General features: G+C 49.5%; 3 protein-coding genes and 1 long non-coding RNA gene across 4 annotated transcripts in view; 1 reads left to right on the top strand and 3 right to left on the bottom strand.

Moving 5' to 3' along the window:
* Positions 1–16739: 16739 nt before the first annotated feature.
* Positions 16740–20024, bottom strand: LOC147964054 (uncharacterized). The gene is made up of 2 exons (XR_015607366.1): positions 19783–20024; positions 16740–17062 (listed from the first exon to the last, which is right to left on the bottom strand). It is a non-coding gene; the product is annotated as an uncharacterized LOC147964054 (long non-coding RNA).
* Positions 20025–46359: 26335 nt separating this feature from the next.
* On the bottom strand, positions 46360–46944 carry LOC147964055 (uncharacterized). The gene has a single exon (XM_087529811.1). The coding sequence runs from the start codon at positions 46942–46944 to the stop codon at positions 46360–46362; it is 585 nt and encodes a 194-aa protein (XP_087385937.1).
* A 6322-nt stretch (positions 46945–53266) lies between these two features.
* Positions 53267–55536, top strand: LOC125512723 (alpha-1,3-arabinosyltransferase XAT2). The gene is made up of 3 exons (XM_048677814.2): positions 53267–53704; positions 53826–53918; positions 54022–55536. The coding sequence occupies exons 1-3, from the start codon at positions 53578–53580 to the stop codon at positions 55320–55322; spliced, it is 1521 nt and encodes a 506-aa protein (XP_048533771.1). The 5' UTR covers positions 53267–53577; the 3' UTR covers positions 55323–55536.
* Positions 55537–68150: 12614 nt separating this feature from the next.
* LOC147964056 (uncharacterized) overlaps positions 68151–71930 on the bottom strand; it is a 4308-nt gene continuing 528 nt past the window's right edge. The window contains exons 1-2 of the mRNA XM_087526687.1: positions 71063–71930; positions 68151–68671 (exon numbers count right to left, since the gene is read on the bottom strand). The exon at positions 71063–71930 is cut by the window's right edge and continues 528 nt beyond it. Of these exons, the coding sequence (XP_087382813.1) occupies positions 68643–68671; positions 71063–71930 (897 nt within the window). The 3' untranslated portion in view covers positions 68151–68642. The remainder of the gene's footprint in view (positions 68672–71062) is intronic.

A 71930-nucleotide genomic window follows, 5' to 3' on the forward strand; every position in this document is an offset into this window, starting at 1 on the left:
TCGCTCCGACTCAAAGTAACAGTCGGGGGCCGTCGGGAACTCAGGCCCACCACTACCTGGATGGAGCCACCTGCCCCTTCAGCCTCCATCTCCAAACAGTTTCCCCGGTAATGTAACAGTGTAAAGAATATAGTATATACCCGTGACCACATCCTGAAGTGGTCACGGCCCAGTAGTATAGCATGCCAGACGGACAAGAGTGTAGGGCCACTGATGATAATCTAGCATCCTATACTAAGCATTTAGGATTGCAAGTAAGGTATCAACAGTTGTAGCAACAATGACAGGCTATGCATCAGAATAGGATTAACGGAAAGCAGTAACATGCTACACTACTCTAATGCAAGCAGTATAGAGGAGAGTAGGCGATATCTGATGATCAAGGGGAGGGGGGCTTGCCTGATTGCTCTGGCAAGAGAGAGGGGTCATCAACACTGAAGTCGTACTGGGTAGCTGCGGCGTCGGTCTCGGTGTCTAGCGAGAGAAGAGGGGGAGGAAACAATAAATATTAAGCAAACAGATGCATAGCGATGCCTGACAATGATAAGTAGAGGTGCTAGGGGTGCTCTAACGCGATAAGAGGTGGTACCGGTGAAGGGGGGAAACATCCGGGAAAATATCCCCGGTGTTTCGCGTTTTCGGACAGATGAACTGGAGGGGGAAAGTTGCTTGTTCGATATGCTAGGGATGCGTAGAGGACGAATGGGCTGCGTATCCGGGTTCGTCTCGTCGTTCTAAGCAACTTTCATGTAGAAAGTATTTTCCTCTCACCTACGGTTTAATTTATATTAATTTTCAAAGTTTTAAATCATTTTCTAATTTATTAATTATTAATTAAATTAACATTATATAGAATAGTACTTGCTGACATCAGCATGACATCAGCAGTCAACGTTGACCGTTGACCTGGTCAACCCGACAGGTGGGTCCCACCTGTTAGGGACTGTTTAGCTAATTAACAATAGTTAGTTAGGTTAATTAATCATTAGGTTAATTAATCATTAGGTTAATTAACCTTAATTAGTTAATTTAAATAGTATTAATTAAGTAAATTATTTAGTTAATTAATTAATTAATATATTTTTTAATTCTTCTTCTTATTATTTTTTTGTTCTGGGCGTGGGCCCCGTTCGTAAGTGGCCCAGGGGGAGTTTGCGGGCGCCGGGCGAAACAGGCACCGGGTGCCGCGGGTGTGGCCCGAGCGGGCGCACGCCCAGGGGTGGGCGTACCCAGCCAGGCGCCGGAGAAGGGCAGGTCGGTGGCCGCGGCACCGGCCAGGTGGCCGGAGCAGCGTCTGGAGGCAGGCGAGGCCAGGTGAAGGCGGACGCGGGCGGCGAGGCGCGTGTGAGGGGCGAGCAGCGGCGGCGCGTAGCAGTAGGGAGAAGATGCGAGCGTGGTGAGGCTCGAGCGGAGCAGTGGAGGCGAGCGGCGGCGTGGGTCGAGCGGGACGGGGCGAGGTGCGCTGCAGGGCACGGGCGGCGGGCCACGGAGGGAGCGGCGCGACGCGTGTGGCAGCGGGGCTGGATGCAGCAGCGGCGGCACAACATCGACGACCATCCAGCGGCGGAGCACGGCACCTATGGCGGGCGCACGCGTAGGGGGCACCCCGGGCGCGGGTAGGGGCGGCCAGGGGAACTTGCAGCGGCTGCCTCGGGCGCGCGCATGCGTTGGGCTATGCCGAGGGAGGCGAGCGCGCAGTGGGGGAGCGAAGCTCCAAGCGCAGGCTCGGATGGATTCGGGCGACGGCGGGCAAGTGCGCGCAGCATGGCAGGGAAGGGACAGCCATGGCGCGTGAGCGGGAGAGGAGGGGAGGCGAACAGGGCGCTCACGGTGGCCGTAGGGAAAAAGGCAGTGGGGGTTGAGGAGGTCGACGGGGACGACCGGGCGACGGGGAGGGAGCAGGCCGTTGAGGTGGTCCGGTGAGGGAGCTCCGGGCGCCGGCGTGGTCGTCGTGCGGCGAGGGCGGCGTCGGGCTCGAGCGCGGTCGTGGGTTCGTTCCCCCTCCCGATCCAGATCTGGATCGAGACGAGGAGGAGAGGGAGAGACCGAACGTGGGGGGAGAGTGGGGTGGTGGCTGCGTTAGGGATTCGGTAGTGGGGTTATGGGGGTACGGGGTGGGCCGGCCTGGTTGGACCAGAGGCCGGTTGGGCCGTGTGGTCTAGTGGGGGGGGCTCCTTTCTCCTTTTCTTTCTTTTGTTTTCTAGTTGTTCTTTTATTTTTATTTATTCTTTCCTGTTTTATTTTAGTTTCTGTAAAATATATACTTAGCGTCTAATTTAGTATTTCAGTTTAGTCCACTGTCACAAAATGTCTAGTCCCCAAATAATTTAGCTTGATAATTTATTAATTAGTAAAGGCATTTAATTATTTGTCTTTGTTACTGTTTTATTTATTTCAGTGCAACTAAATACTTTATAAAAAATGTGAATTCTCCACCATAATTATTTATGCAATATTTGGCACATATAGAACATTTTAGTTTTAATGTTTGAAAACTTCTATTGTTTGCCTTGATTTTGAATTCTGAATTCAAACGGGATTGAATCATCGCGAGGTTTACAATAGTAAGGGTGGTGACGTGGCATCATTAGCAGAGGTTACTGTAGCTTGATTATCCGGGCGTCACAATTCTCCTCCACTACAAGAAATCTCGTCCCGAGATTTAAGAGGGGAGTAAGGGGGAAGAAAAGGTTACGAAATTCTAAAGATTCTTCTCGGTCTTGGTTGCTCTTCTCGAAGTGGTCGATCCATAGCGTTGATGTCTTCATTCCTATGTATCAATGCATCATGATGAGGTTGCCGTCCTTTTCTTCGGAAACTCCAACGTACTTACGAATAGGTAAGGGGCAGCTCGGCTACGACAGCATGTTTACGAGGGAAACAATCTGGGGTTAACCCATGAATGAGGATAAGGTTATCTCTCGAGTTGAACATATAAAATACATCGAGAGTACGATACGAAGGTACAATGAGAGGGTCCAAGCGGATAGGTAGCTGCTCAAAGTCTGAACCAAAGCGAGAAAGGGGTTCAGAGCAACGAGGATAAGTATTGCGTGTGTTACCAAATTAGATCACTAGGAAGGTGGTCTGTGAATTATTTACGAGGCCACGCACGAGGCACAACCTTGCGAACAGGGGGGTGTACAGGAGAGTCAGGTTTCGATCCTGTGGAACTGTGGGTTATGGGCCCAGCATGTGGGTTAATAGTAGGAAGAGGGGTGACGTCTTGCACGATCATGCAAGCAAGGCATGTCAGTGAATAACCAGTCAGTTATGTTGGCAGCATCGTTGGTACCAAGGGCGAGGGGCGAAGAGAACCATTTTCCTGCTCGTTGAACGAGGCGGACCTATAGGCAAAGGTCTCGTCCATCGGTGGCAACCGAAATGTTATCAACAATAGTAACAGGGTCTTGCTGACATAATTGTACAACGAGGTGTTTACATAAGCAGGAGAATATTACTGCTTAGATCATATAGATCACAAGAAAGGTTAAACCAAACAATGGAGAGAAAAATATGATTATCAGATTAAACAGAACAATGGAAAGGAAAATGTGTCTAAACACATATTTCAAGGGTATATCCTTCCCAAGGACAAACAGAGCACGATATCCATGACAAGATATTATGTAGAAAACTCTTTAGGTAAGGGGAGAGAAATTTCAGGACATTACCCATATAGCGGTGTTTGGATAATTGAGCAGGAAACATTCAACATTAGGCTTTAAATGTGCTTGTTGAAAATTGGAGTAACATATATATGCTTCGAGATAGCATTGACATGGTCTTCGGGCAAAGGCCAGACTTTGGAAACACAAAGGATCCCTCAGGAATAACTTGTAGAATAAGTCTTACAATTTCCTCATGGAAGAATGGATAACCTTGCTGAAAAGGAATCTATAACCATAGGGCCTTCGGCCGGGTGTGCTAAGCACGACAACTTGGATATAAAAGATGGTAATACTCCAAGGTAAAGAAGAACAAATGTTGGATAGCAAGGAACTCAAGTTATAACACAGAACACGAACAAGTTTGTGTTGGAGGGAAGGTAATAAAGTTGTCGATGATAACACAGTTCATCGAGGGACAAGGATGGTATTTCTCATCATGACTTCGATTGATATCCTAGAAGAGCTCATAAGATTGATGATGATCACGACACAATTGTTGAGAGATTTCATGAAGATGTAATCAATCGGTGATGACATCTAGTCAAACGAATGATAAACGGAAGGTTATTGGAACCATGGTTACGACACAAACTCGAAATCAAGCTTGCGGTTCAAGGCGAAATGATATGATGAGGAAAATCGACATAAGCTTAGCTCATCATCGAGAATTGTGCTCCGTGAAGAAAGACCAGGTAGCATAGTTAAAATTTAGCACAATGATGATATAGCCGATCAGGCTAGGAGTGACTTAAATGATTATTAACTCGTAAGCAACAACAATTACTTAAGAGTTATTGAATCAGAGTGCGGAATCGATTCAATTATTGGTGTCCTCGGTTGACGACAACCCGGAACCCTGAAAAATTAGAATTGGTGAGAAATAACAGTTGATGAAGAACCCATAGGAAGTTATGCAGTTCCATGACATTATCAAAATATCATAGTGTAATACTCGACGGTAGATCAAAGTAGAGGTTGGACAGATGCAATGATCTGCACAACAACTAGTTCAACTTGTTTGATAAATGGTATTAATGAGAAAATATGATCGAAACCATGATTGCAAATGACCAAACATAGATACAGGACAAACTTATAACAAGGGGATTATTATCATTTACAAGAAGCTTCGATGATAAGTTTCACATTGGTGAAGGAAATATGCCCTAGAGGCAATAATAAAGTTATTATTTATTTCCTTATATCATGATAAATGTTTATTATTCATGCTAGAATTGTATTAACTGGAAACATAATACATGTGTGAATACATAGACAAACAGAGTGTCACTAGTATGCCTCTACTTGACTAGCTTGTTAATCAAAGATGGTTATGTTTCCTAACCATGAACAAAGAGTTGTTATTTGATTAACGGGATCACATCATTAGTTGAATGATCTGATTGACATGACCCATTACATTAGCTTAGCACCCGATCGTTTAGTATGTTGCTATTGCTTTCTTCATGACTTATACATGTTCCTATGACTATGAGATTATGCAACTCCCGTTTGCCTGAGGAACACTTTGGGTGCTACCAAACGTCACAACGTAACTGGGTGATTATAAAGGAGCATTACAGGTGTCTCCAAAGGTAGATGTTGGGTTGGCATATTTCGAGATTAGGATTTGTCACTCCGATTGTCAGAGAGGTATCTCTGGGCCCTCTCGGTAATGCACATCATATAAGCCTTGCAAGCATTACAACTAATACGTTAGTTGTGAGATGATGTATTACGGAACGAGTAAAGAGACTTGCCGGTAACGAGATTGAGCTAGGTATTGGATACCGACGATCGAATCTCGGGCAAGTAACATACCGATGACAAAGGGAACAACGTATGTTGTTATGCGGTCTGACCGATAAAGATCTTCGTAGAATATGTAGGAGCCAATATGGGCATCCAGGTCCCGCTATTGGTTATTGACCGGAGACGTGTCTCGGTCATGTCTACATTGTTCTCGAACCGTAGGGTCCGCACGCTTAACGTTACGATGACAGTTATTATGAGTTTATGCATTTTGATGTACCGAAGGTTGTTCGGAGTCCCGGATGTGATCATGGACATGACGAGGAGTCTCGAAATGGCCGAGACATAAAGATTGATATATTGGAAGCCTATGTTTGGATATCGGAAGTGTTCCGGGTGAAATCGGGATTTTACCGGAGTACCGGGAGGTTACCGGAACCCCCCGGAAGCTATATGGGCCTTAGTGGGCTTTAGTGGAAAAGAGAAAGGGGCAGCCCAAGGTGGGCCGCGCGCCTCCCCCCTCCCCTAGTCCTATTAGGACTAGGAGAGGTGGCCGGCCCCCTCTCTCTTTTCCCCCCTCAAGGAATCCTATTCCAACTAGGATTGGGGGGGGGAATCCTACTCCCAGAGGGAGTAGGACTCCCTTGGCGCGCCCTCCTTGGCCGGCCGCCCCCTCCCCCTTGGCTCCTTTATATACGGAGGCAGGGGGCACCCTAGAACACACAAGTTGATCCACGTGATCGTTCCTTAGCCGTGTGTGGTGCCCCCTGCCACCATATTCCACCTCGATCATATCGTTGTAGTGCTTAGGCGAAGCCCTGCGTCGGTAGAACATCATCATCGTCACCACGCCGTTGTGCTGACGGAACTCATCCCCGAAGCTTTGCTGGATCGGAGCCCGGGGAGCGTCATCGAGCTGTACGTGTGCTAAGAACTCGGAGGTGCCGGAGTAACGGTGCTTGGATCGGTCGGATCGAGAAGACGTACGACTACTTTCTCTACGTCGCGTCAACGCTTCCGTTGTTGATCTACAAGGGTACGTAGATCATACTCTCCCCTCTCGTTGCTATGCATCACCATGATCTTGCGTGTGCGTAGGAAATTTTTTGAAATTACTGCGTTCCCCAACAATTGGGTCCATGGGCATGATCGCAAAGGCTCAAGGTCGACTCCCACTTCTTCCATGCATAACCTTTCATTTTAATTCTCACTTTTGATGAAGCTGTAGTGTAGAAATTTTATCTAGCAAAATACCAGAAGATTATGAATCATGAAAACCTTCGAGTTCGCACATAATAAGGAAGGCATAGGTTCATCCCGTCAGGGTATCGTGGAAACATATACCACAAGCTTCAATAGTAAATACCACCAGCTCAAAAACAGAGCATAGTTGAGAAAGCAGAGGATGCAATTTACCAAAAGCATTTTATATCTGAGGAAACGCTCACAAGGTTATTGAATAAGGAGGACACTATCGAATAATAATCCAATAAAGGATCTGACAATCCATAGCGGAGCTGATGTGAGCATCGGCACACAGTCAGTTGAAGAAAGGATGCAAGGGCATCAGATTATAGGACACCTGAATGATTCGATGCTTAGATATCAAAGGAATTATGATTTCCAAATAGAAGGATCAGAAGCAGACGCTCTGATCAAGGGTGGATAAGTTCAATAGACCTAAGGGCACAATTGACGGCAAACAGATTGGTCAAGAACAAGCTAATGTTCAAAAATGACGTCTGAGCCAGAAAGATAATTTAAAAGGATCAACTGATGATTGCGTGCATTCGCACTCATGTTGACTCAATAGGATCAAAATGACAGTGTCTAAGGATACTAACGAATATTGCCAGACATATGGAAAGCATCCATAATGCAAGCATACAAGTATTGCAGAGCAATAAGCTACTAAGGATTTTTGGAGGATCGAATAGTATTTCGAAGACCATTGTGAAACACATGAACAACTGGGATATGAGCGGATACTCGATAAGTGCAAGAATTATCCATAGGGGTCTTCAGATGACAAAGAACAGCAAGGCAGTAAGCTCAAAGGATTATCGAAACAATGACGAGTATTTCAGGGTATCTTGTAATAACAAGACCAACTGGGGATGAATGTAAGAATAACAACTGCAAGTAGTTATCCATAAGGGTTGACGATGGAAGGGGAATTGCAAACGCGATGGCACAAAGTCTCGGGAGGACATCTGAGAGTATTGTCAGAATCTTCTGTTGAAGCAGTCGATCGTCCGGACGGTAGGGCTTTCCGGGAGAAAGTATTTACGAGAACCTAGAGTTAGAGTTAGCAAAATTCATTTAATCCGAGAGATCAGAGTCCCAGAGTATAGACAAGGAGTAAAAGATCCTAATACCACCCAAATGGCGACGTGGGCCCGTAAGCCGCACAGCCATGCTGGTAAAAGTTTTTCAATGACTAGACTCGACTTCGGCCAAGAAGTTGGAAAGGGGGATTCCTATAGGCAGTCGGCTCTGATACCAACTTGTGACGCCCCCGATTCAATCGTACACTAATCATACACGCAAACTGATGGGTTTCGTAGTAATTTCTAAAAATTTCCTACGCACACGCAAGATCATGTGATGCATAGCAACAAGGGGGAGAGTGTTGTCTACGTACCAAACGCAGACCGACTGCGGAAGCGATGACACGACGTAGAGGAAGTAGTCGTACGTCTTCACGATCCAACCGATCAAGCACCGAAACTACGGCACCTCCGAGTTCGAGCACACGTTCAGCTCGATGACGATCCCCGGACTCCGATCCAGCAAAGTGTCGGGGAAGAGTTTCGTCAGCATGACGGCGTGGTGACGATCTTGATGTACTACAGCAGCAGGGCTTCGCCTAAACTCCGCTACAGTATTATCGAGGTATATGGTGGCAGGGGGCACCGCACACGGCTAAGGAATAGATTACGTGGATCAACTTGTGTGTTCTAGGGTGCCTCTACCTCAGTATATAAAGGAGCCAAGGGGGGAGGGGGGCACCGGCCAGGGAGAGAGGCGCAGGAGGAGTCCTACTCCTTCCGGGAGTAGGACTCCCCCCCCCAATCCTATTCCAACTAGGATTCCCAAGGGGGGAAAGAGAGAGAGGGGGGCCGGCCACCTTCTCCTAGTCCTAATAGGACTAGGGGAGGGGGAAGTGGCGCAGCCACCTTGGGATGCCCCTTTCTTCTTTCCACTAAGGCCCATGAAGGCCCATATGGCTCCCGGGGGGTTCCGGTAACCTCCCGGTAACCCGGTAAAATCCTGATTTTACCCGGAACACTTCCGATGTCCAAACATAGGCTTCCAATATATCAATCTTTACGTCTCGACCATTTCGAGACTCCTCGTCATGTCCGTGATCACATCCGGGACTCCGAACAACCTTCGGTACATCAAAATGCATAAACTCATAATGTAACTGTCATCGTAACCTTAAGCGTGCAGACCCTACGGGTTCGAGAACAATGTAGACATGACCGAGACACGTCTCCAGTCAATAACCAATAGCGGGACCTGGATGCCCATATTGGCTCCTACATATTCTACGAAGATCTTTATCGGTCAGACCGCATAACAACATACGTTGTTCCCTTTGTCATCGGTATGTTCCTTGCCCGAGATTCGATCGTCGGTATCCAATACCTAGTTCAATCTCGTTACCGGCAAGTCTCTTTACTCGTTTCGTAATACATCATCTCACAACTAACATATTAGTTGTAATGCTTGCAAGGCTTATGTGATGTGTATTACCGAGAGGGCCCAGAGATACCTCTCCGACAATCGGAGTGACAAATCCTAATCTCGAAATACGCCAACCCAACATCTACCTTTGGAGACACCTGTAATGCTCCTTTATAATCACCCAGTTACGTTGTGACGTTTGGTAGCACCCAAAGTGTTCCTCCGGCAAACGGGAGTTGCATAATCTCATAGTCATAGGAACATGTATAAGTCATGAAGAAAAGCAATAGCAACATACTAAATGATCGGGTGCTAAGCTAATGGAATGGGTCATGTCAATCAGATCATTCAACTAATGATGTGACCTTGTTAATCAAATAACAACTTATTGTTCATGGTTAGGAAACATAACCATCTTTGATTAACAAGCTAGTCAAGTAGAGGCATACTAGTGACACTTTGTTTGTCTATGTATTTACACATGTATTATGTTTCCGGTTAATACAATTCTAGCATGAATAATAAACATTTATCATGATTATAAGGAAATAAATCATAACTTTATTATTGCCTCTGGGGCATATTTCCTTCAGTCTCCCACTTGCACTAGAGTCAATAATCTAGATTACATTGTAATGATTCTAACACCCATGGAGCCTTGGTGCTGATCATGTTTTGCTCGTGGAAGAGGCTTAGTCAACGGGTCTGCAACATTCAGATCCGTATGTATCTTGCAAATCTCTATGTCTCCCACCTGGACTAGATCCCGGATGGAATTGAAGCGTCTCTTGATGTGTTTGGTCCTTTTGTGAAATCTGGATTCCTTTGCCAAGGCAATTGCACCAGTATTATCACAAAAGATTTTCATTGGACCCGATGCACTAGGTATTACACCTAGATCGGATATGAACTCCTTCATCCAGACTCCTTCGTTCGCTGCTTCCGAAGCAGCTATGTACTCCGCTTCACATGTAGATCCCGCTACGACGCTTTGTTTAGAACTGCACCAACTGACAGCTCCACCGTTTAATGTAAACACGTATCCGGTTGCGATTTAGAATCGTCTGGATCAGTGTCAAAGCTTGCATCAACGTAACCTTTTACGGTGAGCTCTTTGTCACCTCCATATACGAGAAACATATCCTTAGTCCTTTTCAGGTATTTCAGGATGTTCTTGACCGCTGTCCAGTGATCCACTCCTGGATTACTTTGGTACCTCCCTGCTAAACTTATATCAAGGCACAAATCAGGTCTGGTACACAGCATTGCATACATGATAGAGCCTATGGCTGATGCATAGGGAACATCTTTCATATTCTCTCTATCTTCTGCAGTGGTCGGGCATTGAGTCTTACTCAACTTCACACCTTGTAACACAGGCAAGAATCCTTTCTTTGCTTGATCCATTTTGAATTTCTTCAAAATCTTGTCAAGGTATGTGCTTTGTGAAAGTCCAATTAAGCGTCTTGATCTATCTCTATAGATCTTAATGCCTAATATGTAAGCAGCTTCACCGAGGTCTTTCATAGAAAAACTCTTATTCAAGTATCCCTTTATGCTATCCAGAAATTCTATATCATTTCCAATCAGCAATATGTCATCCACATATAATATCAGAAATGCTACAGAGCTCCCACTCACTTTCTTGTAAATACAGGCTTCTCCGAAAGTCTGTATAAAACCAAATGCTTTGATCACACTATCAAAACGTTTATTCCAACTCCGAGAGGCTTGCACCAGTCCATAAATGGATCGCTGGAGCTTGCACACTTTGTTAGCTCCCTTTGGATCGACAAAACCTTCCGGTTGCATCATATACAACTCTTCTTCCAGAAATCCATTCAGGAATGCAGTTTTGACATCCATCTGCCAAATTTCATAATCATAAAATGCGGCAACCGCTAACATGATTCGGACGGACTTAAGCATCGCTACGGGTGAGAAGGTCTCGTCGTAGTCAATCCCTTGAACTTGCCGAAAACCTTTTGCGACAAGTCGATCTTTGTAGACAGTTATATTACCATCAGCGTCAGTCTTCTTCTTGAAGATCCATTTATTCTCAATTGCTTGCCCATCATCGGGCAAGTCAACCAAAGTCCATACTTTGTTCTCATACATGGATCCCATCTTAGATTTCATGGCTTCAAGCCATTTTGCGGAATCTGGGCTCACCATCGCTTCTTCATAGTTCGTAGGTTCATCATGATCTAGTATCATGACTTCCAGAACAGGATTACCGTACCACTCTGGTGCGGATCTTACTCTGGTTGATCTACGAGGTTCAGTAGTATCTTGATCTGAAGTTTCATGATCATTATCATTGGCTTCCTCACTAACTGGTGTAGGCGTCACTGAAACAGTTTTCTGTGATGAACTACTTTCCAATAAGGGAGCAGGTACAGTTACCTCGTCAAGTTCTACTTTCCTCCCACTCACTTGTTTCGAGAGAAACTCCTTCTCTAGAAAGGATCCATTCTTAGCAACGAATGTCTTGCCTTCGGATCTGTGATAGAAGGTGTACCCAACAGTTTCCTTTGGGTATCCTATGAAGACACATTTCTCCGATTTGGGTTCGAGCTTATCAGGTTGAAGCTTTTTCACATAAGCATCGCAGCCCCAAACTTTAAGAAACGATAACTTTGGTTTCTTGCCAAACCACAGTTCATAAGGCGTCGTCTCAACGGATTTTGATGGTGCCCTATTTAACGTGAATGCAGCCGTCTCTAGAGCATAACCCCAAAACGATAGCGGTAAATCAGTAAGAGACATCATAGATCGCACCATATCTAGTAAAGTACGATTACGACGTTCGGACACACCATTACGCTGTGGTGTTCCGGGTGGCGTTAGTTGCGAAACTATTCCACAGTTTTTCAAATGTACACCAAACTCGTAACTCAAATATTCTCCTCCACGATCAGATCGTAGAAACTTTATTTTCTTGTTACGATGATTTTCAACTTCACTCTGAAATTCTTTGAACTTTTCAAATGTTTCAGACTTATGTTTCATTAAGTAGATATATCCATATCTGCTTAAATCATCTGTGAAGGTGAGAAAATAACGATATCCGCCACGAGCCTCAATATTCATCGGACCACATACATCGGTATGTATGATTTCCAACAAATCTGTTGCTCTCTCCATAGTACCGGAGAACGGTGTTTTAGTCATCTTGCCCATGAGGCACGGTTCGCAAGTACCAAGTGATTCATAATCAAGTGGTTCCAAAAGTCCATCAGTATGGAGTTTCTTCATGCGCTTTACACCGATATGACCTAAACGACAGTGCCACAAATAAGTTGCACTTTCATTATCAACTCTGCATCTTTTGGCTTCAACATTATGAATATGTGTATTACTACTATCGAGATTCAATAAAAATAGACCACTCTTCAAGGGTGCATGACCATAAAAGATATTACTCATATAAATAGAACAACCATTATTCTCTGATTTAAATGAATAACCGTCTCGCATTAAACAAGATCCAGATATAATGTTCATGCTCAACGCTGGCACCAAATAACAATTATTTAGGTCTAATATTAATCCCGAAGGTAGATGTAGAGGTAGCGTGCCGACCGCGATCACATCGACTTTGGAACCGTTTCCCACGCGCATCGTCACCTCGTCCTTTGCCAGTGCCCGCTTATTCCGTAGTCCCTGTTTCGAGTTGCAAATATTAGCAACAGAACCAGTATCAAATACCCAGGTGCGACTGCGAGCTCTAGTAAGGTACACATCAATAACATGTATATCACATATACCTTTGTTCACCTTGCCATCCTTCTTATCCGCCAAATACTTGGGGCAGTTTCGCTTCCAGTGACCAGTCTGCTTGTAGTAGAAGCACTCAGTTTCAGGCTTAGGTCCAGACTTGGGTTTCTTCTCTTGAGCAGCAACTTGCTTGCCGTTCTTCTTGAAGTTCCCCTTTTTCTTCCCTTTGCCCTTTTTCTTGAAACTAGTGGTTTTGTTAACCATCAACACTTGATGCTCCTTCTTGATTTCTACCTCCGCAGCTTTCAGCATTGCGAAGAGCTCGGGAATAGTCTTGTTCATCCCTTGCATATTATAGTTCATCACGAAGCTCTTGTAGCTTGGTGGCAGTGATTGGAGAATTCTGTCAATGACGCAATCATCCGGAAGATTAACTCCCAATTGAATCAAGTGATTATTATACCCAGACATTTTGAGTATATGCTCACTGACAGAACTGTTCTCCTCCATCTTGCAGCTATAGAACTTATTGGAGACTTCATATCTCTCAATCCGGGCATTTGCTTGAAATATCAACTTCAACTCCTGGAACATCTCATATGCTCCATGACGTTCAAAACGTCGTTGAAGTCCTGATTCTAAGTCGTAAAGCATGGCACACTGAACTATCGAGTAGTCATCAGCTTTGCTCTGCTAGACGTTCATAACATCTGGTGTTGGTCCAGTAGCAGGCCTGGCACCCAGCGGTGCTTCCAGGACGTAATTCTTCTGAGCAGCAATGAGGATAATCCTCAAGTTACGGACCCAGTCCGTGTAATTGCTACCATCATCTTTCAACTTTGCTTTCTCAAGGAACGCATTAAAATTCAACGGAACAACAGCACGAGCCATCTATCTACAATCAACATAAACAAGCAAGATACTATCAGGGACTAAGTTCATGATAAATTTAAGTTCAATTAATCAAATTACTTAAGAACTCCCACTTAGATAGACATCCCTCTAATCTTCTAAGTGATTACGTGATCCAAATCAACTAAACCATAACCGATCATCACGTGAGATGGAGTAGTTTTCAATGGTGAACATCGTTTATGTTGATCATATCTACTATATGATCCACGCTCGACCTTTCGGTCTCCGTGTTCCGAGGCCATATCTGCATATGCTAGGCTCGTCAAGTTTAACCTGAGTATTCTGCGTGTGCAAAACTGGCTTGCACCCGTTGTAGATGCACGTAGAGCTTATCACACCCGATCATCACGTGGTGTCTGGGCACGATGAACTTTGGCAACGGTGCATACTCAGGGAGAACACTTCTTGATAATTTAGTGAGAGATCATCTTATAATGCTACCGTCAATCAAAGCAAGATAAGATGCATAAAAAGATAAACATCACATGCAATCAATATAAGTGATATGATATGGCCATCATCATCTTGTGCTTGTGATCTCCATCTCCGAAGCACCGTCATGATCACCATCGTCACCGGCGCGACACCTTGATCTCCATCGTAGCATCGTTGTCGTCTCGCCAATCTTATGCTTCCACGACTATCACTACCGTTTAGTAATAAAGTAAAGCATTACATCGCGATTGCATTGCATACAATAAAACGACAACCATATGGCTCCTGCCAGTTGCCGATAACTCGGTTACAAAACATGATCATCTCATACAATAAAATTCAGCATCATGCCTTGACCATATCACATCACAACATGCCCTGCAAAAACAAGTTAGACGTCCTCTACTTTGTTGTTGCAAGTTTTACGTGGCTGCTACGGGCTTAAGTAAGAACCAATCTCACCTACGCATCAAAACCACAACGATAGTTTGTCAAATAGACTCCGTTTTAACCTTCGCAAGGACCAGGCGTAGCCATACTCGGTTCAACTAAAGTTGGAGAGACAGTCGCCCGCAAGCCATCTCTGTGCAAAGCACGTCGAGGGAACCGGTCTCGCGTAAGCGTACGCGTAAGGTTGGTCCGCGTCGTCTCGTCCAACAATACCGCCGAACCAAAGTATGACATGCTGGTAGGCAGTATGACTTATATCGTCCACAACTCACTTGTGTTCTACTCGTGCATATAACATCAACATAAATTACCTAGGCTCGGATGCCACTGATGGGTTTCGTAGTAATTTCAAAAAAATTCCTACGCACACGCAAGATCATGTGATGCATAGCAACGAGGGGGAGACTGTTGTCTACGTACCCAACGCAGACCGACTGCGGAAGCGATGACACGACGTAGAGGAAGTAGTCGTACGTCTTCACGATCCAACCGATCAAGCACCGAAACTACGGCACCTCCGAGTTCGAGCACACGTTCAGCTCGATGACGATCCCCGGACTCCGATCCAGCAAAGTGTCGGGGAAGAGTTTCGTCAGCACGACGGCGTGGTGACGATCTTGATGTACTACAGCAGCAGGGCTTCGCCTAAACTCCGCTACAGTATTATCGAGGTATATGGTGGCAAGGGGCACCGCACACGGCTAAGGAATAGATTACGTGGATCAACTTGTGTGTTCTAGGGTGCCTCTACCTCAGTATATAAAGGAGCCAAGGGGGGAGGGGGCGCCGGCCAGGGAGAGAGGTGCAGGAGGAGTCCTACTCCTTCCGGGAGTAGGACTCCCCCCCAATCCTATTCCAACTAGGATTCCCAAGGGGGGGAAAGAGAGAGAGGGGGGCCGGCCACCTTCTCCTAGTCCTAATAGGACTAGGGGAGGGGGAAGTGGCGCAGCCACCTTGGGCTGCCCCTTTCTTCTTTCCACTAAGGCCCATGAAGGCCCATATTGCTCCCGGGGGGTTCCGGTAACCTCCCGGTAACCCGGTAAAATCCCGATTTCACCCGGAACACTTCCGATGTCCAAACATAGGCTTCCAATATATCAATCTTTACGTCTCGACCATTTCGAGACTCCTCGTCATGTCCGTGATCACATCCGGGACTCCGAACAACCTTCGGTACATCAAAATGCATAAACTCATAATGTAACTGTCATCGTAACCTTAAGCGTGCAGACCCTACGGGTTCGAGAACAATGTAGACATGACCGAGACACGTCTCCAGTCAATAACCAATAGCGGGACCTGGATGCCCATATTGGCTCCTACATATTCTATGAAGATCTTTATCGGTCAGACCGCATAACAACATACGTTGTTCCCTTTGTCATCGGTATGTTACTTGCCCGAGATTTGATCGTCGGTATCTAATACCTAGTTCAATCTCGTTACCAGCAAGTCTCTTTACTCGTTTCGTAATACATCATCTCACAACTAACATATTAGTTGTAATGCTTGCAAGGCTTATGTGATGTGTATTACCGAGAGGGCCCAGAGATACCTCTCCGACAATCGGAGTGACAAATCCTAATCTCGAAATACGCCAACCCAACATCTACCTTTGGAGACACCTGTAATGCTCCTTTATAATCACCCAGTTACGTTGTGACGTTTGGTAGCACCCAAAGTGTTCCTCCGGCAAACGGGAGTTGCATAATCTCATAGTCATAGGAACATGTATAAGTCATGAAGAAAAGCAATAGCAACATACTAAACGATCGGGTGCTAAGCTAATGGAATGGGTCATGTCAATCAGATCATTCAACTAATGATGTGACCTTGTTAATCAAATAACAACTTATTGTTCATGGTTAGGAAACATAACTATCTTTGATTAACGAGCTAGTCAAGTAGAGGCATACTAGTGACACTTTGTTTGTCTATGTATTCACACATGTATTATGTTTCCGGTTAATACAATTCTAGCATGAATAATAAACATTTATCATGATTATAAGGAAATAATAAATAATAAACATTTATCATGATTATCTAGGGCATATTTCCTTCACAAACGTGTACGATCAAGATCAGGGACTCACGGGAAGATATCACAACACAACTCTACAAATAAAATAAGTCATACAAGCATCCTATTACAAGCCAGGGGCCTCGAGGACTCGAATATAAGAGCTCGATCATAGACAAGTCAGCGGAAGCAACATTATCTGAGTACAGACATAAGTTAAACAAGTTTTCCTTAAGAAGGCTAGCACAGACTGAGATACAGATCGAAAGAGGCGCAAGCCTCCTGCCTGGGATCCTCCTAAACTACTCCTGGTTGTCGTCAATGGGGTGCACGTAGTAGTAGGCATCTCCCGAGTAGTAGTAGTCGTCATCGACAGTGGCGTCTGGCTCCTGGACTCCATCGTCTGGTCGCAGCAATCGGGTATAGAAAGGGGAAAAGAGGGAGCAAAGCAACCATGAGTACTCATCCAAAGTATTCGCAAGCAAGGAGCTAGACTACATATGTATGCATTTGTATCAAATGGAAAGAGGGTATCATATGTGGACTGAACTGCAGAATGCCGGAATAAGAAGGGGATAGCTAGTCCTTATCGAAGACTACGCTTCTGGTAACCTCCATCTTGCAGTAGAAGAAGAGAGTAGATGTTAAGTTCACCAAGTAGCATCGCATAGCATAATCCTAACCGATGATCCTCCCCTCATCGCCCTGTGAGAGAGCGATCACCGGTTGTATCTGGCACTTGGAAGGGTGTGTTTTATTAAGTATCTGATTCTAGTTGTCATAAGGTCAAGATACAACTCCGGTCGTCCTTTTACCGAGGGACACGGCTATTCGAATAGATTAACTTCCCTGCAGGGGTGCACCACATAACCCAACACACTCGATCCCATTTGGCCGGACACACTTTCCTGGGTCATGCCCGGCCTCGGAAGATCAACACGTCGCAGCCCTACCTAGGCACAACAGAGAGGTCAGCACGCCGGTCTAAATCCTATGGCGCAGGGGTCTGGGCCCATCGCCCATTGCACACCTGCACGTTGCGTATGCGGCCGGTGAGCAGACCTAGCAACCTCCATTACAAAGGAAGTTGCGTTACGCGGTGCAACCCGGCGCGCGCCGCTCAGTCGCTGACGTCATGAAGGCTTCGGCTGATACCACGACGTCGAGTGCCCATAACTGTCTCCGCGTAGATGGTTAGTGCGTATAGGCCAGTAGCCAGACTCAGATCAAATACCAATATCTCGTTAAGCGTGTTATTTTGAAATAACCACGGACGCCGACTAGAGCCAGGCTCACCTCTCTCCTAGGTGGTCTCAACATGCCCTGTCGCTCCGACTCAAAGTAACAGTCGGGGGCCGTCGGGAACTCAGGCCCACCACTACCTGGATGGAGCCACCTGCCCCTTCAGCCCCCATCTCCAAACAGTTTCCCCGGTAATGTAACAGTGTAAAGAATATAGTATATACCCGTGACCACATCCTGAAGTGGTCACGGCCCAGTAGTATAGCATGGCAGACGGACAAGAGTGTAGGGCCACTGATGATAATCTAGCATCCTATACTAAGCATTTAGGATTGCAAGTAAGGTATCAACAGTTGTAGCAACAATGACAGGCTATGCATCAGAATAGGATTAACGGAAAGCAGTAACATGCTACACTACTCTAATGCAAGCAGTATAGAGGAGAGTAGGCGATATCTGATGATCAAGGGGGGGGGGCTTGCCTGATTGCTCTGGCAAGATAGAGGGGTCGTCAACACTGAAGTCGTACTGGGTAGCTGCGGCGTCAGTCTCGGTGTCTAGCGAGAGAAGAGGGGGAGGAAACAATAAATATTAAGCAAACAGATGCATAACGATGCCTGACAATGACAAGTAGCGGTGCTAGGGCTGCTCTAACGCGATAAGAGGTGGTACCGGTGAAGGGGGAAAACATCCGGGAAAATATCCACGGTGTTTCAAGTTTTCGGACAGATGAACTGGAGGGGGAAAGTTGCGTGTTTGCTATGCTAGGGATGCGTGACAAATGAACGGGGGCTGCGTATTCGGGTTCGTCTCATCGTTCTGAGCAACTTTCATGTAGAAAGTATTTTTCTCTGAGCTATGGTTTAATTTATATTAATTTTTAAACTTTTAAATCACTTTCTAATTTATTAATTATTAATTAAATTAACATTATTCAGAATAGTGCTTGCTGACATCAGCATGACATCAGCAGTCAACGTTGACAGTTGACCTGGTAAACCCGACAAGTGGGTCCCACCTGTCAGGGACTGTTTAGCTAATTAACAATAGTTAGTTAGGTTAATTAATTATTAGGTTAATTAACCTTAATTAGTTAATTTAAATAGAATAAATTAAGTTGATTATTTAGTTAATTAATTGATTAAATAATATTTTTATTTTTTAATTATTATTATTTTGTTCTGGGCGTGGGCCCCGTTCGTAAGTGGCCCAGGGGGAGTTTGCGGGCGCCGGGCGAAACGGGCACCGGGCACCGCGGGTGTGGCCCGAGCCGGGCGCCGGAGAAGGGCAGGCCGGTGGCCGCGGCACCGGCCAGGTGGCCGAAGCAGCGTCTGGAGGCAGGCGAGGCCAGGTGGAGGCGGACGCGGGCGGCGAGGCGCGCGCGAGGGGCGAGCAGCGGCGGCGCGTAGCAGTAGGGAGAAGAGGCGCGCCAGGGCGAGGCGAGCGTGGTGAGGCTCGAGCGGAGCAGTGGAGGCGAGCGGCGGCACGGGTCGAGCGGGACGGGGTGAGTTGCGCTGCAGGGCACGAGCGGCGGGCCACGGAAGGAGCGGCGCGACGCGTGTGGCAGCGGGGCCGGATGCAGCAGCAGCGACACAACATCGACGGCCATCCAGCGGCGGAGCACGGCACCTACGGCGGGCGCACGCGTAGGGGGCGCCCCGGGCGCGGGTAGGGGCGGCCAGGGGAACTTGCAGCGGCTGCCCCGGGCGCGCGCAGGCGTTGGGCGATGCCGAGGGAGGCGAGCGCGCAGTGGGGGAGCGAAGCTCCAGGCGCGGGCTCGGATGGATTCGGGCAACAGCGGGCAAGTGCGCGCAGCGTGGCAGGGAGGGGACAGCCATGGCGCGTGAGCGGGAGAGAAGGGGAGGCGAACAGGGCGCTCACGATGGCCGTAGGGAAAAGGGCAGCGGGGGTTGAGGAGGTCGACGGGGACGACCGGGCGACGGGGAGGGAGCAGGCCGTTGAGGTGGTCCGGCGAGGGAGCTCCGGGCGCCGGCGTGGTCGTCGTGCGGCGAGGGCGGCGTCGGGCTCGAGCGCGGCCGTGGGTTCGTTCCCCCTCCCGATCCAGATCTGGATCGGGACGAGGAGGAGAGGGAGAGACCGAACGTGAGGGGAGAGTGGGGTGGTGGCTGCGTTAGGGATTCGGTAGTGGGGTTATGGGGGTACGGGGTGGGCCGGCCTGGTTGGACCAGAGGCCGGTTGGGCCGTGTGGTCTAGTCGGGCGGGGGCTCCTTTCTCCTTTTCTTTCTTTTGTTTTTTATTTGTTCTTTTCTTTTTATTTATTCTTTCCTGTTTTATTTTAGTTTCTGTAAAATATATACATAGCGTCTAATTTAGTATTTCAATTTAATCCACTGTCACAAAATGTCTAGTCCCCAAATAATTTAGATTGATAATTTATTAATTAGTAAAGGCATTTAATTATTTGTCTTTTTTACTGTTTTATTTATTTTAATGCAATTAAATACTTTATAAAAAAATGTAAATTCTCCACCATAATTATTTATGCAATATTTGACACATATGGAACATTTTAGTTTTAATGTTTGAAAACTTTTATTGTTTGCCTTGATTTTGAATTTTGAATTCAAACGGGATTGAATCATCGCGAGGTTTACAACAGTAAGGGTGGTGACGTGGCATCATTAGCAGAGGTTACTGTAGTTTGATTATCCGGGCGTCACACGTGTCTAACCTCTAATCTAGCAACAAGTGCACTTGTCTCATCTACAGCCTCTATGCTAGCTAAAAGTGCACGAACGTGTACTAAATTTCGCTCTATCAATATATCGATGTACTCTTCTTCCCAATACCAAAACTTGTATCCATGCTACACAATAAAATTTATAGTTAGCACAACTAGTCAAAACTAGAGCACAAATCCGGCCGGCGGGTGCGCAAACCAGGTGGCCGTGGTTGGATAGCTCGGCGGCGCCGAGGGAAAGGGGCCGAGCGAGCGCGCGTCCGAACTTCACGGCTGCAATGGCAGCGGCAGCGGCGACGGCAGCGAGGGGAACAGTGGAGGGGGTGCGGCCGGAGGGAGGGAGGGGGGCGGATAGAAAAAGGCCCGCCCTGTGCCACCGACGGGCGGGCCAGGAGAGAACATGCGTAGACGGTCCGCGCGTCCGCGTGGTGTCCGTTTCATCCCAAAAGCGGCGTAAATTTGGGCCACGGATGGGTCGAAAGCGGACATAAAACGAATAAAAGTCCGTTTGCTCTCACGCGCTAGGCTATCTCGCTTGTCAGTTTTACCTCAAACGAACGAGGCCGGACAGGATAGGGTCGCACGCTGAAGTTGGCCTTAGCACATGTGACAAAACCAGGGTATTGATCCGTGGAGCACACCGCCGGACGGCTGGGCGGACGGGACGGAGAGTGACCCGTCCGCTGGACGACGGAGACGCGACGGACACCGACGGCGACGCTACAGCACCCACCTGCACTTCCTTCCTTCCCTTTTTCTGTACCAGCTGTGTATGTACATGTACATACATGCATATACAGTTGCCGGTCCGTATGTGGTCGAAGCCGCCTTAGACGTTTCGTTACGCACGTAAGGCGGTTGGCTCGACGGGCACGTGCTACCTACCGACGCACACGTGTGCAGTTTGCCACGATTGAGATGGCCAAATGGGACAACGTGCATATATGCAACGCAAGTTGCGGTGGCATGTGGCGTTGAATCTATATTGCCATAGAGAAAACGGAGGAAACACACCGCTATATTATACTCGCTCCGTATCATAAATAAACGATTTAAATTATACCACCTCCATCTCATAACGTAAAACGTTTTTTGACACTAAACTGTGGACAAACGTCTTACTACATTATAAGACGGAAGGAGTAATACAGAGAAAGTAGTACATTCTGTTTTTCTGTCGAGATAGGCACGAGAAAGTTATGTAGAGTACCACATACGCTTCCGTGGCCGGGAAGTGAACGGCTTGGTAGGCACTAGGCAGGCTGGCTGGCTGGTTTCGTGGCAGGTGGTCGGTACACGCACGCAGTTGGACCAACGGCGAAGCAGTTCATTCAGTCGCATGCAGGCACAAGCATGCTCCATGTACGTAGGAGTACATCACATCGGCTGCACTGTTGTTCGCATGGCAGGTCGCTGTTATGCGCGGCCGTCTAGCCGAAATAGTAGCAGACGTTTGGAACTGCCTGTGTACGTACTCATGTATGTATCTCCGTACGTATGTCGACTCTCCAACCGCTGCAAAAATTTATATGTGTATAGCACGGGCACAAGTGAGTGTGACTCGGAAGCAACGGCCGTGCGTGTCTGCGACTGTTTAAATCTTCCTAACCAGGACACGTTGATTTTTCTTTTTGCGGATCAAGACACGTTGATTAACTCTGAATAATACTCATTCCGCCTCAAAATAAGTGATTCAATTTTGTATTAACCTTAATGCAAAGTTAGTATAAAGTTGCGCCACTTATTTTAGAATAGAGGAAGTAATAGATAAAAATGTACAGTACGTATGATAACGAAGTAATGCTGTTCGTGCCTTGCATCCTGCAAGATATATATTGACTACTAGCACAGGTTTTCCATCACGCATGACCTGATTACCCCGCTGAAAGGATTGTGAAGGCAACAAAAAATATCACATCCTCTGCGTTCTTACGAAAATTTCCAATGATTCCAGTCTATGAAGATGTTTTTCCAACATCTGTTAGAATTGAAAAGAAATTAAACGGGAACTAAGGGCATCTGCAAGATGAAGCCGTGAACCTTCCACAATCGTTCGAATCGTGGAAGCCATCCAACGCCGATCTGTACCAGTCCGCGGGACGGTGCGGACGCGATTTCTCCCGCAAATCTGAGACAAATGTGGGGAAATTTATGGGAGTCCAGACCGATCCCAAGCCGCTTCTGCCTGCCCCGACCCACCAACAACCCGTCATCCGCTCCTCCTGCGCTTTCCTTCTGATGCACGCTACTTACTGTGTCGCATTCATGTCGGCCCAGACAACGTGGAGGCCGGCATTGATGCCGCGATGTGACCGGAGGGCGGTGCTGTCCGATGCGACCTGGCGGCAAGCCGTCGCTTCAATGTGGACGCAGGTTCCCGAGGAACCAACTCCAGCCGATGCGCCGCATTGAAGCAGCCGACCTGCCCTTCGCCTGGTCCTCGCTGCGGCTATTTAAGCCGTGCACCGGAGTTGCACAAAGATGCACCCCGAGCACCGGCCCCCTTCCCTCCCCCGTCTCTGTTCCCGAGCCCCTCCCTCCCCCTCTTCTTCCCACGATGCGGCAATGTCAAAGTCGTGGTGCTCCGCGCCCGCAGACGGAGCGGGCAGAAGCTCCTCCTCTGGCAGTTCTTGACGCCGCCGCAGACGCTCTCCAGACCCGTCAACATCCAGGGCAGCCGGCTCCTCCGCCAAGGAGGAGATCATCATCTCCTCTGGTGTCAAGGAGGACCAGACGCCGCCGCAACAGCCGTAGGAGCCACCGTCGCCGCCCTGACTACTCAAGGAGGCCACTCTAACAAACGAAGATTTTATCCCTCAGATCGAGTTAATGACAGAGTAGTCGCTCCGTGACATGGGGTCGTCGCCGCCATCGTCGGGGCGCGTGAAGGAGGAGCAGGCCTCCCCGCCGCGTCAAGACCGAGTAGGCATCCACGCTCCTGCCGGTGAATGAGGAGCCGGCCTCGCCCCGGCACAACCGCGACGTCCAGATCGTACGCTGCGTCAAGAAGGAGCCTGCCTCGCCCCCACACGACTGTGGCATCCAGAGTGGACGCCGTGTCAAGGACGAGCCTGCATCCCCGCTGCGTAGCCGCTGCGGCCACATCAACGTGTCGTTGTCACTGCCACGCCGCCACTGCCTCGTCGTCAAGGAGGAGGAGCCGCACGCAAAAAAGAAGGCATGAGGCTGCCTCGTCCACTACTTCGGCTGTCCCTCGGGCTCGAGGGACCTCGTCTCTAAGGCAGAGCGCGCGGCTCGGCAGCAGGAGCGGTACGACGGACACAATGCCAGTCTCCGCTCTGCGTTCGCCGAGAGCAACGTGGCACCGGACTGGTCCGCAACAACCCAGACCTCGCTGTTACATGGGTGCTCGACTGCTCAGTGACCACCGGGGAGACGGCTGCCAGGCGTCACCGCCGCCTTGACGGCGAGCTCGCCAAGATCGGCGAGGAGTGGTTGCTTAGTGACTGCTTCGCCAACGCCGGCCGTGGCAAGGTCACCCAAGGGCTCCGAAGTCCATGTCAGTAGTGGCCGCGGCGGCAATCCGCACGGAGCAGCAGGAGGCGGAGCAGCTCCTCCGCGAGCAGCAGGCAGCTGCTGGACATGGCTGTCGCGGCCCTCCGGCGCCGTATCGCCACTGGAGGGACGACGACGGCGATAGCACCGATGGAGACGACAGTGCAGCAGGGCACGGCGGCCACGCGTATGAGGTGGTCATCCGGTATTGCGTTTAGGTTTCCTTTTCTTGTTTTTTAGTTAAACAATTGTAATATCGACCTTTCTTATGTAAATTATATCCGAACTTGAATGAAATCCGTCCGGTTTAATCGAATTTTGCTCGGTTGGTTTGAATTGTTAGCCGGATGTATACGACTACGGTTGGATAGCTGCCTCCCGCATCCGTGACCGCGAACTTGTCCCCTGTCCGCGGCGGAGATGCCCTAAGTACCTTCAATGCCTTTTAACATGTTCCCCAAAGGGATCCTCTTCGAACCAGCCCGTGTATTTGATAAGCCTGGTCATAGTGGGGAGTAACTTAGACTAGTAACATACATAGTTCATATTACTGTCTTCATAATGGGAAGTGTTATAAGTGTAGTAACATACATGTCTTCATTTATTAATTTGTAGACTCATTTTATATTGGGAACTGCTATATGATGGTAACATATTATGTTACTCTATTTGTCTCTCTCCTCTTTAATTACATGAGACGTCATCTTTTTTGTTTATGTGGCATCTATGTTACTACTTATGTTACTCCTACTATGACTAGCCTAATAAAAAGTCTACGTACCTGCAGTTTACAAATCAAATCAGGTGTCCATGTTCATCCGACAAGCATGTTTTCCAATGCGTGGACGATCTAACCGAATCTCATTGTTGTCTACTGTAATGTAGTCGCGACTTCGGGTGCCAAACTTTGCCATTGAGTCCCCGGAATGCGAGATCGATCTGGACTAAGGCTAGGGGTGACACTGTGATTTCATGTATAGATAGACGAGTCGCTCTCGAAGAAGAAATGGCTGCCTGAGCTTGAGCCTTCTTCAAGACCGAGCACGGGGGCCTTTGGTGACACCGAACTCTCAAGGTCGTTCTTCCGGGCACGGGACATCAGATGGCGATGAGACCACGGTTACGTCCCTCGATTATTAGGTGAGGGGTTGATCATCGGCCTCATCGTCACACATCACTAGCTCACTAGCTAGAACTACTCTGACATGGTCATGGGCTCATATCTCACCCATCAATTCATGCCTCATCCTTCCCTGGACGACGCCCAGCCATACATGAAAGGCAACGGCTCCGTTACGATCATGTCCCACTTTTAGTGGCAAACCTATTCTCTAGTCGAGCTAGAGAGAGGGCTAGGCAGCCAGAACAGTCCGTGGCAGCTGCCCCGTCCACGTCGGTTCACTGGTCGATGCTACCGGTAACTGCATGCAACTTGTGCCGTCATTTCGTGCCCCGATTTGCTCGCGGTTAACCTAGCTGGCTAGCTAGCCAGCAAGCTTCACGTATCACAGTCGGTTGATGTGGATTCCATCGCACGTGGAGGAGACACTCACAAATAGGGATAGTTATTTAGCTAATACGATCCCTCCGAATTTTCTTCCAAGCTCACTAAAATTGGACTCTATGATAACTTTTTTGTCTTTCATCTAAGCACCCTAAATTGGAGCCTTCTAGTGTGTCGGGGGCTGTGGGGTCGCTATGGACCCACCGGTAAGGATGTGTGTCGCTAGTTGTGCTACACACATCTATGTAGTCGCAATGGGTTGACCGATTTTCCTAGTTTTCATAAGGTATTCCTAAGTTTCTCGTCTTCTTTATTTTTTTTGTTTTTTACCGGTTTAACAATTTTTCTTTATCAGTTTGTTTTTTCTCATTTCATTTTTTACATTTCAGTTCATGGATATTATGAAAATTGTGAACACTTAAAAATCAATGATTATTTTTCAAATTTAAGAATATGTTTTATTTCATGAATATTTTAAAGTTCACCAACACTTTTAATATGTGAACCAATATTTTTAATTCACAACATTTATAAAAAGCAGTGAACTTCTTCTTATTCAACGAAATATCTTGAAATAAAAATATGATACCCGTCATTTTAGCTAGCAATGGAGCGGGCAAAATCAGGGAGTCAAGCTAAGCCAGCGAGAGCTTAATAGACCGGCCCATGTCAGCGTTATGGTAACAATTCAACGATTCTGGTGTCGAATAAGAGCTCCCAATGGACCCACACAACCTTTTTTTATGTAGTGGCTAGAAAACATGCTATATAACTATATTTGTTTATGTTTGGTTCGCCTCTTGACTGTATTTTTCTTATTCATCATGTGAACCAAACAAATCAGTCCATAAAAATCATTATTATCCTTTTTTTTGCACAACTCATTTCTTTGTTCCATTCACATGTTTTAAGAATCCTGCAAACTAAGCTGACCTTCGTGGGAATTTTGGACATTTTGAATGCCTCCTGTGGAAACTCTTCGGATCATGGGGGTGCGCTACCGACCCTATGAAATTCACTCACATATAGCAAGAGCTCAATTTTGTTTTGTTTTCATTTTGAGAAGTCAAATAGTCCACCTCCCTCCTCTCTCTCCGCGTGTGTGCAGCACAAAGTCATCTCTTAAAAAATCATGTTCAAAAAGCATATATTTTGATCTATTTTGACGTTTTCGAATGTTCGCTGTCCAAAGAGGCCCCTGTCTGGGCATGTCTATGTTCTTGCTTGGTTATGTGCGTCTATCATTTGTAAACCGAAGAACGAAACACAGCACGTAACTACATAAACAAAACAAAAAGGAGGACAACTGGACAAGAGTAGTTTAGCAGAGATCTCGAGCTAGTCAGTAATGCATATGGGGAGTGCGTGCATGAGCTGGTGGTTCCCTGGTCCTTGTCTTGGTGCATCAGAAAGTCCAACACCTCCGATGCGGAAACCAGTTCAACCACCACAGCACACGGCCTCCTTCGCATCTTAATTTAGCATTTAAAGTACCTTCATGCCTTTTCACATGTTCCTCAGATCAGGGGATCGTTCATCTTCGGATCAGCCCGTGCATCTCCCAAAAAGTCTCCGTACGTACAGCTTGCAAATTCCATGCATCTTCATCCGGCAAACATTTTTCGTTCAATGCGTGTGACGATCTACCTGAATCTCGTTTATCTTTTTTTGTGGAATGGTAGATGCCAAAGCTTTGCCATTAGTCTCCGGAATGCGAGTCGATCAGGGCGACGATGTGACTTGATATACACATGGGTCGCTCTCGACGAAGAAACGGTGGCCTGAGCTTGAGCTTAGGCCTTCTCCATGCACGAGAGAACGTCGCGGTGGTTCTTCCGGGCACGGATCAGCTGATGGCGATGTGACCTTATTAGTTGCCCCGATTAGCTAGGTGGGGGGTTGATCATCAGCTTCGTCATCACGTAGTAGTACATCACCACTTGCACACTAGTTGGAAGCTACGGCTACCCTAACACGGTCATCGCTCGTCCATAATTCCATCACCCGTTTCTTGACCATGTACACCACGACACCAGGCCATAGATACAAGGCAATGCGCTCCGGTACGATCATGTCCCACTTTTAGTGGCAAAACTACTCTCTTCGTCTCAAAATAAGTATCTTGAGCTTAGTACAAATTTATACTAAAACTAATACAAAGTTGAAACACTTATTTTGGGACAAAGGAAGTATTCTCCAGTCGAGCTACAAAGTGGGCTAGCTAGCCAGAACAGGTCCGGTAGCTGCCCCGTCCACGTCGGTGCAACGGTCAATGCTACTGGTAACTGCGACTTGTGCCCCGGTTCGCTCACGGTTTGGCTAGCTAGCGAGGAAGCTTCACGTATCACAGTCGATCGATGTGTATTCCGTCTCACATGGAGGAGACAAACCACGAGAAGAAACAGGGAATTCATCAGAAGTATATATATAGTTATTATATTCCTATAAAACGTACTATTTGTCACACTAGCCATCGTACTAGTGCTAGTAGTATTATTTTTGCTCATATGCAACGTTGAAAAAACATGACGAGTTGTCTCCGATGGGAACATCATTTTTTGTGTTTAATGCGCTGAAAACATCATCTTCCACGAAGCCCGGAAAGGAATACATCGTCGCGGCGATGTACATCATGTCCCTAAAGAAAAGAATGACAATCACGTTTTGCTCGGGTCCAGTTGAAACATACTCTGCAGATTGCCGTCGACATTTTTGTATTTATTATGTTGAGAATCCTAGATGATTTGCAAGTGCAAAGTGTCACAGGTACATTTACAGTGGTGTTCGTATCGTTGCACTAATCTGCAGTAGATTAGTAGAAAGACGTAGTATAATTAACCAATCAGGACACAATCATATCTCAAAAGTATTATAGACTTTTCAACAAATAGATGACATGAGCCAGAAAGACCTAAATTACGTTCTTTTTTCACCGTTGTTTCTATGTATAGCTAAATTTAAGCCACTTCGGCAGAAAACTCGGCCAAATTACATTTAAACCCTGCAATCCAAGAAAATGGCCCCTAAAAATGTGATCTAAAAATGTCACTTGTTGCTACCGCGTGCTTGTCGGTTGCCCACGTTACTTCGTCAAACCCCTTCATTTGAACTTGTCTCGTAGTCATAGCTTGGCACACATGACAAAGCCAGGGTATTGATCCTGTGGAGCACGCCGGCGGACGGTGAGGGACCCGTCTGCGGGACGAGGGAGACGCGACGGACACCGACGGCGACGCTACGGCACCCACCTGCACTTCCTTCCTTCCCTTTTTCTGTACCAGCTGTGTATGTATGTGCATATACATTCATACATAGGAGTGGTTGCCGGCCGGTATGTGGTCGAAGCCGCCTCAGACATTTCGTTACGCACAGACGGTTGGCTCGGTGCTACCTATCGACGTACACCAGTACACGTATATGTGCACAGTAGACACACGATCGAGATGGCCAGATGGGACAACATACATACTCCTACATAGCATATGCAATGCAACTTGCAGGGGAACGTGGCGTTGAATCGATCTTGCCGTAGGAAAACAGAGGAAACAGACGTTATAATACCCTCTCCCCCTTTTTTTCTCTTTCGAGATAGGCACTGTGTAGAGCACCACATACGCTTCCGTGGCTTGGTAGTCAGGCAGGCTGGTTTTGTGGCAGGTGGTCGGTGTTAAGTATACTGTGTATATGTGTATATTGTGTCTAGGCCACATCTTCTGTTTTTTCTGTATAGTTAAGGTTGTAATCCCCTTTGTACTTATCTATACGTGTTTGATGCACCGATCAATGCATTGTGATTGCACAGTCCATACTTGTCCTTCTACATGGTATCTATCGCAGGTTCTTCCGTCACCTAACCCTAGCCGCCGCCACCCGCCACCGTCGCTGCCGCGCGCCGCCACCACTGCCGTCGGTCGCCGCCGCCTCGCCACCTCCCTGCAGCCGCCGCCCATCTTTGTTGCCGCCGCGCGCCTCCCGCGCCGCTGCCACCCACCGCCGGCCGCCGCTGTCCCGCTTCCGCCCCAACTCCTCCGCCACCTTACCCGCGCCGCTCCCCTACCACCCGCGCCATGCCACCACCGAGCCGCCGCTCCTCACCCAAGCCGCCGCCCCTACACCTGAGTCGTCCCTCACCCGCATCATGAGCTCCTCCTCATTCACCATCTCCAACTCCTTTGCTGGTCCCGATGTCACCTTCGTCCATGATCTCAACATTCATGAGCGTGTTTCGGTGAAGCTTGATCAATCTACCGTCTCCTACTCCGCTCGGAAGCGGTATTTTTTGGTGGTGTTCCGCGAGTACCTTCTTCATGACCACATTGACGGCACCGTGGACTCGGCCCTCGTGATCCACGACGAGGAGTAGATGATCCTCGACGCTACCATCATCCGTGGTTCTACCTCATCATTTTCACCGACCTCTTTCACACCGTGGTGGATGACGACGACGATGTCTACGTCGTCTGGACTAAACTCAAGGGCCTCTTCACCGACAACAAGCTACAGTGCAAGGTCCTTCTCCACGGCGAGTTTTACGGGTGCCAGCAACTTGACTCGTCCATCGACAATTTTTGCATGCGCCTCAAGAAGTTTGCCGATGAGCTCCTCGATCTCAGGGAGACAGTTGACGACGAGCTCCTCATCAGTACCCTCACTGCCGGCCTCAACGAGGACTTTGGGAACGCCGCCTCCAACCTCATCCTTATCCCGGAGCCTACATTCGCTAAGGTGGTGGCGTACCTCAAGCTGGAGAAGTGCCAGATGCGAATGGCGCGGACTCGCGCAACCCACACCGCCCTTGTTGCCGGCACCCGCGGGGGCAATGCCCCACCACCGCCGCGCCCCGCCCTGGCCCAGCAGCCGGCGCCCGCCTTCCCGGCCCCCTTCCCGCCCGCCCCCTTCCCGCCGCCCCAGCCGGCCGCCAATGGGGGGGGGGGGGGGGGTCGCGGCGGCCGCCGCGGGGGCCGCAAGCAGCAGGGGGGTGCGGGAGCTCAGTGATGAGGAGTGAACCTCGAGACGAGGGTCGATCCGTTGTTGGCCCGATCTTTCACGGCACAAAAATCCATCGCAGCAAGAACTCGTTGCGGGTTTACGAAAATATTCACAAACTCCGCATAAACAACACGCCAACCCCTCAGTCCGAAGGAATAACGTGAACGAACCGTATAGGTTTAGCTTGTAATCTCCTACGCGTCGCGTCGCAGGAACTCACACGCCAGTAGAGATTTTTGACAAGGTTTCTCTAAACTCGATAATGGCCGACGGCCGAAAAACACACACGTGTCTAACTCATCTGAAAATAACCTGACCTATTACATGGCGCACAGCTTGGCTTTATAGTAGAAACCGATCCTTCTAACTTGACTCACAAGAATAAACTTAACTTTTGATCTATCTCTAACTCACGGCTGAAATAATAGAAATAAAAATACTAGATAGTTGGATCGAACACAGCTAACCCAAATACTTGGTGCGTCATGTGCAACATGACTTGATTGGGTGGCCCCCAGCCAGAGACGTACAAGGACAGGAAGTCCCATGGTGCACCCCTCCTCATACGTGATAACTTATTCTCTTCCGGCGGCCTTGACCGTGAGAAATAATAGCAGGTTAAGTTTCTTTTAATTCCAATAAAGCAGTGCTCCTTCGAATCAACATGATCTGGTGGACGTGGCCTTCCAAAGCAATAACATATATTTCCTTGTGTACGTGGTCTTCCAAAGCAATAGCAAATATTTCCTTCTTTATTTTTCCCATCCGAAATAAGATTTAACTCTGGCGGTCTCGGCAACTCAAACGAATCCATCTTATCTCCTATTTTAATGAAGTTCCAAACAAAACCCGAATCTGATGTATATAGTACTGAACCAGTTAATTCTTTGAACAAGTACTTGTACGTGCATGTGTTAGTATCATATGCATGTGCCTCCTTGTCCATGCCAAACATGCGATAGCAAGCATGCATGTATTCAAATCTTATTTCATTATACACAAAAACAATTTTTTGAACAAGTGCAACGCCATTAGGACTGGAGCTAGGACTGGCCGTATCACTCAGGGAGGAGCAGCCCGCATGCCCCAGCAGCCCTACCAGCCGGCCCCGTGGTACGCCGGTCAGAATCCATGGACCAGCGTTGTGCACACCTACTCGATGCCGATTCCCTGTGCCCTTGCTCCGGGTATTCTCGGTGCTCGAACTCCGTCTCACTAGGCGTTCTACGTCACGCCGCAGCCTTACGCGATGCCCTACGGGCCCCTCTCCTACGGCCAGCAGCCGCTGCTGCCCCTGACGGCCCCACCGCAGCCGCACGCTCTCCCGTCGGCGCCATGGGACTCAGCTCTTCTGGCGTCTCTCCACACCGCCCCCTCATCGTCCACCTACTCCGACGGCGGCAACTGGTATATGGACACTGGAGCTACCGCGCATATGGCCGCCTATCCCGGTAACCTCCACACCTCTTATCCCGTCCACACGTCCGCTCGCATCATTGTCGGTGACGGTTCCTCCCTTCCCATTACTCACATAGGACATGCATACTTTCCGTCTAATTTCACTCCCATATACATGTCTAATGTCTTAGTTTATTCTGAGCTTATTAAAAATCTTGTTTCTGATCGTTCTCTTACATGTGAAAATCCTGTTACCATTGAGTTTGACGAATGTGGTTTTTTTGTTAAGGACGCTCACACCCGGATGGTACTCCACCTATGTGACAACCCCGACGAGCTCTACCCGGTTCACTCCGCCACCTCCGCCGCCCTTGTCGCTCTCGCCACCGGAGTGGATCTTTGGCACGCTTGCTTGGGTCATCCCAATCCCGTCACCCTTCATCATATACTTCGGAGTTTTTCTTTCACATGTAATAAGAACGAGGATCACTCATGTCATGCATGTCGCCTCGGCAAACATGCTCGTCTCCCGTTTAGGGCATCTTCTCATGTTGCATCGTACCCGTTTGAGTTAATTCATAGTGATGTTTGGACCTCTCCTGTTGCAAGTAATATAGGCTATCTTTATTATCTTGTCATACTTGATGATTTTTCGTATTATGTGTGGACCTTCCCGTTGAGTCGCAAGTCGGATGTTATATCCACTCTCGCCGCCTTCTACTCTTATGTTCTCACGCAGCTTGGTTGTCCCATTATTGCGTTCCAGACAGATAACGAGAAGGAGTTTGACAACCTAACTGTCCGCACTCTCCTCACCACACATGGTACAACTTTCGTCTCACCTGCCCGTACACTTCGCAGCAGAATAGTCACGCTAAGCGTGTCCTTCGCACTCTTAATGACTGCGTTAGGACTCTCCTCTTTCACGCCAATGTGCCACCACACTAAGCTTCCTCGGCCGACCCCACCGCCTCGGCCGACGCCCCTTCCTCGGGCGCTGCGGACTCGGCTGCCGCCTCGCCCCGTCACACGGGCTCGAGCTGGCATTCACAGTCCGAGTCTGCGGTACTAGAGCGACGAGTACCTCCTCGCCGCCTCCACCGCGGAGCCGTCCCCTCTTCCTGTGTCTGCTCGCGCAGCCCTTCGTTGTCCTCACTAGCTCGCCGCGATGTAGCAAGAGTTCGACGCTCTCCAGCGAAACCGCACCTGGACACTGGTTCCCCGGCCTCCTCGCGCCAATGTCATCACTGGCAAGTGGGTCTTTCGCCACAAGACCCGCTCGGATGGTACACTCGAGCGCTACAAGGCTCGCTGGGTGGCTCGTGGTCTTCGCCAGCGTGCTAGAGTTGACTTCACTGAGACGTTTGCCCCGGTTGTTAAACCGGACATGATCCGCACCGTCCTCCAGCTTGCGGTGTCCCGAGGCTGGCCAGTTCATCAGATAGATGTCTCTAACGCCTTCCTCCACGTCCATCTTGAGGAGCATGTTTATTATGAGCAGTCCACCGGTTTCGTCGACGCATCTCTTCCTGTCCATGTGTGTTTGCTGTCCCGGTCTCTTTACGGGCTCAAGCAAGCACCTCGCGCCTGGTACCAGCGGATCGCCGGTTTTCTTCAGACACTGGGCTTCAGCGTCACTCGCTCGGATGCCTCACTGTTTTTCTATCACCATGGTGACACGACTGCATATTTGCTCCTCTACGTCGACGACATTATCTTGACGGCCTCCTCCACAGCACTTCTCCAGCAGATTACTCTCCGACCGCGTGACGATTTTGCCATCAAGGACTTGGGTGCTCTACATTATTTCCTTGGCATTGAGGTTGTTCGGCGACCGGACGGCTTCTTTCTTCAGAAGTATGGGCACGAGCTCCTTGAGCGTGCTGGCATGCTTAATTGTCATCCTGTTGCTACTCCTGTTGACACGTAGGCCAAGGTTTCTACTCTTGAGGGCTCACCAGCGTTGGATGCTCCCTTCAACCGGTCTATAGTCGGTGCTCTTTTGTATCTGACTCTCATCAGACCGGATCTATAGTATGCTGTTCAGCAGGTGTGTCTCCACATGCATGCCCCTCGTGACTCCCATTGAACTCTCGTGAAGCGGATCCTCCGTTACATTCGCGGCACGGTGACTCTTGGATCACCCTCATGGCGTCCACTTCTCTGAAGATGGTGGCCTACTCCGATGCGGACTAGGCTGACTACCCCGACACCCGTCGGTCCACTTCTGGCTGCTGCGTCTACCTCGGTCCTTCACTCGTCTCGTGGTCGTCCAAATGACAACCCACGGTTTCGCGCTCCAGCGCGGAGGCTGAGTACCGAGCTGTGGCTAACGCTGTTGCTGAGTGCACCTGGCTACGACAGTTAGTACAGGAGCTGCATCACGATGTCTCCCAGGCTATGGTTATCTACTACGACAACGTCTCTGCGGTGTACCTCTCCGCCAACCCCATTCATTATCGCCGGACTAAGTACATTGAGCTGGACATTCACTTTGTGCGCGACCGGTGGCCCTTGGACGTATTCGGGTTCTCCATGTTCCGACTGCACAACAGTTCGCCGATGTGATGACGAAGGGACTGCCGACTTCCACCTTCGAGGACTTTCGTTCCAGTCTCTACGTCACTAGCGCCGCTTCGACTGCCGGGGGGAGGGGGGAGGTGTTGACTATATTGTGTGCGTGTATATTGTGTCTGGGCCCACCTCCTGTTCCCTCTGTATAGTTGAGGTTGTGGGCCTCTTCTGTACTCATATATACATGTTTGATGCATCGATTAATGCATTGTGATTGCATAGCCCATACTTATCCTTCTACAGTCGGTACACGCAGACACAGCTTGACCCGCAGCGAAGCAGTTCGTTGAGTCGCAAGCACAAGCATGCTCCATGTACGTAGTACATCCGCTGCACTGTTGTTCGCATGGCAGGTCGCTGTTTGGCGCGGCCGTCTCGCCGAAATAGTAGCAGAGGTTCGGAACCGCCTGTGTACGTACGTATGTCGACTGTCCAACCCCTACAAAAAAGTTACTGTATATACGTACGGGCAGAAGTGAGTGTGACTCGGAAGCAACGGCCGTGCGTGCCTCCGACTGTTTAAATCTTCCTAACCAAGACACGCTGATTAATTTTGAACAAGAGATAGTATTTCCTCCGTCCGGAAATACTTGTCTGAGGAATAGATATATCGAAACATATCTTAATTTTAAATACATTCATTTTTATCCATTTTTTCAACAAATATTTCCAGACGGTGGGAGTACAATGTACAGTTGATGCCTTGCATCCTGGTGAAATGATTGTGAAGGCAACAAAAAATGTCACATCCTCTGCAATCTTACCAAGATTTCCAAGGATTCCGGTCTACGAAGATGTTTTCCCAATATCTGTTACTAGAATTGAAAAATAAATTAAGCAGGAGCTAAGGTAATCCGAGGCAAGCTGCTTTGAGTTGAAAATGATTGGGAGCGAAGCGCCGAACGCTAATATCTGTGATGACGCGATGCTGGGTCCCCGATCATCAGCTCTCATTCGCATGCCCCATATATCCAGCCACATGTTATGGTGTTAAACCACCCGAGCCCCCAATTATTTCTCATTTATTTTCCTGCACATGGACATTAGCGTTTGTCCTAACAGAAAGAGACACGGATGTACGCCGTCACCAAAGCGAAAAGGAAAAGGGGTGACCCGGCCGCCACTCCTTTCCTCTCAGAACGTCGTCGTCGACGGGAACGTCTCCTCCCACTGAAAGCACATCGCCAGAAATCCTAAAAATAAATTCAAGAATAATACGAGCACTAGGATTTGAATCCTGGTGGGTTGGGGATACCACTGTCCACCTAACTAACTCAACCACAGGCTCCTTATCAAACCAAACAAGCAAGATACAACACCTACATGTACGGGTAGCAGGGTGCTAGCTGATTGGCGGAAATCACGATATTAGCATAACCTAATCTCCCGCTGCGGGGCCGCCGGCGACCGCGATGAATCAATCAAAGGCCTAGGATCAGGACTAAGATTGTTACCTTTCTCAATAAATTTCATCTTCGTTAATGAATGACACAACGAAGTTCTTTTTCAGTTGACTGCCAAAACTGAAAATAAAACTAAGACTGGGAGAACTTGGAAAATTGTTGTAGGATGCCCATTGTTTTTTGTTTGCGAAAAACTTTTGATTTATTCATCTTTAATCATCGCAGTACAACAAACACTAGAAATAATAAAACTTACACGCAGATCCGTAGACCATCTAGCGACGATTACAAGCACTGAAATGTGAATAACATATATATAGCATTTGATGCCACAAAAAAACAAAGAATTTGTAAAACAAGGTTGGAGTGGATGCCATTCCTATGAAATGTAATACACATAATTAATTGTTTAGAATAAAATTCCTATAAGATTCAATATTACAAATAAAACGACGAGCATAGAAAAATGTCTAAGGATTCTAACGCTCCAAAAATCTTATGGAATTCATTTGAATCAAAGGAGCCCTAAAGACAGAAAGAACATCTTCTCCACAACCCTGCAACTGATTCTCACATCTTGGTTTCTCATCAAGTAGTTGCGGGATTTTAAAAATCTTAACCAATGTGGAATTTAGATGCTATCCCCGTGGAGGGCATCTCTTTTCTCACATCACCATCATGCGATTGTGAACCCAAGAGATGTTGGCTCGTTTTGCACACAAGTGATTTCTCGAGTATTAAAATGTCGTTTTATATGTAGGCCAGGTCAAACTCTCTATTGATTTGATGGGCTAACCTTTTGCCTTGGTTGTCTAAAAATGTTGCCACTCTGTGAGTAATCAAATATGTTATGTTGGCCGCAAACCATTTAGCCATGTAACTATAGTGCCGCCGTGTAAAAGAGGAAATTTTCATTTAAAATATTCTCAAGTTTAAAAATGTGGTTTGATATGTAGGTTGTGCTTCAAACTTTCCAATAGTAACCATATGGCTACTAAAAAAATGTTGCCAATTTGTTGGGTAGTCAACTTCTGGCTGAAGATCATCTACACGTGTACTGCATCATTTTCTTTCTACTTCTCGCCGCATTCGCCGTCGATGAAACCCCCTCCCGGCTATTCCGGTCTGAAGCATCAAACACAAGAGCTCGTCGCCGCGCACGATGAGAAGCCATGACCTCACCGCTCCGAGGAAATCGATGTCTAATAACCAAGTAGAAGTAGGATGTAACTAAGCGTCGGGCCACGTCTTCAGATGCAGTGCACATGATCACTTACTACATCCTTCCTGCGTTGGTTGATTTCATATTGAGAACCAAAATAAGATAAGTAGAAATTGATATCACCAACCGACACTATGTGCATAGAGGAACCCGTGACGGTCGTAGCCCTACAGATGAACGCCGTTGAAACTCTCGATTCAGTCCGAAGCACCTAAATCAAGACTCAGCGGTGCGCACACATGATGAGAACCCTAACCTCACCGGCCCGAGGAGACGGCAAGATTTACAGCAGAACTGGTAAATGACCAAGCAAGAGTAGGAATAGTAATTAAGTGTTGGCCTACGTATTCACTACAGTACACATGATCAGTACATCCTTTCTTGCATTGACTGATTCCATATTATTATGAACCGAAGTAGGATAATACAGAATTTTTCATTAAGTACATATTGTTGGAAGGAAAAAAGATCACGCTTTTGAAGTCAAAAAGTCAAAAAGGAAAGCTTTGGCCATTTTTCATGAAGTAATTTCACACTTTGAACTGTAGGTTCTTCTCTTTGTATTCGTGTACACAAACTTACGCCTGTTGGCACGTCACACATCACTAGCTCAGTAGCTAGAACTACCCTGACACGGTCATGGCTCGTCCATCAGTCCATGCATCATCATTTCCTTGACGTCGACGCACACCACGACACCCGGCCATACATGAAAGGAAACGGCTCCGGTACGATCATATTCCACTTTAGGGCATGTACAATGGTTGATAAGACAGTCTTATCTTAAATCTTGCATGCAATTTAGACATGACAAAAAAGTATGTCTATAATGGGTTATATCTTAGCCTTATCTTCAATAACTAGTAATTTCTTAAAACATGGTGAGACAAATTGTGCTAAGAGATCATCTCTTGTCTTATCTTAAATAAGAGAAAACAAGTCTTTTCTTATAAGTTCTTTCTCCTCCACCTCATCATTTATCCTACGTGGCACTTCTAAAATAGTGCCATTGTCCATGTCCTTAGTGACGAAACCTCTTCTCGAGTGGAGCTAGAAAGTGGGCTAGCCACTTAGCCAGAACAGGTCCGGTAGCAGCCATGTCCGCATCCGTGCAACAATCAGTGCTACTGGTAACTGCGACATGTGCCGTCATTTCGTGCCCCGGTTCGCTCACGGTTAACCTAGCTGGCTAGCTAGCTAGCCAGGAAGCTTCACGTATCACACTCGAGTCGATGTGGACTCCGTCTCACGTGGAGGACACAAGCCACGGGAATTCTGAAGCAGCGATCGGTAGTTGGATCCTATAAGGCCCTGTACAATGGGAGATGTTTAGAAGGTATTAAGAAAAATAAATCAGATTTTTCTGAAGTATTGGTGCCTATTTTTATAGAAGAGACGCTTAGTTAAGTGTCTATCCTGTACAAATAAGCACCGATGCTTAAAAAAAGTCTAATTTATTTCTTTAAGCACCATTTCTAAACACCTTCCATTGTACAAGGCCTAAAACATACTGCTCACACTAGCCATCGTACTAGTATCATTCTTGGTCATATGCAACGTTTAAAAAAGATGATGAATTGTCTCCAACGGGAACCAATCCTATATAGGAATAAGAATCCATTCTTATGAACCAAATGGCTCTAAAGAAAAAATCCTATAAAAATCATACCCTCTAAAATTCCTATAAAAAATGAAATTCCTCTAAACCAAACCAAAGAGGCCTAAAAAAGGCCCCCGCGTCATCCGAGTGGCTGACACGGGCTGCGATCACGCCGCCGCTCCCCCCCCCCCCCCTTCCTCGTGTCGGCGGGTCTGGGCCCCCTCCCTTTCTCCTCACGCAACGGACCGCGTCCTCCACTAAACCGGTGGGATCTGTCCTGCACGCGTGCCTCGTGGCACCTGTTCGCCGGGTGCTGCTGCCGTTCGCCGGGTGCTGCTGCCGGCGTACAGCAATGCCAGCCAGATCCCTTGCTACGGACCGCGGGCGGGAGCCCTCCCGGCTATGACTCCGGTGGTTGGCGGTCGGATCTGGCTCACCTCGTCCCGGATCTGGTCTGTGCCGGTGCCCTGCTGCCCTTCGATGGAGTTCTTCCGACCTTAGCCATGGTTGCTCCTGCCCTTGCTGCGGAGCACCCCTTGTCGGGGGACTGGGTGGCTGGAGGTGACCGGAGCGGCTTGCTGCAACCAATGCGGTGCTGCATGGGCTGGCTGGTGGCTCGCTCTCGGCTCTGGCAGGTCCCGACGGCGGCTGTGCCTTCACGGCTGCAATGGCAGCGTGGGGTCCGCTCATGGTGGCCGGTGATGGCGGATATAAGGTTCCTGGCCCATATCTGTTCCGCGTCAGTCCTAGGGTTCTTCTAGCGCGAATACGGTGTTCTGCTTGAACTCGTCGGGTGCCCAAGTTGCGTCGTCAAACCCCGTCACTTGAACTTGTCTCGCAGTCGTAGCTTAGCACACATGACAAAAAGGCAGGGTATTGATCCTGTGGGTGTGGAGCACGCCGCCCGGCCGGCCCCGCGGACGGAGAGTGACCCGTCGGCGGGACGACGGAGACGCGACGGACACCGACGGCGACGCCACGGCACCCGACTGCACTTCCTTCCGTTCCTTTTTAACGAGTGGCGACCGGGAACTTGTACCAGCGCTTGTGTGCATATGCACATGCACATATCGTTGCCGGCCCGTTCGTGGAGGAAGCCGCCTGAGACATTTCGTCACGCACGTAACGCGGTTGGCTCGATCGGCACGTGCTACCTACCAACGTTCGACGTACATGTGTGCACCACGAGTACAGCCACGATCGAGATGGCCAGATGGGACAATGGTAGGAGCACATGCAATGCAAATGCAAGTTGCATGGGCACGTGGCGTTGAATCGATCTTGCCATAGGAAAACAGAGGAAGCAGACGTTACAATAGACACCCTTTTTCCTCTCGAGATAGGCACAAGAAGGTTATCTATTCTTCGTGGTGGCCGGGAAGCGAACGGCTTGGGAGGCAGGCTGGCTGGTTTCATGGCAGGTGGTCGGTGCAGCAGTTTGACCATCGTCGGTGAAGCAGTTCGTCCGGTCGCAGGCACAAGCATGCTCCGTGTACGTACATTACATCCGGTGCACTGTTGCTCGCATGCCAGGTCGCTGTTTGACGCGGGGGTTCCACCAATACGTACGGTTGTGCGTGCGCGTCTCACCGAACTGGCAGTAGAGATTTAGAACCGCGTGTGTACGTACGCATGTGTCTCTGTACGTACGTCGACTCTCCAACCGCTGCAAAGAATTCTACATGTACCGTACGTGCCGGCAGAAGTCAGTGTGACTCGAAAGCTACGGCCGTGCTGCCCGCCCGGCCGGTACTCTGTCTATCAACACTGTTTATTTATCTTGTCTAGTATAAATCTAACCAAAGCACTTTGATTTGTAGGATTGTTAGTTCCAGTATACAAAAAATGTTTTCCCAACATCGGTTCGTGCTACCCCGCAAAAAAAAACATCTGTTCATGCTACGACTTCCTGCCTGTCTACAAAACAAGGTTTACTCGGATCTGATGAGGGAGGAACGACGATGGTTGTCTACGGACCTAGATATATTTTTTTCACTTCTGTTGCTTTTTGGACTACCTTAACAGTTGATGAATATACAAGTATTTTAGCCTACAAAAATGGCTTCTGAGTATCTGTTTGTACCGTAAAGAAAAAGTAACCGGGATCTAGGGTAATTCGAAGCAAAGCCGCTTTGAGTCAAAAATGAATAAATGATTGGGAGCAAGGCGCCAAACAAGATGACCGGATGCCGGGTCCCCGATAATCAGCAACTCTCTTGCCCGTGCCCCATATATCCAGCCACATGTTATGGTGTTAAACCACCGGAGCTCCCAATTATTTTCCACTTATTTCATACACATGGACAATAGCGTTTGTCCTAACAGGAAGAGACACGGAAGTACGCCGGTCCTGGCTGCTTACCAAGCAAGATATCACATCTACATGTACCGGTAGCAGGGTGGTAGCTGATTGGCAGAAATCACGAGATTAGCAGGACCTAATCTCCCGCTGCGGGGCCCGGCAGGCGACGGCCAGGAAACAATCAACGGCCTAGGACTAGGACAAGGAGTAGCTGATTAGACCATGCCAACAAAAAAGTTGTAACTGAGATTGTTAGTATGTTTCTCAATAAGTTACATATTCGTTAATGAATGAAACAGCTGAGATTTTTTTAGCTGGCTGCCAAAACCGATGCCACAGGAAAAAAACAAAGAATTTGTAAAAGGTGGTTGGAATGGATGCTGGATTTTCTGAAAAATGCAATACGTGTAATTCCTTAGGAAAACATTCCTATAAGATTACATCCTACAAAATCAAAGATCCACCGTAGAAAAAAAATGCTAATGTTTCCTCAACAATGCCAGAAAATAATAAAAATTACATTTAGATCCGTAGACCACCTAGCGGCGACTACAAGCACTGAAGCGTGAATACAATATACAACATTTGATGCCACATGAAAAACAAAGAATTTGTAAGACGAGGTTGGAGTGGATGATATTCCTATGAAATGTAATGTGCATAATTGCTTAGAAAAAAATCCTACTAGATTCAATGTTACAAATCGAACGACCAACGTAAAACTTCTAATGATTCCAACGCCCCAAAAATCTTATAGAATTCATTTGGATAAATGGAGCCTTAATAAAGATAGATATGACATCTTCTCCATGCCCCCGCCGGCGCTTTCGCATCTTGCTTTCCCGTCAAGTTGTTGCGGGAATTTTAAATCATACCCAACCTGGAATTTAGATGATATCTCCATGGTGATGACCCTGTTTCTAGCATCACCATCTTGCGAGTGCGAACTCGAGAGACGGTGGCTCGTTTCACACACAAATGATTTCGAGTTCAAAGATGTCGTTTTATATGTAGACCAAGTCAAACTCTCCATTGATTTGATGGGCTAACCTTTTGCCTTGGTTGTCTAAAAATGTTGCCAATCTATTAGGTAGTTAAATATGCTGGCCCCAAACCATTTAGCCATGTAACTATAATGACAATGTTTGAAAGAGAAATATGTCATTTTAAATTTCCTCAAGTTTTAAAATGTCGTTTAACATGTAGTCAGTGGGTCAAATTTTCCACTGCAAACTATACAACTACTCTAGAACGTTGCCAATTTGTTGGGTAGTCAACTTCTGCCCAAAGACCATCTAGACATGTACTCCATCATTTTATTTTATTTCTTCTGGCCGCATTCGTCATCATTGAAGCCCTCTCCTCACTCATCGGATCTGAAGCACCCAGCACCAAAACTCGTCGCGCATGATGAGAAGCCCTGACCTCACCGCTCCGAGGAAAAGACAAGGCTTACCGTAGAAATAGATGCATAACCAAGTAGAAGCATAATGTATTAAGTGTTAGCCCGCTCGTATTGAATGCAGTCCTGCAATGATTGATTTCATACCGAGAACCAAAATAAGATAGAAATTAACAGTATCATGAAAATTAATTTGCACGTCTGAAAGGAAGGCTGTCAACTTATGCCATGTAGTAATTTCACGCTTTTTCAGCTTAAAACAACCTTGAAACAAAACAATGTCAACAAGAGTTTCCCCCTAAAGAAAAGAAATAAGAGTTTTGTTTTATTTTTGGGTGCGGCTAGGTCTCAGTCGACTAAGACTTAATGAAGTCTCAGTCAAGCCATATAACATGCAAGAAAGAAGAAAGAAAAAAACTAAAAAGAAACCTGTGCACAAATCTTAACGTAAGATCTTACGAGTATAGTGTCGACTGAAATTTAACCAAGTCTTAGTTGACTGAGATTTAGCAAGATTGTTTTTTCTATATTTGTATACACAAACTCACTTGTGTTGGCGCGCTTTGTGCATAGGGAAACCCGTGATGCTGGCACATGCCACATTCATGCTCTCGATCGGCCAGTCTGGGCATGCATACTCTATCCGTTCCTAAATATAGATCTTTTTAAATATCTAATATAAATTACATATGGATGTATATAAATATATTTTAGAATATATATTCACTCATTTTGCTTTGTATATAGTTTAGATTGAAATATCTAAAAAGACTTTGATTTAGGAACGGAGGGAGTACATCTTTTCTTGTGGCCGAAAACAGAATAAACAATAATATTTCCTGCAAAAGAAAGAATAAACAATAATACCACCCGCTCAACAACAACAGTGTGGGTGTGGGCGTGGATCGAACCATGTCCACCCTGTGCGGCCGGCCCAGCCCGGGAATGTCAACGGTCCACCACGGACGTCGTGCCTGCCAGTCTCTCCACACGACAACCGCTAGTCGTTCCCACGCCGGTACTAATCCTGGCTGCTGCAATAATCTCTCACCTATGAGTTGCCACAGGAGAGAGCATTCGGATTCTTTATCACCGCCTCGTTTAACCGTCGGCAAGCGGAGCAGCTGAGGGCAGGCCCATCCAGATCCGGCCGGAGATATCAAAGTCCTACGTTTCGGATGTTTGGATTCCCGCAAACATCTTTCATTTCATTCCCAATTTACGGAAAAAAAATACACAATCCAAACAGATACGGGTGGTTTGTGGATTCGCCTTACAAATGCCCTTACGCCGTCAAACCGCGTCATTTGAACTTGTCTTGTAGTCGTCGTAACTTAGCACACGACAGAAACCAGGATACTGATCCTGTGGAGCATGCCACCGACTGCCCCGGCGGACGGAGAGGGACCCGTCCGCGGGACGACTGAGAGCATCTCCAGCCGTTGCGCCCTCAAGACGCGCCGAAAATCGCCGCTTGAGGGCGAGCCGGCGTTTTTTTGGCGTGGGGGCGAGCACGTCACCAGTCGTTGCCCTCAAGTCGGGCCCCAGACGTCACCATAGTTCGGCCAAATTTCAGCAAACACGGCCAAATTTCAACAAACACGACATATTTCGGCGAAATTTAGACGTTTTTTACACGAATAAAATGGACGGAAAAAACCCTAAACTACGGGCAGAAGTAGGCGCTGAACAGGGCGTAGTCGTCGCCGGCGTTGTCCTCCTGCTTCTCCTTCATGACACGGTCGGCGCCGCTGCTCGACCCCTCGCCCCGGCACGCTGCTTCACGGCGGCGGCGTTCCGTGATCTTCTCCAGGGCGCGGCGCTGGCGGTCCAGCTCCATGCGCGCGTAATCCTCGCGCGCCCACTTCAAGGCGGCCTCTTCTTTGTCGGCCTCCTCGGCGAGAGCAGGCTCCGGCTTCACGGCGGCGAGCCCCGGCTCCGGCTTCACCGCCGACAGCCCTGGCTCCCTCTTCGGCTTGACCAGGCGAGGAGGGGCCAAGGAGGAGGAGCCACGACCGCCGTCGTTGATGACGAGGCCGGCGCCGCGGGTGCGCCTACCGAGCGGCGTCTCAGACGGCTCTGGCTTGACGCTGACCAACGTCGGCGCGCCGGAGGAGTGAGAGGAGGATCGGGAGGAGGAGGAAGAAGAGGAGGATGACCATCCCATCATCCTCCTCGGCGGCCACGCACCGCCGCTCCGAGCAGTCGGGTACTCGAACGGCGGATCGTTGCCGCCCTCGAGGTGCGCGAGGATGCAGCGGAGCATGCGGCCCAGGACGCCCCACCACAGGCGGCGGCCCTCGCTGTTGTTGCGGCCGCGTGGCGTCGGCGCGTTGTTGGTGGAGGCGAGCCACTCCTCCTGCCGGCGTCTGAAGTACGCCGCCCACGCCGCGTGGTTGCCGATGGCGTACTCCGAGAGCGCCCGCTCCGCGACCGTCAGGGACGCCCGTGCACGCTCGATCTCGGCGTGGAAGTAGGCGGGCGTCTCGGGGACGGGCAGAGGGGGGACAGGGACCCCGCCAGCGCTGAGCCTCCACCGCGTCGGAGCACGTACGTCGGGCGGCGCGGGGTAGTTGGCCTCGTGGAGGAGGTAGGCCTCCCACTCATGCAGGCCACCGCCGCGTCGCCGGGGTACCTCGCGCTCATGGTTACCGGGGGGGAGAGAGGGGCTCGAACGACGGAGAGAGGGGAGGAAGTGCGGCGGCGAGGAGGACTGCCGATGCCGATGGATGGGTGACCGGCGGCAGGCTTGGCATTGATTCTCCACGGGAAAACCGAGACGATGAGGACGACCACCCTTTGTCTCGCTGACGCGCTGGTCCCGCCGCTCTTTCGCGCCAAAACGTTTGCGCCGGCGCCCTCGGGCGCCCCCAGCGCGCCGGGTTCGGGTTAGTTGCGCCGGCGTCAATTTCGGCCCAATCTGACGAAAAATAAGTTCGTGTAGGCGCGACTGGATCGATTTTTCAACATCAGCGCTAAAAAAGACTTTAGGAAGAAAGGAATAGGGTCTATTGAAGACGCGGCTGGAGATGCTCTGAGACGCGGCGCACACAGACGGGGACGCCAGGCCACGGCAACCTATACGTATGCACGCACTGCCACGAGCGAGATGACAAGATGGGAGAACATGCAGATATGCGGTGCGTGCGCGTCTAGAGGTTTAGAACCGCCTGTGTACGTACGCATGTTGTACCTCCGTATGTACGTACGTAAGTCGACTCTCCAACCGCTGCAAAAATATATAGGAGTATATACAAGCGTATATGTACGGGCAGAAGTGAGTGTGACTCGAAAGCAACGGCCGTGCCCGTGCGTGCCTGCCCGGGGCTCGGTCTGTCACAGTTTTCATCTTTTGAATCTATAACCAAAGTAAAGGCATTTCGATTCTTACTGCAAAGGAATTAACCGGGCGCTGCCTTGAGCGGAAATGACTGGGAGCAGAGTGCCAAACGAGATGCCGGGTCCCCGATGATCAGCTCTCTTCCGCTTGCCCCGTATATCCAGCCACATATTAAAGCATATCTGTAGCACGCCTCTTAGAGCAACCTTAATGAAGCGACTTATTTTATCCACCGCCGTCTGTTTGGATCAGCGCGAATAGAAATGTTGTTCCAACGTGTCGACCCAAACGAATGCGCGTCCGCTTGCGTCCGCCTGCCGACGCGGACACGAGAGGGACACACGCGCTTGCCCTCTCCCCTTCCCACGCCCGCTGGTCGGTGTGACATTGGCCTCTTCCCATCGAACAGTACATCCTCGCCCGCCTCCTTCATCGCCGACGCCGTCGGCCATTTTTTCAATAGATAAAGGATACACAAATAGTTCTAGTATAGACATAAAAAATTAACTACTCGTCGTTTTCCGACTCCGACTCGGTAATGTCCTCCTCCGACGTCTGAATGTAGGTGTCAGTATACCGCTCGTCCTCGGAGTCCCAGGACGACGCTTCTCCTAGTTTCATGTTTAATTGCGCGTCCTGCTTCCGCCCACGCTTGTCCTCCCGATAGGCGGCTCGCTCCGTCCTCCTCGCCTCCCTCTCCGTCCTCCTTTGCTTGTAAAATTGGCGCTCATCGACGATGTCCTGCGGAAAGCGTTCGCACCACATAGCCATGGCTTCCACGTCCATCTCGGCGATGGCGAGGCGACGCTGCCGCCTCCGGTGGTCACGACGATCCTCGTCGGTGAAAAGCCACGGGAGAGGCGCGATATCCTGCGCCCACTGGCTCGTCGACACGTCGGGAAAATTCATCTCCCGACGAGGCCGCAGGAGGCGCCACGCCGCTGCGATGTACGTGCGGGCCGCCTCCTCTGCGGTGTCGAAGTTGCCGAGAATGAGGCGTTTCTCGCCAAACCAGATCTTGAAGGAGAAGGCGCCAGAGCGGCGCTCGCGGACTCCACGAAAATCCAAAGCACCCAGACAGCGCATCGACATGGTGGCGCAGAGGCGGCGAGGCTAGTGAGAGGGGGCGAGACGAGTGGGCGCCGGACAGAGTGTGGAAGGAGCACCTTCTAAATAATGAGCGCCGCCCGCGGCACGCCAAAACCAGCACACGCTAGGCCAATTTTTTCCCGCACGCGCGAACCTTTCCTGCGCGCTGGAGCGCCAAAATCAGGGCGACGACATGGCCCCTGGTATGATCTATGCGCGTGTGGTCATGAAATGGGTCGACGCATTGGGCGCACTGCCGACCCAAATCTAAAAGAGGGCGCCGGGCGGGCGGCCGACCCAAACGGACAGAAAATGGACAAAAGCGTCGTCCGTTTGAGTCGGCCCGTTGGAGTTGCTCTTAAAATGCACTAAACTGTAAAATAACTGTCAGCTTACAGTTTTAGACGGAAAAGGCGACCCAAATAGAACCCGTAAACGACTCTGATCTGTAAATTTCTTTTAAGGGGCACGGAAAACATTCCGATCAAATCTGTGAAAATAAGGATTTTCGAGACAACCCGGGGTGCCCTGTATACGCGAAAGACCGTTGGCGGAAATCCAACTGCCATCGAAACCTTCATGAATCGCTCCCGTCCGCCCGTCCTCAGCGGCCACGCTCACCTCGACCACCGCGCTCGAATTGCTACCTAGCTAGCTAGCTTCAAGCGAGTCAGCCGTGACCGCCTCGGCGGCGGCTGCCGCTGCAGTCAACACTGTTGTTGGCCCCAACCCGGGCGCGTCCGGTGGCGAGCACAAGGAGGCAGTCGCGGAGGCAGGGTGCACACACGGCGAGGGGACGGAGGTCGCAATGGGAAGGGCGTGAGGAAGGAGATGGTATATTTAGATAATATTCTTTTTCACGGGTTGATCATACGGGCTCTGTTCGGCCGCAGCTAAAATGAACCTTTATAATGCGTTTTTCTCGGCCCTTAAAACACTTATGTGGGTCACAGTTTTAAGGGGTCTGCTAGAGATGCTTTTATGGTGGTAAGGGCATCTCCAATCGCGGACCTGTAAACTTTCTGCAACCGTTTGGACCACACTGTCTGAACCGCGGAAGCCATCCAACACGACCCTGTATCGGTCCGTGAGGCGGTCCGGACGCGATTTATCCCGCAAACCGGAGATAAAAATGGAGAGGTTTGTGGGAGTCCGAAACGATCTCAAGCCTGTTTCTGACTGCCCGGGCCAAACCAAAAACCCCCACATCCCTTCCGCGCGTATTCGATCGGCGCCACTTCCGAGTGTCAGCGCCTGCATTCATGCCCGCCCAAAGCAGACGCGGCCGCTCACTGGCGCCGGCATTGAAGTGGCGCGCTGATCGAGAAAGCACCATCCGCGCCGCTTCCCGGTGCATGCGACTGCCGCGCATTCAAACGACACAATGGCCGGCCGCCTGTCCGTCTGTCTGCCAGACGCATTGATGGCACGCGGTTGCGGAGGCGTCTCCTTCGGCCCCATCCGTCCGTCCATCTGCCGCCCACCAGTGCTATATAAACCACTCTCCTGATGCCTCGGCCATAGCCACACTCATCCCTCTCCACACCACTCCCCGCCATGGATCCCTCTACGGCCAAATCTCTTTGGGACGGGCTGACGCCAGAGCAGACGAAGACCATGACCACCATTGCTATCGAAGATGCCGGCACGTCCGCAGGCGCCGCCTGCAGCGAGGAAGAGTAGTGCACGGTAGGTAGCCGCCGCTCGTGTCCTAGGAAGGCCACTACTCCTCCCCTCCCGTCGACACCAAGCTTGATGGGCTCAACATCTTCGATCGTTTAGTCACTTGACGGCGACGTGGAGGCGGATTGCTAGCCCAACAAGCTGAAAAAGGCGAAGCTTCCGTTCTCTTGGTTCATGGCCGGAGACGGGGACCGGACGACGGCGATCATGTAGATTAGCCCGTCTAGGACCGCTTTCATGTATTTGTAATGAAATCCGTCATGTTTATATAAAATCAGTCCGTGTTTATATGAAATCCACACTTGTTTGCATGATTTTCTTTCGGTTGATTTGAGTTGTTGTGAAAATATATGCGGCTATCGTTGGATGACTGCCTCCCGCATCCATGTCAGGTTGCCAATGCAGATGCCCTAAACCATCCCAGCCCCCAATTATTTCCCGTTTATTTGCTGCGCATGGACATTAGCGTTTGTCCTAACAGAAAGAGACACGGAAGTACGCCGCCGATACCGCGTCACCAACGCGAAAAGGGACGCGACCCGGCCGCCGGTCCTGGCTGCTTACCAAACCAACCAAAAAGATATCCCATCTACATGTACCGGTAGCAGGCTGCTGGCTGATTGGCAGAAATCACGAGATTAGCATTACCTAATCTCCCGCTGCGGGGCCCCGCCGGGGACGGCCAGGAAATAATCAACGGCCTAGAACTAGGACAAAGTGTAGTTGATTAAAGATTGTTACGTTTCTCAATAAATTACATCTTCTTTAATGAATGAAACAACTAAGTTTTTTTAGCTGACGGCCAAAACTGAAAAAAAAAAACTAAGGCCCTCTTTTATTCAAAGGAATTGGAAAACTGTAGTGGGATACCATAGCGTATATAGCATTTGATGCCACAGACAAAACCAAGAATATGTAAAACGATGTTGGAGTGGATGCCATTCCTATGAAACGTAATTACACATAATTGTTTAGAATAGCATTCCTATAGGATTCAATATTACACATAAAACGATCAGCATAGAAAAATGTCTAAGGGTTCTAACACTCCAAAAATCTTATAGAATTCATTTGAATCAAATGAGCCCTAAAGACAGAAAAAACATCTTCTCCACAACCCCGCAACTGATTTTCACATCTTGGTTTCTCATCAAGTTGTTGCGGGATTTAAAAAAGCATAACCAACCTAGAATTTAGATGCTATCCCCATGACGGGGATCCCGTTCCTCACATCACCATCACGCGATTGTGAACTAGAGAGATGTTGGCTCGTTTTGCACACAAATGATTTCTCTAGTATTAAGATGTCGTTTTATATGTAGGCCGGGTCAAACTATCTATTGATTTGATGGGCTAACCTTTTTGCCTTGGTTGTCTAAAAATGTTGCCAATCTATCGGGTAGTCAAATATGGTATGCTGGCCGCAAACCATTAGCCATGTAACTATTGGCTCAGAAAACAAATTAGCCATGTAACTATGATGCCGTCGTGTGAAAGACAAAATTGTCATTTTAAATGTTCTCTGGTTTTAAAATGTGGTTTGATATGTAGGCCGTGCTTCAAATTTTGCACTAAACCATATAGGTACTAAAAAATGTTACCAATTTGTTGTGTCGCCAATTTCTGGCCGAAGATCATCCCGACATGTACTGCATCATTTTACTTTAACTTCTCTCCGCATTCGTCGTCGCTGAAACCCCTTCCTGCCATTCCGATCCGAAGCGCCCAAAAGTAGAGCTCGTCGTCGCGCATGATGAAAAGCCATGACCTCACCGCTCCAAGGAAATCGATGTATGGCCAGGTACAAGTAGGATGTAATTAAGCGTCGGACCACGTCTTCAAATGCAGTACACATGATCACTTACTACATCCTTCCTGCATTGGTTGATTTCATATTGAGAATCAAAATAAGCTAAGTAGAAATCAATTATCACAAACCATAACGGAGTGGTCTGCGTAAAAAATTAATCCGCGCCTTCGAGAGCAAAGACTTCATTTTCTGTCACTTGGTAATTTCACACTCTTAAGAGCATCTACAAACGGACCTCTCTAACCCATCTCAAACGCCCGAACAAGCCGTCCGGTCGCTGCCTCGTCATGAAATTTGGACCCAGACGGGCCCCTCAAACGCCCGGACTGACCGGCACCCCCCATATCCAGCCCAAATATGAGATGGATATGGAGGGCGCCCGGTCACGCCCGCCACGTCGGCCTGACGGTGTGGCCCCACACGAAAACGTCCGGAAACCCAGTGGTTCGACGACCGCCACGTCTATCGGCGCGGTGGGAACATCACGCGGCGCCGTTCCGGCTTGCTGTCCAAGACGACATCCGGCTATTTAAGCCGGCCGACGTCCCGCAATCCTAACCCATCCCATTCTCCCTCTCCGCGCCGCTAGTCCGAGCCCTTCCACGTCCTTCCTCTCTCGCTCCAGCGCTCTGCCCACGCTCCGGCACTCCAACATGGTCAGGAGCAAGATCACCTACTATGCCATTGCTGATGCCAGAGCGGTGATACGAGATCCAGCAGTATATCCGGACGAGGGAAGCCGCGCGCGCCGCCCGCATCGCTGTTGGGCTGCCTCCGGACTCGCCGGAGCCGAAGGAGGAGGATGAGCAGCCGGAGAAAGAGGAGGAGATGGCTCCGATGCAGGTGGAGGAGGCGGACGAGCTGGATCAGCAGGTGCCAGCCTTCAACATGGAGCAGGCGGAGACAGAGTTCGTTGTCTCCCAGTCCGACGAGATGGCCGTGCAGCAGGCCATCCTGGAGTCCATCCAGGATGAGGCCTATGTAGAGGCCAACCGGGTGTTCCTCCGGCGGCATCAGGCGGAGACCGACACGCTCTTCGACGAGCTCAACGCGAAGATAGAGGCGGAGGAGGCCGGAGCTGCAGCTGCTTCCCATGCTGCCGAAGCCGGGCACAGAGATTGTTGTGATATCCGACTAGGAGTAGATAGGATCGATGTAGTACGTTCTTTAGAAAAGGAGGAAGACCCCGGCATCTGCATCTAGGCGATGCATGCAGCCACTTTATTAATTATTCTCAAAAGACTTTGCAAAGAAATACAAAAGTAAGTCTAAAGCCACCGTCTAGGCAACATCTGTCGCTACTCCTATCCAGTTGATGTAGAAATGTTGATAGTCCGGGCCTAATACCACAGACCTCGCAGCCAAGCCTAACATCTAAGACCTAAGGCCTCAACCAAGCCACATGTCGGGTCTGGGGCACACATCGGTCCGGCGGGCTCTCAGAGGCCGCCGCCGCCAACCGCCACCACTCCATCTTCGAGCTATATGACGCATCAACCTTGCCCAGTCTAGATGCCCTCGATGCCACCATGGCGCCCAAGGGCACCACCTCCCCGCGCGCGAACAGCTGAGCACGTCGCGGTCGCTACCGGTACACCTCAGCACCATGCCGCCAAGTACCACCAGCCGACACAGCTTGAAGTCTATGGAAGATCTGTCGTGCGTAGCACCTGCCGACTAGGCATGACAAAGCGTAGCACTTGTCGATTAGGGATGACTTGATATCTCCAATGAAGCTTCGTGCAAGATGAAGCCGCTCCACCTCCTGCCTCTGACTTCCAGCGCTGCTCCACAAACGATGCTCCGGAGAAAGAAACGAACCCGTAGTACTGCCGTCGTCCGATCAGGATTACCAAATCTTAGGGTAAACCCTGAAGAAACACGAGTGAGTCGACAGAAGTTACACGACGATGCCTTCATGAAGGTAACGATGCAAGACGCCGCCATCGGCTTGGTTTTCACTGGCAACTCTGTTTCCCCAACTTGCACCCGGGACTAGATGACGGATCTGGAGATCCGACCACCCAGCTTCAGGGCGACCATCTCTGATGGAGAAGGTGGCCACCACCGCCACGCCCTGGGCCGCAGCCCCCGGCGTCCTCGAGTTGTAGGTCGATCCCAGGGACAACAAGCCATTAACGGAACGGTACACGAGGTTGCGGCCCGCCGGAGTCCATCTGGCCCCAGATCAAGCGCCGTCACTGGACCTGCAGCCGTACGCCGCCGCCGCCCCGCACACACTGTCGTAGATCCGGCCATCACAAGCCGCCGCCGTCCTGACCGAAGCGCGGGATGAGGAGAAACGCCGCCGCCGCCGCTGCAGCACACAGGCTTAGCCTGCGATGCCCCCGGCGGCGGCGGGGGAGGAGGAGGCGCCGGAGTGAGGGCCGGATTTGCTATATGTGGCTGTAGATGCTCTAACCAGAGTTTCATTTTTTATTATAAATTCGTATATATATACAAACTCACGCGTGTTGGCACGTCGGTCCGTAGGACGGACAACCCGTGACGGTCGTAGATACCACATTCATGCTCCCGGTCGGCCGGTCCGGGCATACATGCCTCTTCTCCCGTGGCCGAAAACGGAAAAAAACAATAACACCACCACCCCACAGAGAGAGATCAGGGAAGAGGCGACTCAACAACAGTGTGGGTGCGGGCGTGGGTCGGACCGTGCACGCCCACCCTGCGTGGCGCGGCCGGCCCAGCCTGCCCGGGCCGGTCAACGGTCCGCCGCGCACGTCGTGCGTTCCAGTCCCTCCGCACGACGACGGCGGCTAGTCCCGGGGGGCCAGGCTGCTAACCATCCTGGATGGATTTCGCTGCAATAATCCCTCACTTATGAGTTGCCGCAGAGCATTCCGATTCTTTATTACCACCCTCGTTTAATCATCGGCGCTCGGCAAGCAGAGCAGCTGAGGTCCATCCAGATCCAGCCGCACGAGAAAGTTTCAAAGCATCTCTCTCTCTCTCTCTCTCTCTCTCTCTCTCTCTCTCTGTCTCGAGAAGAGTCTTCCTCCTTGGGGGGAGGCAGGCGGCAGGGAAGAAGCAAAGCCCAGCAAGCAAGCAAGCTTCCTTGCTTGCTCCAGATCTGGTCTAGGTCGGAGGAGGAGCGGGAGGGCGCGCTGGGGTCGGCGTCGGAGATGAAGGCGGCGCTGCGGAGCCGGCAGGAGCCGCGGCGGGTCAGCAACGGCGTCATCATCGCCGCCATGCTCCTCTCCCTCTGCGTCCTCAGCATCGTCAAGGCCAGATACTGCTCCACCCCCTTCGGTATGTCTTCTATCTTCTTCTTCCCCCTTCACTTCTTGCTTCTTTCTTCTTCTTGGGTATGGCTGGCTGGATGGATGGATGGATGGATGAGAGCTTGGATGTTTTCTTGGGACGGCCGCAGGCAAGCCGGACGACCAGCTCAAGGAGCAGATGAACTCCAGCATCCGGATGGAGACCGACGACGAGCCCACGCCCGCCGCCACCACGGTCGGAGGTGCGCCCCTGTCTTCCGGATCGATTGACCGAGATTGAGTGCTAATTTGGGGGCGAAATGTATGTAGTATGTTGCTCAAGACTCTTCCTTCTTTGCTGGTCAGTGTCAGAGGAGGACGCGGAGGAGGATGTGGAGGAGGACAGCGCCGCCCCGGTGCCCAAGGTCACCGCGGAGAGGGCGGAGAAGACAGCCGTTTTCTCCGGCGCCGGCGCGGGGAGGAAGGATAAGGATAAGGGGCACAACAAGAAGAAGAAGCCGACCTGCTTCATGACGAGCAAGCGCTCCGAGCGGTGCGAGGCGGCGGGGGACATCCGGGTGGTCGGCAACGCCTCCACCATCTACATCGACTCGCTGGACCGGGAGTGGCGGACCAAGCCGTACGCGCGGTACCACGACCCCGTCGCCATGACCCACGTCCGGGAGTTCCTCCTCAGGCCCTTCCCGGCCGACGCGCCGCCGCCGGCCTGCACCAAGAACCACTCCGTCCCCGGGTTTGTGTTTTCCAACCGCGGCTTCTCCGGCAACCTCTACCACGACTACACGGACGTGCTGGTGCCGCTCTTCCTCAGCACGCGCAGGTTCAACGGCGAGGTGCAGTTCCTGCTCAGCGACCTCAAGCCCTGGTGGGTGGCCAAGTTCCGGCCGCTGTTCCGGCAGCTGTCCAAGTACGAGGTCGTCGACGTGAACAACGACCTGGAGGTGCACTGCCTGCCCCGCATCGTCGTCGGCTCCGACTTCCACAAGGACATGGGCATCGTCCCGTCCAAGGCCGGCGGCGGCGTCTCCATCGTCGACTTCAAGCGCACCCTCCGCGACGCCTTCGGGCTGGAGCGCGCCGCGGCGTCCCGCGGCGGCGCCACGGGCGCCGGCAAGCCGCGCCTCCTCATCATCTCCCGCAAGAACTCGCGGCGGTTCCTCAACGAGCGGGAGATGGCGGCCGCCGCCACGGCCATGGGCTTCGACGTGCGCATCGCGGAGCCCGACCAGCACACCGACATGTCCACCTTCGCGCGGCTGGTGAACTCGGCGGACGTGATGGTGGGCGTGCACGGCGCCGGGCTGACCAACATGGTGTTCCTCCCCGCGGGGGCCGTGCTGATCCAGGTGGTGCCGTTCGGGGGCCTGGAGTGGCTCACCGGCGTGACCTTCAAGAACCCGGCGGCGGACATGGAGGTGACGTACATGGACTACAACGTGCAGCTGGAGGAGAGCTCGCTGCTGGAGCAGTACCCGCGGAACCACCAGGTGCTGACGGACCCCTACGCCGTGCACAAGCAGGGGTGGGACGCGCTCAAGGCCGCCTACCTGGACAAGCAGAACGTGCGGCTGGACCTGGACAAGTTCAGGGCCACGCTCCGGGACGCGCTCAGCCGGCTGCCGCCGGCGTCGACGCCGGCGGCCTGAGCCTCAGCCCGCCCTGCTCGGCCGCGCCCGTCCCCGGTCCGGTAGATGTAGATCCGTCCGTGTATATCTATCTGCTCTGCTCCATGCCTGCCTCGTTTTGCTTAACTTGATTCTTGATTTCTTCTTTTCTTCTTCTTCTTCCTCTTGCTCTTCTTCTGGTAAGACCCCATTGACGGCGAGCAAGAACTTGTGGTAACAGAGGATGTTTGGTTCATATCCTTTTGTGATTATTTGCTTCTTATATCAAATTAATTTACAAGAAAAATGCCAAGAACATATAGCTCAAGTGCACTGAGCAGCAGTCGATCCCCTTCTCCATGTTGTCGACCCATGAATCCATGTGATCCTACCATCTTCCACCCCATCTCCATTGATAATGGCGTGCCAGAAACTCAGAATCCTTCGGCTAGCGCCGGAGAAATTTCTTGGTCATGGGGGGAGAGGAGGAGGACTGCGACTTGGCGAGCTCCTGCGCCGTGTCAGCTAGCTGGTAAGTAGGTTTGTTTGTCTCGCTCGTTGGAGATGGATGCAGCTGCCGCGGAGTCGTGGAGCGATTTCGTCAGCTGATCGATGTGTTGGTTGATTGTTCGGCGAGTGGAAAGGAGAAAAGAAATCAAAGCTTGGCTGATTCGCCGTGGTTCGTGGGCGCGTCGCTGTCGCCGAACTGGGGAGCTGCCAACTCCGAGCTACCACCGGCCCCGGCCTGCCAGCGTCATCTCGTTGTGACATCGTGTGAGGCGCACGGGCTGCCCGAAGCTTCGGCGGTCTTCTTCTCTTCTCTTATCTTTCCAGGGGAAGAAAGGTCAGCGGCGGCCGGCGTGTCGCCGTCCGGTCACATTTCGCCGTCTGGTTAAAAGGCAGACTGATTCAACGATTTTCTTCTTCTTTCGAGACCGGACCTATTCAAGGCCGGACCACTTTAATCTTGTGCACGAGAGTGAAATTTGTTGAGTGGATTGAGAATTAACTTTCATGAGACTGAAATTTACTGTCTTTTTCTTCTCGATACATGTCCTTTTATTAAACTCGAAAATCAAAATACATGTCCTTTTTTTAGAGTAGATCTATTCAACGCGCATAATTCATGGCCGGACCACTAAATCTTGTGCACCAGAGTGAAATTTGTTGTCTGGATTAGAAAATGATTTTCCTAAGATCAAAGTCCATTGCCTCTTCCTTTGATAAATATCAATTTTATTAAACTCAAGATATAGCTTCAGTAGTGATCTAAATGATCTTATATTTTTTCTTACAGACAGAGTACAACGGATAATGAGTGGACATCGTACTTTGCATAATTATTAGGATGTACACAACTAACATTAACAGTCTCACAATGTAAAAAGAAAAGACATAATGGCCGAGTTTTTTTTTTAAATGTCTAGGAAAGACATGTGAAAGAGGAGAGATGCATGTGAAAGAGAGGAACAATCTAGTGAATTTTTTTACCTGAAGTATAAGGAAAATGCGGAAAATATCCTGTACTTGGGGAATTCCAATTGAGGTCAAGAGACTTGATCATTTAAAGCAAGTACGGGAAAAGTGGAGCAACTTCTTCTTCAATACAAGTGAAATAGTTATCTATTGGAGTACTTACCAACACTTGCATGAACAATGTTCCATTGTGATCAGAAGACTGAACTTCTACGGATAATAGAAAATAACACTTTTGTATTATTGAGCAAGAACTTGTGGTTACAGAGGACGTTTGCTTCATACCCTTTTGTGATTATTTGCTTCGTATATCAAATTAATTTACAAGAAAAACGCCAAGAACATATAGCTCAAGTGCACGGAGCAGCAGGCGATCCATGAATCCATGTGTTGCTGCCATCTTCTATCCCCTCTCCAAATCTCCATTGACAATGGCACATCAGAATCCATTGGCTCGCACTGCAGAAATTTCTTGGCCATGGGGGGAGAGGAGGAGGACTGCGACTTGGTGAGCTCCTGCCCCGTGTCAGCCGGCCAGCTGATAGGTTTGTCTAGTTCGTTGGCAGCTGCCGCGAAGTGGTGGAGCGATTTCGTCAGCTGATCGATGTGTTGGTTGATTGTTCGGCCAGCGGAAAAGAAATCAAAGTTTGGCTGATTCCTTCGCCGTGAACCGGTTCGTGGGCTCGTCGCTGTCGCCGAACTGGGAGCTGCCAACTCCGAGCTACCTCCGGCCCCGGCCTGCCAGCGTCATCTCGTTGTGACATCGTGTGAGGCGCACGGGCTGCCCGAAGCTTCGCCGGTCTTCTTCTCTTCTCTTCTCTTTTCCAGGGGAAGAAATGTCAGCGGCGGCCGGCGTGTCGCCGTCCGGTCTCGTTATCTTTCTTCCGCATTTCGCCGTCTGGTTAAAAGGCAGAATTATTCAACGATTTTTTTTTTAGATGAAAAGGGCTCTTGCCCCGGCTCCATTTCCATTAAGAAAACGAAACCACAGAGTGCAAAATCAGTTACAGACCGCGGGAGGAGATTGAAACATCTCTCTGGCACAAACATCCTGAGAATTTTGAATTGAAAACTCTAAGACAGCTGAAACTACCAGGCAAGAAAAGGTTCATTTATCAGAAATCGGACTGGCCACTCTCCAACCACAGTAGGGACACCAGGTCTAGCTACTAATTAACTCCCATGTCCACCCAGCCTCCCATCTTCTGCATGGAGTATTGCAGCCACAGTTCGTTCCTCTTCAGCCTGGCTCTGGCCAGAGCAGCAGCGGTGGTTTTCTTGCAGCCTCCCAGATAGCTACAGTAATCTCCTCCACGCGCTCTCTTGCCACCTCTTTGCACAGGATCTTCCAGATGCTGCAGTATCCTGCAATCTTTCTCAGAACCACCTGCACACCCATCCAAATTGTGTTATTAAAACACAAGTCATTTCTGCATCTCCAGATAGCCCAGAGAGTAGCTGAAATAACCAGATTTTTAGCTTGCAAGTTATTATGTCTACTCCACATTTCCGCCACTTTATTAAGGGCAGGCAGATGTGAGTAACCTAAAATGGAATGGATATTTCTCCAAATTTCCATGGCTACCACACATTCAAAAAACAGGTGATTTATATTCTCACCATCAGAGCAGAACAAGCAAGTCAAATCATTTAAGTTTTGTCTCTTAGCAAGGTTCTCCCTAACCAATATTTTGTTATGAGCAAACAGCCATAAAAAAATGTGGATATTGGGAGGGACATGAATTTTCCAAATGTCAGGAATATGAATTGGGCTAATGCCCCTAAAATTGACCATGGCATACATAGATCTAACAGAATAAACACCACCAGCCTCTAGCTTCCAGATTAATGCATCCTCATCATCATTGAAAGTAACAGACTGCACAATATTCAGCAGGTCATACCACAGGAGAAGCAATCTGTTATCAATACATCTCCTAAAAGTGATCTTAAGGTTACTACCATCCCAAAGGTCAGCAATAGCTTGATTATGCTCATTAGCAATACTATACAATTCCCAAAACTGAATAGCCAAGCTACATGACCCAAACCAATGATCTTCCCAAAATTTAACTCTCTTCCCATTGCCCACCTTCCATTGATACCCTTGCTTGGCTGCTTTAGCAGCCCATAACACCCCTTTCCAAAAAGGGGAAGAGTTAGAATCAGGGCAAGAGAATATATTGGGATTATTGGCTCTATATTTATAGTCAACAATCTGCTTCCACATCTTGCTATCACCATTATGAAATTTATAAACCCAGGAGGCTAGTAGACTTAAGTTCATCTCAGCAATATTTGGAATCCCTAAGCCCCCATATTGTTTTTTCTGGGTCACCAAGCCCCAGTTGGCAAGATGGTACTTATGGTGACCCTCATAATTGTCCCAAAAGCAATGGGCCATCTGTGAGTTGATCAAATTGACAGCCCATTTGGGGAATTTAATCATGCTCATCAGATAGGTGGGAATACTAGCTAAACAAGATTGAACTAGAACCAACTTCTTCTCATAACCTAACAGTCTACCTCTCCAACCAGCAACCCTCTTCAACACCTTATCAACCACTGGTTGTAGGTCTTCCCTCCTCAACTTGGTGTAATGAAGGGAAAAACCCAAATATTTGAGAGGAAAGGATCCCAAACCACAGGACAGGGCTTGATCTACCTTATGGGCTTCCTCCTCTTGGACATTAATAGGGATTAGATCACATTTATGAAAGTTTATTCTAAGCCCAGTGTCGGTGTCAAAACCGGCGGATCTCGGGTAGGGGGTCCCGAACTGTGCGTCTAGGTCGGATGGTAACAGGAGGCAAGGGACACGAAGTTTTACCCAGGTTCGGGCCCTCTCGATGGAGGTAAAACCCTACGTCCTGCTTGATTAATATTGATGATACGGGTAGTACAAGAGTAGATCTACCACGAGATCGGAGAGGCCAAACCCTAAAAGCTAGCCTATGGTATGATTGTAATTGCGTATGTTGTCCTACGGACTAAAACCCTCCGGTTTATATAGACACCGGAGAGGGTTAGGGTTACACAAAGTCGGTTACAATGGTAGGAGATCTGCATATCCGTATCGCCAAGCTTGCCTTCCACGCCAAGGAAAGTCCCTTCCGGACACAGGACGAAGTCTTCAATCTTGTATCTTCATAGTCCAGGAGTCCGGCTGAAGGTATAGTCCGGCCATCCGGACACCCCCTAGTCCAGGATTCCCTCAGTAGCCCCTGAACCAGACTTCAATGACGACGAGTCCGGCGCGCAGATTGTTTTCGGCATTGCAAGGCGGGTTCCTCCTTCAAGTACTTCATAGAAGATTTTGAACACAAAGATAGTGTCCGGCTCTGCAAAATAAGTTTCCACATATTGCCATAGAGAGAATAATATTTACACAAATCTAATCTGCTGACGTATTCCGTAGTGTGACACACCACGGCCAAGCCTTTATCCCAGTCGTTTCATTATCCCACCTCAGCGCGTCATGCGAGGCGGTTTCCTTGGCACGTCTTGTCAAAGCAGAGATCGTGTTCCCTTATTCCGGGATTCTCATCAATACGGGCGTGGGTAACCCAACCGCGCCATTGATTACGGCGCTTGGAGATAAGCGAGTTTTACCAGGCTGGTGGGGACACGTAGTTGCGTCCACCCATATAAGGGGATAAGGATCCACCTTTTCACCTATGCCTTCTTCCTCCTTTGCCTATCCATTCTCGCTCACTCGAGCTCCAGCGCCCAAGTCCGCACTCCCACCTCAACCTTCTCCAGCCATGTCCGGAGCGGGAGGCAAGTGGATGGTCTCCTCCCTCACGGAGGGACACATCAAAAAACTGAGGAAGGCTGGATACTTGTCTAACGACATCGTGCACCGGCTTCCCGAAAAGGGGCAGCTCATCCCCACCCCTAGGCTCCATGAGAGGGTGGTGTTCCTCCCCCATTTCCTCCGTGGACTGGGCTTCCCTCTCCACCCATTTGTCCGTGGGCTCATGTTCTACTATGGCCTGGATTTCCATGATCTGGCCCCGAACTTTGTCCTCAACATCTCGGCGTTTATCGTCGCGTGTGAGGCTTTCCTCCGCATCCGCCCCCATTTCGGCCTATGGCTCAAGACTTTCAATGTCAAGCCTAAGGTGGTGCGCGGCAACCAGGCGGAGTGCGGAGGCGCCATGGTGGGCAAGATGGCCAACGTCTTATGGCTCGAGGGCTCTTTCGTGGAGACCCTGAAGGGGTGGCAATCGGGGTGGTTTTACATCACCGAGCCGCGCGACCCCGAATGGGTCGCAGCCCCCGTGTTTCGATCCGGACCCCCTACGCGGCTCACCTCCTGGAAGGAGACGGGCCTGTTGTGGGGTAAAAAAGGAGAGCTGACCGGACTCCAAACATGCATCGAAACCCTGGTGGACAAGAAGCTCAAACTTGTCAACGTTGTCCAGGTTATTCTCATCCGCTTGATCCTCCCGTGTCAACAACGGGCTTTCAACCTGTGGGAGTTCGAACCGGCGCAGCACCAAACCCTGAGTAGGCTCTTCGACACGACGTACGAAGATGCCTGGAAGGTGCTTTTCAAGGGCGCCGAGGCCCCCGCATCCGCTACCGAGGATCGCGGATTCAGTACGCAGCGTCACGCTCATGCGGTAAGCTGTTTTTTCCTTTTACAGGGTATCAGTTTTTCATAGTTTGACTCCATGCGGGATCTAAGCTCCCTTACCTTTGACAGGATTGGCAGGTGACGTCCGGACAGATCAACTGTCCGGCTCCTTTGCCCGAAGGCCCAGCGGACGCTCGCTTGGCGAAGCTGCTGGTTCCGGCACCCTATGTGGTGCCGGAGAAGAAGGCCGCGAAAAAGGCCACGGGGACTCGAAAGAGTGCCCGACGCCAGGAGGTGTCGGATCCATCATCCGATGGTTCCGAGGCGCATTCCTCCCGTGAAGATGAGGAGGAAGAAGAAGAGGCCTCTCCCCCTCCAGCGGGAGGAGAGAAGAAAAGGAAGGCCGACCTCTCTGGGGAGGCCGGAGGGTCCAAGAAGGGGAAAACCCTTCCTCCGGACTACTCCACCGACGCCGACGACGGAGGAGAGGAGTGGCTGCCCAGGGCCAAGCCCTTGGCAAAATCGTAAGTATCCGGATACCAGAGTAATTCATAGTATTCATTTATTGCACAACTTTCCCTTATGTCGAATATGTTTATGCAGCCCACCCAAAGACCGGCTCGACGCGTCTTCGAGCGGCTCACTGGACTCGTCGGATGTGAACTCGCTTCCGAAGGCTTCCTCCCCCCGCCCTATGGACGACACCGAAGTGTTGTCCCAACAGGTTCCAAGCCGGGAGGAGGTGGTCCTGGAGGCGCCGCAAGGCGACCTCCCAGACTCCAGGAGTAAAGGGGACGAAACCCCCCAGGGCTCCAAGTCCGGCTCTAGGCCGGACACCACTCCGAAACCTTCAAAGGTTCTAGAGTCCGGCGGGGGACCTCCTTCCAAGAGGAGCGAGCCCACCGTGCTGGTGACCCCCGTCCAACCGGAGGCGCCGGATAATCTGTTGGAGACGCTCCAAGGCGCCTCCATCGACGAGGAGCACCGCACCATTATGAGTGCGGTGGTCCAGAAGGTTCAGTCCTCCAAGAGCGGACTGACTGAAGCTTGTACTAGCCTTCTAACAGGCTTTGAGGTAAGTAAAGAATGTGTAAATAATATTACCACATAGACAGTAGCCCCTGATGCTCTGTTTGGTGTTCAGAAAGAAAAGCCGAATAGAGGATCAAATCAAATTCGCAGGAGTCTAACAAAAAGGAGTCAATATGCGTATGCAGGCTTCTCTGCTTGCGTCCGCCGCACTGACTGCGGAAGTGGACACACTAAAGCAGAACCTCGAGCGGTCCGAGCAAGAGCTCGGGCGTGCCAAGAAGCAGCTCGAGGACAATGAAGGTAAGAAATACCTTGTTTATATATATATATATATAAAGGTGCAATTGCAAAAAATGACAGGATTATCGTGGCTATTGTAGGGGCCACGTCTGAGGTGGCGACCCTTAAGCAAGCGCTGGTCGAGGCCGAGAAGAAGGCGGCCACGGAGCGCACCGAGCGGGAGAAGTATGAGGCCGAGGTTGGCAAGGTACGGCAAGAGCTCCAGGCTCTCATGGAAAAACATGAGAGTTTGGAGCTTGACTCAAAGACGCGAGCGTCCGAGCTCGCGATGGCTATTGAAAATGCCAAGTATGCCAAGGCCGAATCCCAGAAGACCCTTCAGGAGTTGGATGAGGTGAAGAAGATAGCGGCGGGTAAGGCATTCTTTATGCAAAGAAAACACATAAACGTGAGTTACTCGTTACTTACCCGAATCCGGAGCTCTCCAGGAGTGTTCGCAGATCTTCCCCGGAGTGTGTCCGATGCCGCCGCATTCTATCGAGCCGAGGAGGGCAGCTCGACAGAGAAGGTGTTCTGGTCTCAGTATGCTGAGGCCGGACACCCCGTGCCCCTGAGTGACCAGCTGAAGCAACTGGTTGAGCTCCACAAGGCGGCCGAATAGGCTATGAAGGGCCTCATAGTTCGGCTGTGGCCCGGAGGGGCTCTGCTTGGGAGCTATTTTGGACTGGTGCGGCGGCTGGTGGAGGCCTGTCCAAGGCTCGAAGTCATCAAGCGCTCCGTCTGTATTGAAGGTGCCTGTAGGGCCCTTGCCCGTGCTAAGGTGCACTGGGGCAAGCTGGATGCTGAGAAGCTTGTGAAGGACGGGCCACCGCCGGGGAAAGAGCATCGCAAGCCCGAGAATTATTATAAGGATGTTCTGAAGGGTGCCTGCCTTGTGGTGGATGAGTGTTCTAGGGATATAATTTTTGAGTGAAACTTGCTTGTTTTGTCCTGTGCGCTGAAAACTTGTTCATATGCGCTAAGCAATGCTGTTTGGAATTTAAAATATTACCTTCTGTGCGGCTGTTTATCAATTCTGAGAGATGGCAAGTCGTCGGCTTCTGCCCCTGTGCCGCTAGTGCTGGGATGTTCGGGGATAAACCTGAGCGCTCTTTTCCCATGTTTGGGTCCTTCGAGGGAGGCGCTCAGCCCAACGAACAAGGCAATCGGACTATAATGCGTGAACACTCTCACTTAGCCATAGAATTCTATAATTTTAAATTTCAGCGAAGCCCCTGGTATTAAGACCGAGTTCGGGGCGCTATCCACGCCTTGGCCGGACAGAGCCGGCTCCTCGCTCTAAGCGGCATAAGTCGTTAGGGACTCGAAAAACCTCTCGAACAGCGACCAGCTCTCGCTTCATCATGACAGTCAGTTTTAGCTTTCTCCACTGAGGTGCTCCACCCAGCTCAACTGGGGCACAATCGCAGTGGTTCTCCTAGTGCTACCTTAGCCGATATGGCGGAACGTAAGGCACCAAAACATAGGAGCCGGGCAAACCCAACTATTGACCCAAGACATGATTCAGAGCCGATGCATATAATGCTATAAGTTCGGGGTGCCGCACTTGTTAAAGTGTTCGGACTTCTCACACCATATTGAGGGGTACTAAATCCCCTGGCGTATTTTGCTCATACCAAAGTGTACGGATGCAACATGTCGTTAAGGAACATATATTAAAAAAGAGTAATGCAAAAATAGAGAAAAGTATGCACTGTTTATTAAAGATGGCTGCGATCAAAGCAGAACGATACAAATAATGCGATAAGCAAAAGGTTGGACTATGTAACATGTCCGTTCCAGGGGCAGGCTGCGGAATAGTATGCGAAACAGGTATACTGCTCGTGATAGAGACCACCTGGGAGTTCCGTAATGCGGCGTGGCTTGTCTGCTTCCCTGGTTCTTGCATCGTTTGTGCGGCAATTGAATTGCCGAACAGGCCTTCTGAAGTGTGGAGTTCTGAAAGTAAGAGAAAAAAATCGGCAGCCCCTGGTGCGGTTTAAGCCGTGTTTCGAGCGTGCCGTGATGGTGCCCCTTCCCCTGTACCCATGGTATTTCTAGAGCGTATTTATGTATACGAAGTACTGGTGTCGCATTTTTGCGAGGGCCGGGGTTGGGGCCGCATTGCTACGCCTGCTCGGATCGTGCCAGGCGGTCTTGTTGTAGGTTACTTCGGGCGCGCTTGACGGTGTCCAGTCGTTTAATGGCCGGACTGGAGAACTGCCTGGAGAGGCTGCTTTGTACTTCCGCTGCAAGGGCCGCCGTGTGCTCCTCCGTTCGGAGGGAGCGTTCGGTGTTTCCATTGACCGTAATTACTCCTCGAGGGCCTGGCATCTTGAGCTTAAGGTATGCGTAGTGCGGTACCGCATTGAACTTGGCGAATGCGGTTCGCCTGAGCAGTGCGTGATAGCCACTGCGGAATGGGACTATGTCGAAGATTAACTCCTCGCTTCGGAAATTATCCGGAGATCCAAAGACCACTTCAAGTGTGACTGAACCTGTACAGTTGGCCTCTACACCTGGTATTACGCCTTTAAAGGTCGTTTTGGTGAGCTTAATCCTCGAGGGATCTATGCCCATTTTCCGCACTGTATCCTGGTAAAGCAGGTTCAGGCTACTGCCGCCGTCCATAAGGACTCTAGTGAGATGAAATCCGTCAATAATTGGGTCTAGAACCAATGCGGCGAATCCGCCATGACGGATGCTAGTGGGATGGTCCCTTCGATCAAAGGTGATCGGGCAGGAGGACCATGGGTTGAACTTTGGGGCGACTGGCTCTACCGCATATATGTCCCTTAATGCGCGCTTCCGCTCCCTTTTGGGGACGTGGGTTGCGTATATCATGTTCACCGTCCGCACTTGTGGGGGAAAACCCTTCTGTCCACTGTTGTTCGGCGGCTAGGGCTCCTCGTCGTCATCGCTATGCAGCCCCTTGTCTTCATTTCGGCATTTAACTTGCCTGCCTGCTTGAACACCCAACAATCCCTGTTGGTGTGATTGGCCGGCTTTTCGGGGGTGCCATGTATCTGGCACAAGCAGTCGAGTATTCGGTCCAAACTGGACGGCCCCCTAGGATTCCTTTTGAATGCCTTTTCCGCTGACCGGATTTACAGCCTCTGAATCCGGCATTAACTGCCGTATCCTCAACATTGTCGCCATTAATGCGGCGCTTCTGCTTGTTGCGACGGGACCTGCCACTACTGTCCCTGGTATCCGAATTACGAGGGTTCTTGGTCATATTATTGCTACGAGCAAGCCAGCTGTTTTCTCCCGCGCAAAAGCGGGTCATGAGTGTCGTGAGTGCTGCCATGGACTTCGGCTTTTCCTGTCCAAGGTGCCGGGCAAGCCACTCGTCATGGATATTGTGCTTGAAGGCTGCTAGGGCCTCAGCGCCCGGACAATCGACTATTTGATTTTTCTTTGTTAGGAACCGTGTCTAGAATTGCCTGACCGATTCCTCTGGCTGCTGAATTACGTGACTTAGGTCATCGGCGTCTCGGGGTCGCACATAAGTGCCCTGGAAATTGTCGAGGAATGCGGCTTCTAGGTCCTCCCAACAACTGATTGATCCTGTTGGCAAGCTGTTAAGCCAATGCTGAGCTGGTCCTTTAAGCTTGAGTGGGAGGTATTTGATGGCGTGGAAATCATCGCCGCGGGCCATGTGGATATGAAGGAGATAATCCTCGATCCATACCGCAGGATCTGTCGTGCCATCATATGATTCGATATTTACGGGTTTAAAACCCTCGGGGATTTGATGATCCATTATTTCGTCTGTGAAGCATAGTGGGTGTGCGGCGCCTCTGTACTGGGCTATATCACGACGTAGCTCCAATGAGCTTTGTCTACTGTGTTCGGCCCTGCCGAATTTGTGGCCGGTGTGACGGTTACCATCTCGAGCTGTGGGGCGCCCATGCGATCCATAGATCGATCTTGTTTGCCTTGCCTTGTCCTCCAACATATCTCGTAAGTCCGGCGCATATTCCTGTGCCTTGGTACGGGGTGCGGCTTGAGTGGAGGACCGAGAGGCCTCTCTGTCGCGGCCACGAGGTGGCCGGTCGGCCGCATCAAGTGCTTCCTCCTCTAATCGGGGTAGCAACCTGCGCTTTGGGTAGCTCTTGGAGGGGCGTTCGAGTTTATGCTCTTCGGTCGCAAGGACTTCAGTACATCTGTCGACTAGCAAATCTTGATCAGCTCTAAGTTGTTGCTGTTTTTTATTGAGGCTTCTTGCCGTGGCCATAAGTCTGCGTTGAAAACGCTCTTGCTCGACGGGATCCTCTGGCACGACAAATTCGTCGTCGTCGAGGCTTGCCTCGTCTTCGGAGGGAGGCATATAATTATCGTCCTCGACCTCTCTGTCTGCCGCTCTCTCATGAGGGCTGGTTTCTCCATCCTCCCGTGCTAAATCTTGCTGGAGGGGGTTTTCTTCGGCACTTTCTGGAGTATTATTATCTCCCGTGCTAGAATCACCGTATTTGTTTTGGCAGGATTTTGAGCGGCGCCGCTGACGCCGGCGCTTAGGCTGTTTCTTGGAGGGGTCATCCTCCGCTGTTCCATCGCCATCTCCTTCTTTTGGGGTTCCCACCATGTATATGTCATATGACGAGGTGGCTTTCCAGGGCCTGATAGGCGCTGGTTCTTCATCGTCTCCTTCATCGGCGTCCATACCGTCGATGTCTTCGGAGTCGAAGTCGAGCATGTCGGTTAAGTCGTCGACAGTGGCTACAAAGTGGGTGGTGGGTGGGCTTTGAATTTCTTCATCGTTTGAATCCCAACCTTGCTGACCGTAGTCCGGCCAGGGCTCTCCTGATAAAGAGAGAGACTTCAGTGTCTTTAGGATATCGCCGAAAGGCGAGTGCTGAAAGATGTCCGCGGCAGTAAACTCCATAATCGGCGCCCAATCGGATTCGATTGGCAGGGACGCGGAGGGTTCGGAGTCCGGAGAGGAGTGCGGCCTCTTGGAGTCACGAGTCTCGCAGAGTGCGGGGCTGGTGTTCGGCTCGATCGCCGTTGGGATTGCAGCCCCCGAGGCGGCGTCCAACCACCCATCCTCGATCGGCGCAGTTGGCTCCGAATTAAGGGTCGAAGCCGATGCGGGTGCGGCCTCCAGGGCACCGTTCGGCGGCAGAGCTAGATCATGCTCGTCGTGATAGTGCGGCGCGCTCGGCAGTGGCTCGAATCCGTCGAAGATCAAGTCCCCGCGGATGTCAGCCGTGTAGTTTAAACTTCCAAATCTGACCTGACGGCCAGGGGCATAGCTTTCGATCTGCTCCAGATGGCCAAGTGAATTGGCCCGCAGTGCGAAGCCGCCGAAGACGAAGATCTGTCCGGGGAGGAAGGTCTTACCCCGGACTGCATCGCCATTGATAATCGTAGGAGCCATCAAGCCTGACGGCGACGACACAGAGGAACTCTCAATGAAAGCACCAATGTCAGTGTCAAAACCGGCGGATCTCGGGTAGGGGGTCCCGAACTGTGCGTCTAGGCCGGATGGTAACAAGAGACAAGTGACACGAAGTTTTACCCAGGTTCGGTCCCTCTCGATGGAGCTAAAACCCTACGTCCTACTTGATTAATATTGATGATATGGGTAGTACAAGAGTAGATCTACCACGAGATCGGAGAGGCCAAACCCTAGAAGCTAGCCTATGATATGATTGTAATTGCGTATGTTGTCCTACGGACTAAAACCCTCCAGTTTATATAGACACCGGAGAGGGTTAGGGTTACACAAAGTCGGTTACAATGGTAGGAGATCTACATATCCGTATCGCCAAGCTTGCCTTCCACACCAAGGAAAGTCCCTTCCGGACACGGGACGAAGTCTTCAATCTTGTATCTTCATAGTCCAGGAGTCCGGCTGAAGGTATAGTCCGGCCATCCGGACACCTCCTAGTCCAGGACTCCCTCACCCAGACATATGTTCAAAGCAGGATAGGAGCCATTATAAATTTCTACCTGAGACCAGGTTGTTATCAATAAAGAGGAGGGTATCATCTGCATATTGCTGACTTGTTACCCCCTGTGGAAATAGATTGGTCATCAACCCAGTCAACATGTTACTTTTTGCTGCTTTATTAAGCATCCTACTAAACACATATGCTACTAAGTTAAAGAGCAGAGGGGAGGCAGGGTCACCCTGTCTCACACCTTTAAAAGTCTCAAAAAACTCACTATTACAATCATTAATCCTAACTCGCACTGAACCTTTGTATAAAATGGATTCAACTTTCTTCATCCACTTGGGGCTAAAACCCCTTTGATACATAACTTTCAATAGGAACTCTTTACTAACTCTATCATATGCCTTCTCATAGTCTAACTTAAAGACAAATCCTTCTTTGTCATGTGTCACAACATCATGAATAATTTCATGAGCTGTCACCACACTTTCAACAATAAACCTGCCTTTAATAAAAGCAATTTGGTTTTGTGAAATAATTTCCACCAATGTCACCTAGTTGATTGGCCAAACACTTAGCAAAAATTTTGAAACTACAATTGGACAAAGCAATTGGTCTAAATTTTTGAATGGTGTCAGCCCCAGGTTCTTTTGGGATGAGAGTTAACAAAGAAAAATTCAATCTATATAAATCTAAAGACCCCTGATTCCAAGCATCCACCAACAACATAAGGTCATCCTTAATGGTTGACCAGAAATGTTGGTAGAAAAGGAAAGGAAAACCATCAGGGCCTGGAGCCCCTTCAGCATAGGATCCAAAAACTGCCTTCCTCACATTTTCTTCAGTGATATCAGTTTCTAGGATCTTATTTTGATCCTCAGAAACTCTTTCAGAAGGGTCCAAAAATCTTCATCCAAAGAAATATCTAAGGTTTCTTCCTTGCCAAATAGGGTTTTGTAGTAATCAACAGCAATATCCATCATATCACTAGTTGATTCTACAGGGCCATCTGGTCCCACAAGCAAGTCTATCTGCTTCTTCCTCCTCCTATGGTTAGCAATAGCATGAAAGTAAGCAGTGTTTCTTCCTCCCTCTAAAATGTTTCTATCCCTGGATCTCTGTCTGTACTTGATTTCCTCTAGTCTCCATATTTTTTGGAGCTCAGAGGCAATCTTGTCCATCTTACTTTTAGAAGGAGGGGAGAGGATTTTACTCTCAGATTCTATATCTACAATATTATATTCAGGAACCAGCCGCTGTTTCTCTCTGTTCTGGGCAGCCTCATAATTGGCATTCCAGCCTTCACATACTCTCCTAAGCAATCTAATTTTATACTGCCACCTATTCATAGGGTCCTTGATAGAGCATGGAGAATTCCAACATTTCTTCACCATGTCTTCAAAACCTTCTACCCCTAACCACCATTTTTCAAACCTAAATTATTTGTTTTTAGGTGGTTGGATAGCCCAAGTGTCCACCACTAGGGGGGTGTGATCACTACCCACTCTAGGAAGAGCTTTAAGTTGAACAGCTGGGAAGATAGATTCCCAGCATGTGGACATGAAAACTTTATCAATGTTGTCCATAACCAGATTATCCTGGTTATTGGCCCAAGTAAATTTCCTACTAGAATTCTTAAGCTCAATCAAGCCATATTTGTTAACCCAGTCATTGAACAAGGTCACCCAATGCATGTTAACAACACCAGTACTTTTCTCATCACTACTTCTGACCAGGTTAAAGTCACCCCCTATAATTGTGGGCCCCAACCATGTGTCAAGAATATTATGTAACTCATTTAAGAACTCTAGTTTGAGTCTGTCATAAGCTGGCCCATAAACAGAAATAAATCTCCATTCCACCTTATTCTTTTTATCTTTAAGGATGCATGAAATAGAGAAATCTAAAATATCTGTAGAGACCATCTCAAAATTGTTTGTGTTGATCCCCACAATTACACCCCCAGCAGTGCCCACAACAGGCAACCATTGCCAAGAGTATTTACTCTGCGGATCTAAACAGGTAATTTTAAAGTCATTAAAGGACTCTTTCTTGGTTTCAAAAAAACCAATCAAGTCTGCATGGGTGTCTCTAATGAGCTTACCCACTGCCTTGAGTTTCTCAGGTTTATTCAAACCTCTAGCATTCCAAAATAGACTTACTGCCATCATTGAAATCTAGTTTTCTACAACTACTCTTCCTACCAAAGACAACCTCTGCCCAGGTAGGGGCGTCTACAGGGTGCTCACTAATGTGACCACATCCTGGGGCTGAACTCTCTACCAAATCTACTCGAAAATCATCAGGTTGCAAATCTAGATTAACAGGGAGGAAACACTCAGGGTGAGTGTCTTTAAATGCAGATAACCTGCTTTCCTCCACTTGCTTCATGACTTGTATGTTTTGAGAAATAACCATATCATTCTCACCTAATTTCAAACCTGCCTTTCTAGCTTTCAGAAGTAAATCTTCATCATTAAAAGCAGAAAAGGAATTATAATTCTTATTACCTTTAGGGACCTCCAAATCTTTGAGTCTTCTAAGGTCCTCAGCTTTCTGTATAGCATTTCTCCCATCTTTTTTGATCCTGTTGCTCACCCTGGGTGCCACCACAGGCCCCCATTTGGATTTTTGTGGTCTTGGCTCCTCCAAGGTGGTACCATCTCCATCAGACTCCTCATCAAATTGCTCCAGCAGTTGAACAACAATGTTATCTTCAAGTTTCTTCTTCTTCAATTCTATCTTCTTGCTAGGCTCAGCTTTCAGTCCAAGTATAGCACTTTGCACCTTTTCTTCCAATGAATGCACTAGCTCCAAAGGTGTTCTGGACCTAGCAGGGGCTTTCCGAGTGTTCTGAACTGGTCCTCCAGAATTGGGTTTGTTGTTTTTGTCTTTGTCAGCTCCCACATCCTTTGGGTCTTGCATATGCATATCTTTTTCAGGATTACCTTCCAGTAGATCATCATCTGACTTTTCACCACCACTAGTGCTTTGGCTTCCATTGCCAGAGATTGGAGCAGTGTCAACAAGGAATGAAATAAGAAATAATTCCTTGTCAATTTCCACCAGCCTTTCTGTTGGGATCTTAGAGATGTCCCTCACAGCCACCTGGACCTTAACTTTTTCATAGAAGCTCCTAAATATTTCATGCCAATCAACATTTATCAGAATGCCCAGGATATAGATAATTTGAGAAATCACCTTCCAAGTCAGCTTGTTGACAGGAATCCCAATCATGGTCACCCACACCTCTTGCAATTCAGCATATGCTTCCTCTTCACCATCCCATTTATCAAAGGAGACAATAACACCTTTCTTCTTGAGGTTGATGGAGGGAAGCTCAACCAAATCTTTCACCTTCTTGTGGGGAGGAAACCT

Source organism: Triticum urartu, chromosome 6A, assembly GCF_056163025.1.
Source record: "Triticum urartu cultivar PI428250 chromosome 6A, HENAU_Tu73, whole genome shotgun sequence".
Lineage (NCBI taxonomy): Eukaryota > Viridiplantae > Streptophyta > Magnoliopsida > Poales > Poaceae > Triticum > Triticum urartu.

Excerpts from the sequence above, each read along its gene's own strand:
- LOC125512723 (XM_048677814.2), top strand. The coding sequence starts at position 53,578 with ATGAAGGCGGCGCTGCGGAGCCGGCAGGAGCCGCGGCGGGTCAGCAAC. Across the intron at positions 53,705-53,825 it reads ATACTGCTCCACCCCCTTCG|GCAAGCCGGACGACCAGCTC; the intron begins GTATGTCTTCTA and ends GGACGGCCGCAG. Across the intron at positions 53,919-54,021 it reads CGCCGCCACCACGGTCGGAG|TGTCAGAGGAGGACGCGGAG; the intron begins GTGCGCCCCTGT and ends TTTGCTGGTCAG.
- LOC147964055 (XM_087529811.1), bottom strand. The coding sequence starts at position 46,944 with ATGTCGATGCGCTGTCTGGGTGCTTTGGATTTTCGTGGAGTCCGCGAG.